The sequence below is a fragment of the Lithobates pipiens genome, unplaced genomic scaffold (genome assembly GCF_037356315.1).
Source record: "Lithobates pipiens isolate NorthernLeopardFrog02 unplaced genomic scaffold, aLitPip1_a1.2 Scaffold_8, whole genome shotgun sequence".
NCBI classification, from domain to species: Eukaryota; Metazoa; Chordata; class Amphibia; order Anura; family Ranidae; genus Lithobates; species Lithobates pipiens.
The window spans coordinates 554,897,431-554,967,047 of NW_027507903.1; positions in this window are offsets into that span (position 1 = coordinate 554,897,431).

Here is a 69,617-nt window from a genome sequence, read left to right on the forward strand (position 1 = left end):
ACCACACATCGGAGGAGCGCAGAGAGCGCCCTCAGTGCGTGGGAGGATGAGGAGAGCGCAGAGAGCGCCCTCAGCGTGTGGGAGGATGAGGAGCGCAGAGAGCGCCCTCCGCGCATCAGAGGAGTGTTGAGAGTGCCCGGGCACTCGGCAAACTCAGCAAAAAAGATACACAAGGCCAATTCTAGGCAAAGTGCAGTCAGGCTCCACAGAGGTAGAGGTGCTGAAGCACCTCAGTGATGTATTTTGCTTTACGTATTTTATTTGTATGTATTTCTGTGTATCTGAGTCCTTTAGATGTAGAGTGTTGAGATCGCCCACCACATGTCGGAGGAGCGCAGAGAGCGCCCTCAGCGCGTGGGAGGATGAGGAGCGCAGAGAGCGCCCTCAGCGCGTGGGCGGATGAGGAGCGCAGAGAGCGCCCTCAGCGCGTGGGCGGATGAGGAGCGCAGAGAGCGCCCTCAGCGCGTGGGCGGATGAGGAGCGCAGAGAGCGCCCTCAGCGCGTGGGCGGATGAGGAGCGCAGAGAGCGCCCTCAGCGCGTGGGCGGATGAGGAGCGCAGAGAGCGCCCTCAGCGCGTGGGCAGATGAGGAGCGCAGAGAGCGCCCTCCGCGCATCAGAGGAGTGTTGAGAGTGCCCGGGCACTCTCGGTAAACTCTGCAAACAAGATACCCAGGGCCAATTCTAGGCAAAGTGCAGTCAGGCACCACAGAGGTAGAGGCGCTGAAGCACCTGAGTGATGTATTTCACATTATGTATTTTATTTTTATGTATTTCTGTGTATCTGAGTCCTTTAGATGTAGAGTGTTGAGATCGCCCACCACATGTCGGAGGAGCGCAGAGAGCGCCCTCAGCGCGTGGGAGGATGAGGAGCGCAGAGAGCGCCCTCAGCGCGTGGGCGGATGAGGAGAGCAGAGAGCGCCCTCCGCGCATCAGAGGAGTGTTGAGAGTGCCCGGGCACTCTCGGTAAACTCTGCAAACAAGATACCCAGGGCCAATTCTCCACAGAGGTAGAGGCGCTGAAGCACCTGAGTGATGTATTTCACTTTATGTATTTTATTTTTATGTATTTCTGTGTATCTGAGTCCTTTAGATGTAGAGTGTTGAGATCGCCCACCACATGTCCGAGGAGCGCAGAGAGCGCCCTCAGTGCGTGGGAGGATTTGGAGCGCAGAGAGCGCCCTCCGTGCGTCAGAGGAGTGCTGAAAGTGCCCGGGCACTCTCGGTAAACTCTGCAAACAAGATACCCAGGGCCAATTCTCCACAGAGGTAGAGGCGCTGAAGCACCTGAGTGATGTATTTCACTTTATGTATTTTATTTGTATGTATTTCTGTGTATCGGAGTCCTTTAGATGTAGAGTGTTGAGATCGCCCACCACATGTCGGAGGAGCGCAGAGAGCGCCCTCAGCGCGTGGGAGGATGAGGAGCGCAGAGAGCGCCCTCAGCGCGTGGGAGGATGAGGAGCGCAGAGAGCGCCCTCAGCGCGCGGGAGGATGAGGAGCGCAGAGAGCGCCCTCAGCGCGCGGGAGGATGAGGAGCGCAGAGAGCGCCCTCAGCGCGCGGGAGGATGAGGAGCGCAGAGAGCGCCCTCAGCGCGCGGGAGGATGAGGAGCGCAGAGAGCGCCCTCAACGCGCGGGAGGATGAGGAGCGCAGAGAGCGCCCTCAGCGCGCGGGCGGATGAGGAGCGCCCTCCGCGCATCAGAGGAGTGTTGAGAGTGCCCGGGCACTCTCGGTAAACTCTGCAAACAAGATACCCAGGGCCAATTCTAGGCAAAGTGCAGTCAGGCACCACAGAGGTAGAGGCGCTGAAGCACCTGAGTGATGTATTTCACATTATGTATTTTATTTGTATGTATTTCTGTGTATCTGAGTCCTTTAGATGTAGAGTGTTGAGATCGCCCACCACATGTCGGAGGAGCGCAGAGAGCGCCCTCAGCGCGTGGGAGGATGAGGAGCGCAGAGAGCGCCCTCAGCGCGTGGGCGGATGAGGAGCGCAGAGAGCGCCCTCCGCGCATCAGAGGAGTGTTGAGAGTGCCCGGGCACTCTCGGTAAACTCTGCAAACAAGATACCCAGGGCCAATTCTCCACAGAGGTAGAGGCGCTGAAGCACCTGAGTGATGTATTTCACTTTATGTATTTTATTTTTATGTATTTCTGTGTATCTGAGTCCTTTAGATGCAGAGTGTTGAGATCGCCCACCACATGTCGGAGGAGCGCAGAGAGCGCCCTCAGTGCGTGGGAGGATTTGGAGCGCAGAGAGCGCCCTCCGTGCGTCAGAGGAGTGCTGAAAGTGCCCGGGCACTCTCGGTAAACTCTGCAAACAAGATACCCAGGGCCATTTCTCCACAGAGGTAGAGGCGCTGAAGCACCTGAGTGATGTATTTCACTTTATGTATTTTATTTGTATGTATTTCTGTGTATCTGAGTCCTTTAGATGTAGAGTGTTGAGATCGCCCACCACATGTCGGAGGAGCGCAGAGAGCGCCCTCAGCGCGTGGGAGGATGAGGAGCGCAGAGAGCGCCCTCAGCGCGTGGGAGGATGAGGAGCGCAGAGAGCGCCCTCAGCGCGCGGGAGGATGAGGAGCGCAGAGAGCGCCCTCAGCGCGCGGGAGGATGAGGAGCGCAGAGAGCGCCCTCAGCACGCGGGAGGATGAGGAGCGCAGAGAGCGCCCTCAGCGCGCGGGAGGATGAGGAGCGCAGAGAGCGCCCTCAGCGCGCGGGCGGATGAGGAGCGCAGAGAGCGCCCTCCGCGCATCAGAGGAGTGTTGAGAGTGCCCGGGCACTCTCGGTAAACTCTGCAAACAGGATACACAGGGCCGATTCTAGGCAAAGTGCAGTCAGGCACTATAGAGGTAGAGGCGCTGAAGCACCTGAGTGATGTATTTCACTTTATGTATTTTATTTTCATATATTTCTGTGTATCTGAGTCCTTTAGATGCAGAGTGTTGAGATCGCCCACCACACATCGGAGGAGCGCAGAGAGCGCCCTCAGTGCGTGGGAGGATGAGGAGAGCGCAGAGAGCGCCCTCAGCGTGTGGGAGGATGAGGAGCGCAGAGAGCGCCCTCCGCGCATCAGAGGAGTGTTGAGAGTGCCCGGGCACTCGGCAAACTCAGCAAAAAAGATACACAAGGCCAATTCTAGGCAAAGTGCAGTCAGGCTCCAAAGAGGTAGAGGTGCTGAAGCACCTCAGTGATGTATTTTGCTTTACGTATTTTATTTGTATGTATTTCTGTGTATCTGAGTCCTTTAGATGTAGAGTGTTGAGATCGCCCACCACATGTCGGAGGAGCGCAGAGAGCGCCCTCAGCGCGTGGGAGGATGAGGAGCGCAGAGAGCGCCCTCAGCGCGTGGGCGGATGAGGAGCGCAGAGAGCGCCCTCAGCGCGTGGGCGGATGAGGAGCGCAGAGAGCGCCCTCAGCGCGTGGGCGGATGAGGAGCGCACAGAGCGCCCTCAGCGCGTGGGCGGATGAGGAGCGCAGAGAGCGCCCTCAGCGCGTGGGCGGATGAGGAGCGCAGAGAGCGCCCTCAGCGCGTGGGCGGATGAGGAGCGCAGAGAGCGCCCTCAGCGCGTGGGCAGATGAGGAGCGCAGAGAGCGCCCTCCGCGCATCAGAGGAGTGTTGAGAGTGCCCGGGCACTCTCGGTAAACTCTGCAAACAAGATACCCAGGGCCAATTCTAGGCAAAGTGCAGTCAGGCACCACAGAGGTAGAGGCGCTGAAGCACCTGAGTGATGTATTTCACATTATGTATTTTATTTTTATGTATTTCTGTGTATCTGAGTCCTTTAGATGTAGAGTGTTGAGATCGCCCACCACATGTCGGAGGAGCGCAGAGAGCGCCCTCAGCGCGTGGGAGGATGAGGAGCGCAGAGAGCGCCCTCAGCGCGTGGGAGGATGAGGAGCGCAGAGAGCGCCCTCAGCGCGTGGGCGGATGAGGAGCGCAAAGAGCGCCCTCAGCGCGTGGGCGGATAAGGAGCGCAGAGAGCGCCCTCAGCGCGTGGGCGGATGAGGAGCGCAGAGAGCGCCCTCAGCGCGTGGGCGGATGAGGAGCGCAGAGAGCGCCCTCAGCGCGTGGGCGGATGAGGAGCGCAGAGAGCGCCCTCAGCGCGTGGGCAGATGAGGAGCGCAGAGAGCGCCCTCCGCGCATCAGAGGAGTGTTGAGAGTGCCCGGGCACTCTCGGTAAACTCTGCAAACAAGATACCCAGGGCCAATTCTAGGCAAAGTGCAGTCAGGCACCACAGAGGTAGAGGCGCTGAAGCACCTGAGTGATGTATTTCACATTATGTATTTTATTTTTATGTATTTCTGTGTATCTGAGTCCTTTAGATGTAGAGTGTTGAGATCGCCCACCACATGTCGGAGGAGCGCAGAGAGCGCCCTCAGCGCGTGGGAGGATGAGGAGCGCAGAGAGCGCCCTCAGCGCGTGGGCGGATGAGGAGCGCAGAGAGCGCCCTCCGCGCATCAGAGGAGTGTTGAGAGTGCCCGGGCACTCTCGGTAAACTCTGCAAACAAGATACCCAGGGCCAATTCTCCACAGAGGTAGAGGCGCTGAAGCACCTGAGTGATGTATTTCACTTTATGTATTTTATTTTTATGTATTTCTGTGTATCTGAGTCCTTTAGATGTAGAGTGTTGAGATCGCCCACCACATGTCCGAGGAGCGCAGAGAGCGCCCTCAGTGCGTGGGAGGATTTGGAGCGCAGAGAGCACCCTCCGTGCGTCAGAGGAGTGCTGAAAGTGCCCGGGCACTCTCGGTAAACTCTGCAAACAAGATACCCAGGGCCAATTCTCCACAGAGGTAGAGGCGCTGAAGCACCTGAGTGATGTATTTCACTTTATGTATTTTATTTGTATGTATTTCTGTGTATCTGAGTCCTTTAGATGTAGAGTGTTGAGATCGCCCACCACATGTCGGAGGAGCGCAGAGAGCGCCCTCAGCGCGTGGGAGGATGAGGAGCGCAGAGAGCGCCCTCAGCGCGTGGGAGGATGAGGAGCGCAGAGAGCGCCCTCAGCGTGTGGGAGGATGAGGAGCCCAGAGAGCGCCCTCAGCGCGTGGGAGGATGAGGAGCGCAGAGAGCGCACTCAGCGCGCGGGAGGATGAGGAGCGCAGAGAGCGCCCTCAGCGCGCGGGAGGATGAGGAGCGCAGAGAGCGCCCTCAGCGCACGGGAGGATGAGGAGCGCAGAGAGCGCCCTCAGCGCGCGGGAGGATGAGGAGCGCAGAGAGCGCCCTCAGCGCGCGGGAGGATGAGGAGCGCAGAGAGCGCCCTCAGCGCGCGGGAGGATGAGGAGCGCAGAGAGCGCCCTCCGCGCATCAGAGGTGTGTTGAGAGTGCCCGGGCACTCTCGGTAAACTCTGCAAACAAGATACCCAGGGCCAATTCTCCACAGAGGTAGAGGCGCTGAAGCACCTGAGTGATGTATTTCACATTATGTATTTTATTTTTATGTATTTCTGTGTATCTGAGTCCTTTAGATGCAGAGTGTTGAGATCGCCCACCACATGTCGGAGGAGCGCAGAGAGCGCCCTCAGCGCGTGGGAGGATGAGGAGCGCAGAGAGCGCCCTCGGCGTGTGGGAGGATGAGGAGCGCAGAGAGCGCCCTCAGCGTGTGGGCGGATGAGGAGCGCAGAGAGCGCCCTCAGCGCGTGGGCGGATGAGGAGCGCAGAGAGCGCCCTCAGCGAGTGGGAGGATGAGGAGCGCAGAGAGCGCCCTCCGCGCATCAGAGGAGTGTTGAGAGTGCCCGGGCACTCTTGGTAAACTCTGCAAACAGGATACACAGAGCCAATTCTAGGCAAAGTGCAGTCAGGCACCACAGAGGTAGAGGCGCTGAAGCACCTGAGTGATGTATTTCACATTATATATTTTATTTGTATGTATTTCTGTGTATCTGAGTCCTTTAGATGTAGAGTGTTGAGATCGCCCACCACATGTCGGAGGAGGGCAGAGAGCGCCCTCAGCGCGTGGGAGGATGAGGAGCGCAGAGAGCGCCCTCAGCGCGTGGGCGGATGAGGAGCGCAGAGAGCGCCCTCCGCGCATCAGAGGAGTGTTGAGAGTGCCCGGGCACTCTCGGTAAACTCTGCAAACAAGATACCCAGGGCCAATTCTCCACAGAGGTAGAGGCGCTGAAGCACCTGAGTGATGTATTTCACTTTATGTATTTTATTTTTATGTATTTCTGTGTATCTGAGTCCTTTAGATGCAGAGTGTTGAGATCGCCCACCACATGTCGGAGGAGCGCAGAGAGCGCCCTCAGTGCGTGGGAGGATTTGGAGCGCAGAGAGCGCCCTCCGTGCGTCAGAGGAGTGCTGAAAGTGCCCGGGCACTCTCGGTAAACTCTGCAAACAAGATACCCAGGGCCAATTCTCCACAGAGGTAGAGGCGCTGAAGCACCTGAGTGATGTATTTCACTTTATGTATTTTATTTGTATGTATTTCTGTGTATCGGAGTCCTTTAGATGTAGAGTGTTGAGATCGCCCACCACATGTCGGAGGAGCGCAGAGAGCGTCCTCAGCGCGTGGGAGGATGAGGAGCGCAGAGAGCGCCCTCAGCGCGTGGGAGGATGAGGAGCGCAGAGAGCGCCCTCAGCGCGTGGGAGGATGAGGAGCGCAGAGAGCGCCCTCAGCGCGCGGGAGGATGAGGAGCGCAGAGAGCGCCCTCAGCGCGCGGGAGGATGAGGAGCGCAGAGAGCGCCCTCAGCGCGCGGGAGGATGAGGAGCGCAGAGAGCGCCCTCAGCGCGCGGGAGGATGAGGAGCGCAGAGAGCGCCCTCAGCGCGCGGGAGGATGAGGAGCGCAGAGAGCGCCCTCAACGCGCGGGAGGATGAGGAGCGCAGAGAGCGCCCTCAGCGCGCGGGCGGATGAGGAGCGCCCTCCGCGCATCAGAGGAGTGTTGAGAGTGCCCGGGCACTCTCGGTAAACTCTGCAAACAAGATACCCAGGGCCAATTCTAGGCAAAGTGCAGTCAGGCACCACAGAGGTAGAGGCGCTGAAGCACCTGAGTGATGTATTTCACATTATGTATTTTATTTGTATGTATTTCTGTGTATCTGAGTCCTTTAGATGTAGAGTGTTGAGATCGCCCACCACATGTCGGAGGAGCGCAGAGAGCGCCCTCAGCGCGTGGGAGGATGAGGAGCGCAGAGAGCGCCCTCAGCGCGTGGGCGGATGAGGAGCGCAGAGAGCGCCCTCCGCGCATCAGAGGAGTGTTGAGAGTGCCCGGGCACTCTCGGTAAACTCTGCAAACAAGATACCCAGGGCCAATTCTCCACAGAGGTAGAGGCGCTGAAGCACCTGAGTGATGTATTTCACTTTATGTATTTTATTTTTATGTATTTCTGTGTATCTGAGTCCTTTAGATGCAGAGTGTTGAGATCGCCCACCACATGTCGGAGGAGCGCAGAGAGCGCCCTCAGTGCGTGGGAGGATTTGGAGCGCAGAGAGCGCCCTCCGTGCGTCAGAGGAGTGCTGAAAGTGCCCGGGCACTCTCGGTAAACTCTGCAAACAAGATACCCAGGGCCATTTCTCCACAGAGGTAGAGGCGCTGAAGCACCTGAGTGATGTATTTCACTTTATGTATTTTATTTGTATGTATTTCTGTGTATCTGAGTCCTTTAGATGTAGAGTGTTGAGATCGCCCACCACATGTCGGAGGAGCGCAGAGAGCGCCCTCAGCGCGTGGGAGGATGAGGAGCGCAGAGAGCGCCCTCAGCGCGCGGGAGGATGAGGAGCGCAGAGAGCGCCCTCAGCGCGCGGGAGGATGAGGAGCGCAGAGAGCGCCCTCAGCGCGCGGGAGGATGAGGAGCGCAGAGAGCGCCCTCAGCGCGCGGGAGGATGAGGAGCGCAGAGAGCGCCCTCAGCGCGCGGGAGGATGAGGAGCGCAGAGAGCGCCCTCAGCGCGCGGGCGGATGAGGAGCATAGAGAGCGCCCTCCGCGCATCAGAGGAGTGTTGAGAGTGCCCGGGCACTCTCGGTAAACTCTGCAAACAGGATACACAGGGCCGATTCTAGGCAAAGTGCAGTCAGGCACTATAGAGGTAGAGGCGCTGAAGCACCTGAGTGATGTATTTCACTTTATGTATTTTATTTTCATATATTTCTGTGTATCTGAGTCCTTTAGATGCAGAGTGTTGAGATCGCCCACCACACATCGGAGGAGCGCAGAGAGCGCCCTCAGTGCGTGGGAGGATGAGGAGAGCGCAGAGAGCGCCCTCAGCGTGTGGGAGGATGAGGAGCGCAGAGAGCGCCCTCCGCGCATCAGAGGAGTGTTGAGAGTGCCCGGGCACTCGGCAAACTCAGCAAAAAAGATACACAAGGCCAATTCTAGGCAAAGTGCAGTCAGGCTCCACAGAGGTAGAGGTGCTGAAGCACCTCAGTGATGTATTTTGCTTTACGTATTTTATTTGTATGTATTTCTGTGTATCTGAGTCCTTTAGATGTAGAGTGTTGAGATCGCCCACCACATGTCGGAGGAGCGCAGAGAGCGCCCTCAGCGCGTGGGAGGATGAGGAGCGCAGAGAGCGCCCTCAGCGCGTGGGCGGATGAGGAGCGCAGAGAGCGCCCTCAGCGCGTGGGCGGATGAGGAGCGCAGAGAGCGCCCTCAGCGCGTGGGCGGATGAGGAGCGCAGAGAGCGCCCTCAGCGCGTGGGCGGATGAGGAGCGCAGAGAGCGCCCTCAGCGCGTGGGCGGATGAGGAGCGCAGAGAGCGCCCTCAGCGCGTGGGCAGATGAGGAGCGCAGAGAGCGCCCTCCGCGCATCAGAGGAGTGTTGAGAGTGCCCGGGCACTCTCGGTAAACTCTGCAAACAAGATACCCAGGGCCAATTCTAGGCAAAGTGCAGTCAGGCACCACAGAGGTAGAGGCGCTGAAGCACCTGAGTGATGTATTTCACATTATGTATTTTATTTTTATGTATTTCTGTGTATCTGAGTCCTTTAGATGTAGAGTGTTGAGATCGCCCACCACATGTCGGAGGAGCGCAGAGAGCGCCCTCAGCGCGTGGGAGGATGAGGAGCGCAGAGAGCGCCCTCAGCGCGTGGGCGGATGAGGAGAGCAGAGAGCGCCCTCCGCGCATCAGAGGAGTGTTGAGAGTGCCCGGGCACTCTCGGTAAACTCTGCAAACAAGATACCCAGGGCCAATTCTCCACAGAGGTAGAGGCGCTGAAGCACCTGAGTGATGTATTTCACTTTATGTATTTTATTTTTATGTATTTCTGTGTATCTGAGTCCTTTAGATGTAGAGTGTTGAGATCGCCCACCACATGTCCGAGGAGCGCAGAGAGCGCCCTCAGTGCGTGGGAGGATTTGGAGCGCAGAGAGCGCCCTCCGTGCGTCAGAGGAGTGCTGAAAGTGCCCGGGCACTCTCGGTAAACTCTGCAAACAAGATACCCAGGGCCAATTCTCCACAGAGGTAGAGGCGCTGAAGCACCTGAGTGATGTATTTCACTTTATGTATTTTATTTGTATGTATTTCTGTGTATCGGAGTCCTTTAGATGTAGAGTGTTGAGATCGCCCACCACATGTCGGAGGAGCGCAGAGAGCGCCCTCAGCGCGTGGGAGGATGAGGAGCGCAGAGAGCGCCCTCAGCGCGTGGGAGGATGAGGAGCGCAGAGAGCGCCCTCAGCGCGCGGGAGGATGAGGAGCGCAGAGAGCGCCCTCAGCGCGCGGGAGGATGAGGAGCGCAGAGAGCGCCCTCAGCGCGCGGGAGGATGAGGAGCGCAGAGAGCGCCCTCAGCGCGCGGGAGGATGAGGAGCGCAGAGAGCGCCCTCAACGCGCGGGAGGATGAGGAGCGCAGAGAGCGCCCTCAGCGCGCGGGCGGATGAGGAGCGCCCTCCGCGCATCAGAGGAGTGTTGAGAGTGCCCGGGCACTCTCGGTAAACTCTGCAAACAAGATACCCAGGGCCAATTCTAGGCAAAGTGCAGTCAGGCACCACAGAGGTAGAGGCGCTGAAGCACCTGAGTGATGTATTTCACATTATGTATTTTATTTGTATGTATTTCTGTGTATCTGAGTCCTTTAGATGTAGAGTGTTGAGATCGCCCACCACATGTCGGAGGAGCGCAGAGAGCGCCCTCAGCGCGTGGGAGGATGAGGAGCGCAGAGAGCGCCCTCAGTGCGTGGGAGGATTTGGAGCGCAGAGAGCGCCCTCCGTGCGTCAGAGGAGTGCTGAAAGTGCCCGGGCACTCTCGGTAAACTCTGCAAACAAGATACCCAGGGCCATTTCTCCACAGAGGTAGAGGCGCTGAAGCACCTGAGTGATGTATTTCACTTTATGTATTTTATTTGTATGTATTTCTGTGTATCTGAGTCCTTTAGATGTAGAGTGTTGAGATCGCCCACCACATGTCGGAGGAGCGCAGAGAGCGCCCTCAGCGCGTGGGAGGATGAGGAGCGCAGAGAGCGCCCTCAGCGCGTGGGAGGATGAGGAGCGCAGAGAGCGCCCTCAGCGCGCGGGAGGATGAGGAGCGCAGAGAGCGCCCTCAGCGCGCGGGAGGATGAGGAGCGCAGAGAGCGCCCTCAGCACGCGGGAGGATGAGGAGCGCAGAGAGCGCCCTCAGCGCGCGGGAGGATGAGGAGCGCAGAGAGCGCCCTCAGCGCGCGGGAGGATGAGGAGCGCAGAGAGCGCCCTCAGCGCGCGGGCGGATGAGGAGCGCAGAGAGCGCCCTCCGCGCATCAGAGGAGTGTTGAGAGTGCCCGGGCACTCTCGGTAAACTCTGCAAACAGGATACACAGGGCCGATTCTAGGCAAAGTGCAGTCAGGCACTATAGAGGTAGAGGCGCTGAAGCACCTGAGTGATGTATTTCACTTTATGTATTTTATTTTCATATATTTCTGTGTATCTGAGTCCTTTAGATGCAGAGTGTTGAGATCGCCCACCACACATCGGAGGAGCGCAGAGAGCGCCCTCAGTGCGTGGGAGGATGAGGAGAGCGCAGAGAGCGCCCTCAGCGTGTGGGAGGATGAGGAGCGCAGAGAGCGCCCTCCGCGCATCAGAGGAGTGTTGAGAGTGCCCGGGCACTCGGCAAACTCAGCAAAAAAGATACACAAGGCCAATTCTAGGCAAAGTGCAGTCAGGCTCCAAAGAGGTAGAGGTGCTGAAGCACCTCAGTGATGTATTTTGCTTTACGTATTTTATTTGTATGTATTTCTGTGTATCTGAGTCCTTTAGATGTAGAGTGTTGAGATCGCCCACCACATGTCGGAGGAGCGCAGAGAGCGCCCTCAGCGCGTGGGAGGATGAGGAGCGCAGAGAGCGCCCTCAGCGCGTGGGCGGATGAGGAGCGCAGAGAGCGCCCTCAGCGCGTGGGCGGATGAGGAGCGCAGAGAGCGCCCTCAGCGCGTGGGCGGATGAGGAGCGCAGAGAGCGCCCTCAGCGCGTGGGCGGATGAGGAGCGCAGAGAGCGCCCTCAGCGCGTGGGCGGATGAGGAGCGCAGAGAGCGCCCTCAGCGCGTGGGCGGATGAGGAGCGCAGAGAGCGCCCTCAGCGCGTGGGCAGATGAGGAGCGCAGAGAGCGCCCTCCGCGCATCAGAGGAGTGTTGAGAGTGCCCGGGCACTCTCGGTAAACTCTGCAAACAAGATACCCAGGGCCAATTCTAGGCAAAGTGCAGTCAGGCACCACAGAGGTAGAGGCGCTGAAGCACCTGAGTGATGTATTTCACATTATGTATTTTATTTTTATGTATTTCTGTGTATCTGAGTCCTTTAGATGTAGAGTGTTGAGATCGCCCACCACATGTCGGAGGAGCGCAGAGAGCGCCCTCAGCGCGTGGGAGGATGAGGAGCGCAGAGAGCGCCCTCAGCGCGTGGGAGGATGAGGAGCGCAGAGAGCGCCCTCAGCGCGTGGGCGGATGAGGAGCGCAAAGAGCGCCCTCAGCGCGTGGGCGGATGAGGAGCGCAGAGAGCGCCCTCAGCGCGTGGGCGGATGAGGAGCGCAGAGAGCGCCCTCAGCGCGTGGGCGGATGAGGAGCGCAGAGAGCGCCCTCAGCGCGTGGGCGGATGAGGAGCGCAGAGAGCGCCCTCAGCGCGTGGGCAGATGAGGAGCGCAGAGAGCGCCCTCCGCGCATCAGAGGAGTGTTGAGAGTGCCCGGGCACTCTCGGTAAACTCTGCAAACAAGATACCCAGGGCCAATTCTAGGCAAAGTGCAGTCAGGCACCACAGAGGTAGAGGCGCTGAAGCACCTGAGTGATGTATTTCACATTATGTATTTTATTTTTATGTATTTCTGTGTATCTGAGTCCTTTAGATGTAGAGTGTTGAGATCGCCCACCACATGTCGGAGGAGCGCAGAGAGCGCCCTCAGCGCGTGGGAGGATGAGGAGCGCAGAGAGCGCCCTCAGCGCGTGGGCGGATGAGGAGCGCAGAGAGCGCCCTCCGCGCATCAGAGGAGTGTTGAGAGTGCCCGGGCACTCTCGGTAAACTCTGCAAACAAGATACCCAGGGCCAATTCTCCACAGAGGTAGAGGCGCTGAAGCACCTGAGTGATGTATTTCACTTTATGTATTTTATTTTTATGTATTTCTGTGTATCTGAGTCCTTTAGATGTAGAGTGTTGAGATCGCCCACCACATGTCCGAGGAGCGCAGAGAGCGCCCTCAGTGCGTGGGAGGATTTGGAGCGCAGAGAGCACCCTCCGTGCGTCAGAGGAGTGCTGAAAGTGCCCGGGCACTCTCGGTAAACTCTGCAAACAAGATACCCAGGGCCAATTCTCCACAGAGGTAGAGGCGCTGAAGCACCTGAGTGATGTATTTCACTTTATGTATTTTATTTGTATGTATTTCTGTGTATCTGAGTCCTTTAGATGTAGAGTGTTGAGATCGCCCACCACATGTCGGAGGAGCGCAGAGAGCGCCCTCAGCGCGTGGGAGGATGAGGAGCGCAGAGAGCGCCCTCAGCGCGTGGGAGGATGAGGAGCGCAGAGAGCGCCCTCAGCGTGTGGGAGGATGAGGAGCCCATAGAGCGCCCTCAGCGCGTGGGAGGATGAGGAGCGCAGAGAGCGCACTCAGCGCGCGGGAGGATGAGGAGCGCAGAGAGCGCCCTCAGCGCGCGGGAGGATGAGGAGCGCAGAGAGCGCCCTCAGCGCACGGGAGGATGAGGAGCGCAGAGAGCGCCCTCAGCGCGCGGGAGGATGAGGAGCGCAGAGAGCGCCCTCAGCGCGCGGGAGGATGAGGAGCGCAGAGAGCGCCCTCAGCGCGCGGGAGGATGAGGAGCGCAGAGAGCGCCCTCCGCGCATCAGAGGTGTGTTGAGAGTGCCCGGGCACTCTCGGTAAACTCTGCAAACAAGATACCCAGGGCCAATTCTCCACAGAGGTAGAGGCGCTGAAGCACCTGAGTGATGTATTTCACATTATGTATTTTATTTTTATGTATTTCTGTGTATCTGAGTCCTTTAGATGCAGAGTGTTGAGATCGCCCACCACATGTCGGAGGAGCGCAGAGAGCGCCCTCAGCGCGTGGGAGGATGAGGAGCGCAGAGAGCGCCCTCGGCGTGTGGGAGGATGAGGAGCGCAGAGAGCGCCCTCAGCGTGTGGGCGGATGAGGAGCGCAGAGAGCGCCCTCAGCGCGTGGGCGGATGAGGAGCGCAGAGAGCGCCCTCAGCGAGTGGGAGGATGAGGAGCGCAGAGAGCGCCCTCCGCGCATCAGAGGAGTGTTGAGAGTGCCCGGGCACTCTTGGTAAACTCTGCAAACAGGATACACAGAGCCAATTCTAGGCAAAGTGCAGTCAGGCACCACAGAGGTAGAGGCGCTGAAGCACCTGAGTGATGTATTTCACATTATATATTTTATTTGTATGTATTTCTGTGTATCTGAGTCCTTTAGATGTAGAGTGTTGAGATCGCCCACCACATGTCGGAGGAGGGCAGAGAGCGCCCTCAGCGCGTGGGAGGATGAGGAGCGCAGAGAGCGCCCTCAGCGCGTGGGCGGATGAGGAGCGCAGAGAGCGCCCTCCGCGCATCAGAGGAGTGTTGAGAGTGCCCGGGCACTCTCGGTAAACTCTGCAAACAAGATACCCAGGGCCAATTCTCCACAGAGGTAGAGGCGCTGAAGCACCTGAGTGATGTATTTCACTTTATGTATTTTATTTTTATGTATTTCTGTGTATCTGAGTCCTTTAGATGCAGAGTGTTGAGATCGCCCACCACATGTCGGAGGAGCGCAGAGAGCGCCCTCAGTGCGTGGGAGGATTTGGAGCGCAGAGAGCGCCCTCCGTGCGTCAGAGGAGTGCTGAAAGTGCCCGGGCACTCTCGGTAAACTCTGCAAACAAGATACCCAGGGCCAATTCTCCACAGAGGTAGAGGCGCTGAAGCACCTGAGTGATGTATTTCACTTTATGTATTTTATTTGTATGTATTTCTGTGTATCTGAGTCCTTTAGATGTAGAGTGTTGAGATCGCCCACCACATGTCGGAGGAGCGCAGAGAGCGCCCTCAGCGCGTGGGAGGATGAGGAGCGCAGAGAGCGCCCTCAGCGCGCGGGAGGATGAGGAGCGCAGAGAGCGCCCTCAGCGCGCGGGAGGATGAGGAGCGCAGAGAGCGCCCTCAGCGCGCGGGAGGAAGAGGAGCGCAGAGAGCGCCCTCAGCGCGCGGGAGGATGAGGAGCGCAGAGAGCGCCCTCAGCGCGCGGGAGGATGAGGAGCGCAGAGAGCGCCCTCCGCGCGCGGGAGGATGAGGAGCGCAGAGAGCGCCCTCAGCGCGCGGGAGGATGAGGAGCGCAGAGAGCGCCCTCAACGCGCGGGAGGATGAGGAGCGCAGAGAGCGCCCTCAGCGCGCGGGCGGATGAGGAGCGCCCTCCGCGCATCAGAGGAGTGTTGAGAGTGCCCGGGCACTCTCGGTAAACTCTGCAAACAAGATACCCAGGGCCAATTCTAGGCAAAGTGCAGTCAGGCACCACAGAGGTAGAGGCGCTGAAGCACCTGAGTGATGTATTTCACATTATGTATTTTATTTGTATGTATTTCTGTGTATCTGAGTCCTTTAGATGTAGAGTGTTGAGATCGCCCACCACATGTCGGAGGAGCGCAGAGAGCGCCCTCAGCGCGTGGGAGGATGAGGAGCGCAGAGAGCGCCCTCAGCGCGTGGGCGGATGAGGAGCGCAGAGAGCGCCCTCCGCGCATCAGAGGAGTGTTGAGAGTGCCCGGGCACTCTCGGTAAACTCTGCAAACAAGATACCCAGGGCAAATTCTCCACAGAGGTAGAGGCGCTGAAGCACCTGAGTGATGTATTTCACTTTATGTATTTTATTTTTATGTATTTCTGTGTATCTGAGTCCTTTAGATGCAGAGTGTTGAGATCGCCCACCACATGTCGGAGGAGCGCAGAGAGCGCCCTCAGTGCGTGGGAGGATTTGGAGCGCAGAGAGCGCCCTCCGTGCGTCAGAGGAGTGCTGAGAGTGCCCGGGCACTCTCGGTAAACTCTGCAAACAGGATACACAGGGCCGATTCTAGGCAAAGTGCAGTCAGGCACTATAGAGGTAGAGGCGCTGAAGCACCTGAGTGATGTATTTCACTTTATGTATTTTATTTTCATATATTTCTGTGTATCTGAGTCCTTTAGATGCAGAGTGTTGAGATCGCCCACCACACATCGGAGGAGCGCAGAGAGCGCCCTCAGTGCGTGGGAGGATGAGGAGAGCGCAGAGAGCGCCCTCAGCGTGTGGGAGGATGAGGAGCGCAGAGAGCGCCCTCCGCGCATCAGAGGAGTGTTGAGAGTGCCCGGGCACTCGGCAAACTCAGCAAAAAAGATACACAAGGCCAATTCTAGGCAAAGTGCAGTCAGGCTCCACAGAGGTAGAGGTGCTGAAGCACCTCAGTGATGTATTTTGCTTTACGTATTTTATTTGTATGTATTTCTGTGTATCTGAGTCCTTTAGATGTAGAGTGTTGAGATCGCCCACCACATGTCGGAGGAGCGCAGAGAGCGCCCTCAGCGCGTGGGAGGATGAGGAGCGCAGAGAGCGCCCTCAGCGCGTGGGCGGATGAGGAGCGCAAAGAGCGCCCTCAGCGCGTGGGCGGATGAGGAGCGCAGAGAGCGCCCTCAGCGCGTGGGCGGATGAGGAGCGCAGAGAGCGCCCTCAGCTCGTGGGCGGATGAGGAGCGCAGAGAGCGCCCTCAGCGCGTGGGCGGATGAGGAGCGCAGAGAGCGCCCTCAGCGCGTGGGCAGATGAGGAGCGCAGAGAGCGCCCTCCGCGCATCAGAGGAGTGTTGAGAGTGCCCGGGCACTCTCGGTAAACTCTGCAAACAAGATACCCAGGGCCAATTCTAGGCAAAGTGCAGTCAGGCACCACAGAGGTAGAGGCGCTGAAGCACCTGAGTGATGTATTTCACATTATGTATTTTATTTTTATGTATTTCTGTGTATCTGAGTCCTTTAGATGTAGAGTGTTGAGATCGCCCACCACATGTCGGAGGAGCGCAGAGAGCGCCCTCAGCGCGTGGGAGGATGAGGAGCGCAGAGAGCGCCCTAAGCGCGTGGGCGGATGAGGAGCGCAGAGAGCACCCTCCGTGCGTCAGAGGAGTGCTGAAAGTGCCCGGGCACTCTCGGTAAACTCTGCAAACAAGATACCCAGGGCCAATTCTCCACAGAGGTAGAGGCGCTGAAGCACCTGAGTGATGTATTTCACTTTATGTATTTTATTTGTATGTATTTCTGTGTATCTGAGTCCTTTAGATGTAGAGTGTTGAGATCGCCCACCACATGTCGGAGGAGCGCAGAGAGCGCCCTCAGCGCGTGGGAGGATGAGGAGCGCAGAGAGCGCCCTCAGCGCGTGGGAGGATGAGGAGCGCAGAGAGCGCCCTCAGCGTGTGGGAGGATGAGGAGCCCAGAGAGCGCCCTCAGCGCGTGGGAGGATGAGGAGCGCAGAGAGCGCCCTCAGCGCGCGGGAGGATGAGGAGCGCAGAGAGCGCCCTCAGCGCGCGGGAGGATGAGGAGCGCAGGGAGCGCCCTCAGCGCACGGGAGGATGAGGAGCGCAGAGAGCGCCCTCAGCGCGCGGGAGGATGAGGAGCGCAGAGAGCGCCCTCAGCGCGTGGGAGGATGAGGAGCGCAGAGAGCGCCCTCGGCGTGTGGGAGGATGAGGAGCGCAGAGAGCGCCCTCAGCGTGTGGGCGGATGAAGAGGGCAGAGAGCGCCCTCAGCGCGTGGGTGGATGAGGAGCGCAGAGAGCGCCCTCAGCGAGTGGGAGGATGAGGAGCGCAGAGAGCGCCCTCCGCGCATCAGAGGAGTGTTGAGAGTGCCCGGGCACTCGGCAAACTCAGCAAAAAAGATACACAAGGCCAATTCTAGGCAAAGTGCAGTCAGGCTCCACAGAGGTAGAGGTGCTGAAGCACCTCAGTGATGTATTTTGCTTTACGTATTTTATTTGTATGTATTTCTGTGTATCTGAGTCCTTTAGATGTAGAGTGTTGAGATCGCCCACCACATGTCGGAGGAGCGCAGAGAGCGCCCTCAGCGCGTGGGAGGATGAGGAGCGCAGAGAGCGCCCTCAGCGCGTGGGCGGATGAGGAGCGCAGAGAGCGCCCTCAGCGCGTGGGCGGATGAGGAGCGCAGAGAGCGCCCTCAGCGCGTGGGCGGATGAGGAGCGCAAAGAGCGCCCTCAGCGCGTGGGCGGACGAGGAGCGCAGAGAGCGCCCTCAGCGCGTGGGCGGACGAGGAGCGCAGAGAGCGCCCTCAGCGCGTGGGCGGACGAGGAGCGCAGAGAGCGCCCTCAGCGCGTGGGCGGATGAGGAGCGCAGAGAGCGCCCTCAGCGCGTGGGCGGATGAGGAGCGCAGAGAGCGCCCTCAGCGCGTGGGCAGATGAGGAGCGCAGAGAGCGCCCTCCGCGCATCAGAGGAGTGTTGAGAGTGCCCGGGCACTCTCGGTAAACTCTGCAAACAAGATACCCAGGGCCAATTCTAGGCAAAGTGCAGTCAGGCACCACAGAGGTAGAGGCGCTGAAGCACCTGAGTGATGTATTTCACATTATGTATTTTATTTTTATGTATTTCTGTGTATCTGAGTCCTTTAGATGTAGAGTGTTGAGATCGCCCACCACATGTCGGAGGAGCGCAGAGAGCGCCCTCAGCGCGTGGGAGGATGAGGAGCGCAGAGAGCGCCCTAAGCGCGTGGGCGGATGAGGAGCGCAGAGAGCACCCTCCGTGCGTCAGAGGAGTGCTGAAAGTGCCCGGGCACTCTCGGTAAACTCTGCAAACAAGATACCCAGGGCCAATTCTCCACAGAGGTAGAGGCGCTGAAGCACCTGAGTGATGTATTTCACTTTATGTATTTTATTTGTATGTATTTCTGTGTATCTGAGTCCTTTAGATGTAGAGTGTTGAGATCGCCCACCACATGTCGGAGGAGCGCAGAGAGCGCCCTCAGCGCGTGGGAGGATGAGGAGCGCAGAGAGCGCCCTCAGCGCGTGGGAGGATGAGGAGCGCAGAGAGCGCCCTCAGCGTGTGGGAGGATGAGGAGCCCAGAGAGCGCCCTCAGCGCGTGGGAGGATGAGGAGCGCAGAGAGCGCCCTCAGCGCGCGGGAGGATGAGGAGCGCAGAGAGCGCCCTCAGCGCGCGGGAGGATGAGGAGCGCAGGGAGCGCCCTCAGCGCACGGGAGGATGAGGAGCGCAGAGCGCCCTCAGCGCGCGGGAGGATGAGGAGCGCAGAGAGCGCCCTCAGCGCGCGGGCGGATGAGGAGCGCAGAGAGCGCCCTCCGCGCATCAGAGGTGTGTTGAGAGTGCCCGGGCACTCTCGGTAAACTCTGCAAACAAGATACCCAGGGCCAATTCTCCACAGAGGTAGAGGCGCTGAAGCACCTGAGTGATGTATTTCACATTATGTATTTTATTTTTATGTATTTCTGTGTATCTGAGTCCTTTAGATGCAGAGTGTTGAGATCGCCCACCACATGTCGGAGGAGCGCAGAGAGCGCCCTCAGCGCGTGGGAGGATGAGGAGCGCAGAGAGCGCCCTCGGCGTGTGGGAGGATGAGGAGCGCAGAGAGCGCCCTCAGCGTGTGGGCGGATGAGGAGCGCAGAGAGCGCCCTCAGCGCGTGGGCGGATGAGGAGCGCAGAGAGCGCCCTCAGCGAGTGGGAGGATGAGGAGCGCAGAGAGCGCCCTCCGCGCATCAGAGGAGTGTTGAGAGTGCCCGGGCACTCGGCAAACTCAGCAAAAAAGATACACAAGGCCAATTCTAGGCAAAGTGCAGTCAGGCTCCACAGAGGTAGAGGTGCTGAAGCACCTCAGTGATGTATTTTGCTTTACGTATTTTATTTGTATGTATTTCTGTGTATCTGAGTCCTTTAGATGTAGAGTGTTGAGATCGCCCACCACATGTCGGAGGAGCGCAGAGAGCGCCCTCAGCGCGTGGGAGGATGAGGAGCGCAGAGAGCGCCCTCAGCGCGTGGGCGGATGAGGAGCGCAGAGAGCGCCCTCAGCGCGTGGGCGGATGAGGAGCGCAGAGAGCGCCCTCAGCGCGTGGGCGGATGAGGAGCGCAGAGAGCGCCCTCAGCGCGTGGGCGGATGAGGAGCGCAGAGAGCGCCCTCAGCGCGTGGGCGGATGAGGAGCGCAGAGAGCGCCCTCAGCGCGTGGGCGGATGAGGAGCGCAGAGAGCGCCCTCCGCGCATCAGAGGAGTGTTGAGAGTGCCCGGGCACTCTCGGTAAACTCTGCAAACAAGATACCCAGGGCCAATTCTAGGCAAAGTGCAGTCAGGCACCACAGAGGTAGAGGCGCTGAAGCACCTGAGTGATGTATTTCACATTATGTATTTTATTTTTATGTATTTCTGTGTATCTGAGTCCTTTAGATGTAGAGTGTTGAGATCGCCCACCACATGTCGGAGGAGCGCAGAGAGCGCCCTCAGCGCGTGGGAGGATGAGGAGCGCAGAGAGCGCCCTCAGCGCGTGGGCGGATGAGGAGCGCAGAGAGTGCCCTCCGCGCATCAGAGGAGTGTTGAGAGTGCCCGGGCACTCTCGGTAAACTCTGCAAACAAGATACCCAGGGCCAATTCTAGGCAAAGTGCAGTCAGGCACCACATAGGTAGAGGCGCTGAAGCACCTGAGTGATGTATTTCACATTATGTATTTTATTTGTATGTATTTCTGTGTATCTGAGTCCTTTAGATGTAGAGTGTTGAGATCGCCCACCACATGTCGGAGGAGCGCAGAGAGCGCCCTCAGCGCGTGGGAGGATGAGGAGCGCAGAGAGCGCCCTCAGCGCGTGGGCGGATGAGGAGCGCAGAGAGCGCCCTCCGCGCATCAGAGGAGTGTTGAGAGTGCCCGGGCACTCTCGGTAAACTCTGCAAACAAGATACCCAGGGCCAATTCTCCACAGAGGTAGAGGCGCTGAAGCACCTGAGTGATGTATTTCACTTTATGTATTTTATTTTTATGTATTTCTGTGTATCTGAGTCCTTTAGATGCAGAGTGTTGAGATCGCCCACCACATGTCGGAGGAGCGCAGAGAGCGCCCTCAGTGCGTGGGAGGATTTGGAGCGCAGAGAGCGCCCTCCGTGCGTCAGAGGAGTGCTGAAAGTGCCCGGGCACTCTCGGTAAACTCTGCAAACAAGATACCCAGGGCCAATTCTCCACAGAGGTAGAGGCGCTGAAGCACCTGAGTGATGTATTTCACTTTATGTATTTTATTTGTATGTATTTCTGTGTATCTGAGTCCTTTAGATGTAGAGTGTTGAGATCGCCCACCACATGTCGGAGGAGCGCAGAGAGCGCCCTCAGCGCGTGGGAGGATGAGGAGCGCAGAGAGCGCCCTCAGCGCGCGGGAGGATGAGGAGCGCAGAGAGCGCCCTCAGCGCGCGGGAGGATGAGGAGCGCAGAGAGCGCCCTCAGCGCGCGGGAGGATGAGGAGCGCAGAGAGCGCCCTCAGCGCGCGGGCGGATGAGGAGCGCAGAGAGCGCCCTCCGCGCATCAGAGGAGTGTTGAGAGTGCCCGGGCACTCTCGGTAAACTCTGCAAACAAGATACCCAGGGCCAATTCTAGGCAAAGTGCAGTCAGGCACCACAGAGGTAGAGGCGCTGAAGCACCTGAGTGATGTATTTCACATTATGTATTTTATTTGTATGTATTTCTGTGTATCTGAGTCCTTTAGATGTAGAGTGTTGAGATCGCCCACCACATGTCGGAGGAGCGCAGAGAGCGCCCTCAGCGCGTGGGAGGATGAGGAGCGCAGAGAGCGCCCTCAGCGCGTGGGCGGATGAGGAGCGCAGAGAGCGCCCTCCGCGCATCAGAGGAGTGTTGAGAGTGCCCGGGCACTCTCGGTAAACTCTGCAAACAAGATACCCAGGGCCAATTCTCCACAGAGGTAGAGGCGCTGAAGCACCTGAGTGATGTATTTCACTTTATGTATTTTATTTTTATGTATTTCTGTGTATCTGAGTCCTTTAGATGCAGAGTGTTGAGATCGCCCACCACATGTCGGAGGAGCGCAGAGAGCGCCCTCAGTGCGTGGGAGGATTTGGAGCGCAGAGAGCGCCCTCCGTGCGTCAGAGGAGTGCTGAAAGTGCCCGGGCACTCTCGGTAAACTCTGCAAACAAGATACTCAGGGCCATTTCTCCACAGAGGTAGAGGCGCTGAAGCACCTGAGTGATGTATTTCACTTTATGTATTTTATTTGTATGTATTTCTGTGTATCTGAGTCCTTTAGATGTAGAGTGTTGAGATCGCCCACCACATGTCGGAGGAGCGCAGAGAGCGCCCTCAGCGCGTGGGAGGATGAGGAGCGCAGAGAGCGCCCTCAGCGCGCGGGAGGATGAGGAGCGCAGAGAGCGCCCTCAGCGCGCGGGAGGATGAGGAGCGCAGAGAGCGCCCTCAGCGCGCGGGAGGATGAGGAGCGCAGAGAGCGCCCTCAGCGCGCGGGAGGATGAGGAGCGCAGAGAGCGCCCTCAGCGCGCGGGAGGATGAGGAGCGCAGAGAGCGCCCTCAGCGCGCGGGCGGATGAGGAGCGCAGAGAGCGCCCTCCGCGCATCAGAGGAGTGTTGAGAGTGCCCGGGCACTCTCGGTAAACTCTGTAAACAAGATACCCAGGGCCAATTCTAGGCAAAGTGCAGTCAGGCACCACAGAGGTAGAGGCACTGAAGCACATGAGTGATGTATTTCACTTTATGTATTTTATTTTCATGTATTTCTGTGTATCTGAGTCCTTTAGATGCAGAGTGTTGAGATCGCCCACCACACATCGGAGGAGCGCAGAGAGCGCCCTCAGTGCGTGGGAGGATGAGGAGAGCGCAGAGAGCGCCCTCAGCACGTGGGAGGATGAGGAGCGCAGAGAGCGCCCTCAGCGCGCGGGAGGATGAGGAGCGCAGAGAGCGCCCTCAGCGCGCGGGAGGAGGAGGAGCGCAGAGAGCGCCCTCAGCGCGCGGGCGGATGAGGAGCGCAGAGAGCGCCCTCCGCGCATCAGAGGAGTGTTGAGAGTGCCCGGGCACTCTCGGTAAACTCTGCAAACAGGATACACAGGGCCGATTCTAGGCAAAGTGCAGTCAGGCACTATAGAGGTAGAGGCGCTGAAGCACCTGAGTGATGTATTTCACTTTATGTATTTTATTTTCATATATTTCTGTGTATCTGAGTCCTTTAGATGCAGAGTGTTGAGATCGCCCACCACACATCGGAGGAGCGCAGAGAGCGCCCTCAGTGCGTGGGAGGATGAGGAGAGCGCAGAGAGCGCCCTCAGCGTGTGGGAGGATGAGGAGCGCAGAGAGCGCCCTCCGCGCATCAGAGGAGTGTTGAGAGTGCCCGGGCACTCGGCAAACTCAGGAAAAAGATACACAAGGCCAATTCTCGGCAAAGTGCAGTCAGGCTCCACAGAGGTAGAGGTGCTGAAGCACCTCAGTGATGTATTTTGCTTTACGTATTTTATTTGTATGTATTTCTGTGTATCTGAGTCCTTTAGATGTAGAGTGTTGAGATCGCCCACCACATGTCGGAGGAGCGCAGAGAGCGCCCTCAGCGCGTGGGAGGATGAGGAGCGCAGAGAGCGCCCTCAGCGCGTGGGCGGATGAGGAGCGCAGAGAGCGCCCTCAGCGCGTGGGCGGATGAGGAGCGCAGAGAGCGCCCTCAGCGCGTGGGCGGATGAGGAGCGCAGAGAGCGCCCTCAGCGCGTGGGCGGATGAGGAGCGCAGAGAGCGCCCTCAGCGCGTGGGCGGATGAGGAGCGCAGAGAGCGCCCTCAGCGCGTGGGCAGATGAGCGCAGAAAGCGCCCTCCGCGCATCAGAGGAGTGTTGAGAGTGCCCGGGCACTCTCGGTAAACTCTGCAAACAAGATACCCAGGGCCAATTCTAGGCAAAGTGCAGTCAGGCACCACAGAGGTAGAGGCGCTGAAGCACCTGAGTGATGTATTTCACATTATGTATTTTATTTGTATGTATTTCTGTGTATCTGAGTCCTTTAGATGTAGAGTGTTGAGATCGCCCACCACATGTCGGAGGAGCGCAGAGAGCGCCCTCAGCGCGTGGGAGGATGAGGAGCGCAGAGAGCGCCCTCAGCGCGTGGGCGGATGAGGAGCGCAGAGAGCGCCCTCCGCGCATCAGAGGAGTGTTGAGAGTGCCCGGGCACTCTCGGTAAACTCTGCAAACAAGATCCCCAGGGCCAATTCTCCACAGAGGTAGAGGCGCTGAAGCACCTGAGTGATGTATTTCACTTTATGTATTTTATTTTTATGTATTTCTGTGTATCTGAGTCCTTTAGATGTAGAGTGTTGAGATCGCCCACCACATGTCCGAGGAGCGCAGAGAGCGCCCTCAGTGCGTGGGAGGATTTGGAGCGCAGAGAGCGCCCTCCGTGCGTCAGAGGAGTGCTGAAAGTGCCCGGGCACTCTCGGTAAACTCTGCAAACAAGATACCCAGGGCCAATTCTCCACAGAGGTAGAGGCGCTGAAGCACCTGAGTGATGTATTTCACTTTATGTATTTTATTTGTATGTATTTCTGTGTATCTGAGTCCTTTAGATGTAGAGTGTTGAGATCGCCCACCACATGTCGGAGGAGCGCAGAGAGCGCCCTCAGTGCGTGGGAGGATGAGGAGCGCAGAGAGCGCCCTCAGCGCGTGGGAGGATGAGGAGCGCAGAGAGCGCCCTCAGCGCGTGGGAGGATGAGGAGCCCAGAGAGCGCCCTCAGCGCGTGGGAGGATGAGGAGCGCAGAGAGCGCCCTCAGCGCGCGGGAGGATGAGGAGCGCAGAGAGCGCCCTCAGCGCGCGGGAGGATGAGGAGCGCAGAGAGCGCCCTCAGCGCGCGGGAGGATGAGGAGCGCAGAGAGCGCCCTCAGCGCGCGGGAGGATGAGGAGCGCAGAGAGCGCCCTCAGCGCGCGGGCGGATGAGGAGCGCAGAGAGCGCCCTCCGCGCATCAGAGGTGTGTTGAGAGTGCCCGGGCACTCTCGGTAAACTCTGCAAACAAGATACCCAGGGCCAATTCTCCACAGAGGTAGAGGCGCTGAAGCACCTGAGTGATGTATTTCACATTATGTATTTTATTTTTATGTATTTCTGTGTATCTGAGTCCTTTAGATGCAGAGTGTTGAGATCGCCCACCACATGTCGGAGGAGCGCAGAGAGCGCCCTCAGCGCGTGGGAGGATGAGGAGCGCAGAGAGCGCCCTCGGCGTGTGGGAGGATGAGGAGCGCAGAGAGCGCCCTCAGCGTGTGGGCGGATGAGGAGCGCAGAGAGCGCCCTCAGCGCGTGGGCGGATGAGGAGCGCAGAGAGCGCCCTCAGCGAGTGGGAGGATGAGGAGCGCAGAGAGCGCCCTCCGCGCATCAGAGGAGTGTTGAGAGTGCCCGGGCACTCTTGGTAAACTCTGCAAACAGGATACACAGAGCCAATTCTAGGCAAAGTGCAGTCAGGCACCACAGAGGTAGAGGCGCTGAAGCACCTGAGTGATGTATTTCACATTATGTATTTTATTTGTATGTATTTCTGTGTATCTGAGTCCTTTAGATGTAGAGTGTTGAGATCGCCCACCACATGTCGGAGGAGCGCAGAGAGCGCCCTCAGCGCGTGGGAGGATGAGGAGCGCAGAGAGCGCCCTCAGCGCGTGGGCGGATGAGGAGCGCAGAGAGTGCCCTCCGCGCATCAGAGGAGTGTTGAGAGTGCCCGGGCACTCTCGGTAAACTCTGCAAACAAGATACCCAGGGCCAATTCTAGGCAAAGTGCAGTCAGGCACCACATAGGTAGAGGCGCTGAAGCACCTGAGTGATGTATTTCACATTATGTATTTTATTTGTATGTATTTCTGTGTATCTGAGTCCTTTAGATGTAGAGTGTTGAGATCGCCCACCACATGTCGGAGGAGCGCAGAGAGCGCCCTCAGCGCGTGGGAGGATGAGGAGCGCAGAGAGCGCCCTCAGCGCGTGGGCGGATGAGGAGCGCAGAGAGCGCCCTCCGCGCATCAGAGGAGTGTTGAGAGTTCCCCGGGCACTCTCGGTAAACTCTGCAAACAAGATACCCAGGGCCAATTCTCCACAGAGGTAGAGGCGCTGAAGCACCTGAGTGATGTATTTCACTTTATGTATTTTATTTTTATGTATTTCTGTGTATCTGAGTCCTTTAGATGCAGAGTGTTGAGATCGCCCACCACATGTCGGAGGAGCGCAGAGAGCGCCCTCAGTGCGTGGGAGGATTTGGAGCGCAGAGAGCGCCCTCCGTGCGTCAGAGGAGTGCTGAAAGTGCCCGGGCACTCTCGGTAAACTCTGCAAACAAGATACCCAGGGCCAATTCTCCACAGAGGTAGAGGCGCTGAAGCACCTGAGTGATGTATTTCACTTTATGTATTTTATTTGTATGTATTTCTGTGTATCGGAGTCCTTTAGATGTAGAGTGTTGAGATCGCCCACCACATGTCGGAGGAGCGCAGAGAGCGCCCTCAGCGCGTGGGAGGATGAGGAGCGCAGAGAGCGCCCTCAGTGCGTGGGAGGATGTGGAGCGCAGAGAGCGCCCTCAGCGCGCGGGAGGATGAGGAGCGTAGAGAGTGCCCTCAGCGCGCGGGAGGATGAGGAGCGCAGAGAGCGCCCTCAGCGCGCGGGAGGATGAGGAGCGCAGAGAGCGCCCTCAGCGCGCGGGAGGATGAGGAGCGCAGAGAGCGCCCTCAGCGCGCGGGAGGATGAGGAGCGCAGAGAGCGCCCTCAGCGCGCGGGAGGATGAGGAGCGCAGAGAGCGCCCTCAACGCGCGGGAGGATGAGGAGCGCAGAGAGCGCCCTCAGCGCGCGGGCGGATGAGGAGCGCCCTCCGCGCATCAGAGGAGTGTTGAGAGTGCCCGGGCACTCTCGGTAAACTCTGCAAACAAGATACCCAGGGCCAATTCTAGGCAAAGTGCAGTCAGGCACCACAGAGGTAGAGGCGCTGAAGCACCTGAGTGATGTATTTCACATTATGTATTTTATTTGTATGTATTTCTGTGTAACTGAGTCCTTTAGATGTAGAGTGTTGAGATCGCCCACCACATGTCGGAGGAGCGCAGAGAGCGCCCTCAGCGCGTGGGAGGATGAGGAGCGCAGAGAGCGCCCTCAGCGCGTGGGCGGATGAGGAGCGCAGAGAGCGCCCTCCGCGCATCAGAGGAGTGTTGAGAGTGCCCGGCCACTCTCGGTAAACTCTGCAAACAAGATACCCAGAGCCAATTCTCCACAGAGGTAGAGGCGCTGAAGCACCTGAGTGATGTATTTCACTTTATGTATTTTATTTGTATGTATTTCTGTGTATCTGAGTCCTTTAGATGTAGAGTGTTGAGATCGCCCACCACATGTCGGAGGAGCGCAGAGAGCGCCCTCAGCGCGTGGGAGGATGAGGAGCGCAGAGAGCGCCCTCAGCGCGTGGGAGGATGAGGAGCGCAGAGAGCGCCCTCAGCGCGCGGGAGGATGAGGAGCGCAGAGAGCGCCCTCAGCGCGCGGGAGGATGAGGAGCGCAGAGAGCGCCCTCAGCGCGCGGGAGGATGAGGAGCGCAGAGAGCGCCCTCAGCGCGCGGGAGGATGAGGAGCGCAGAGAGCGCCCTCAGCGCGCGGGCGGATGAGGAGCGCAGAGAGCGCCCTCCGCGCATCAGAGGAGTGTTGAGAGTGCCCGGGCACTCTCGGTAAACTCTGCAAACAGGATACACAGGGCCGATTCTAGGCAAAGTGCAGTCAGGCACTATAGAGGTAGAGGCGCTGAAGCACCTGAGTGATGTATTTCACTTTATGTATTTTATTTTCATATATTTCTGTGTATCTGAGTCCTTTAGATGCAGAGTGTTGAGATCGCCCACCACACATCGGAGGAGCGCAGAGAGCGCCCTCAGTGCGTGGGAGGATGAGGAGAGCGCAGAGAGCGCCCTCAGCGTGTGGGAGGATGAGGAGCGCAGAGAGCGCCCTCCGCGCATCAGAGGAGTGTTGAGAGTGCCCGGGCACTCGGCAAACTCAGCAAAAAAGATACACAAGGCCAATTCTAGGCAAAGTGCAGTCAGGCTCCAAAGAGGTAGAGGTGCTGAAGCACCTCAGTGATGTATTTTGCTTTACGTATTTTATTTGTATGTATTTCTGTGTATCTGAGTCCTTTAGATGTAGAGTGTTGAGATCGCCCACCACATGTCGGAGGAGCGCAGAGAGCGCCCTCAGTGCGTGGGAGGATTTGGAGCGCAGAGAGCGCCCTCCGTGCGTCAGAGGAGTGCTGAAAGTGCCCGGGCACTCTCGGTAAACTCTGCAAACTAGATAACCAGGGCCAATTCTCCACAGAGGTAGAGGCGCTGAAGCACCTGAGTGATGTATTTCACTTTATGTATTTTATTTGTATGTATTTCTGTGTATCTGAGTCCTTTAGATGTAGAGTGTTGAGATCGCCCACCACATGTCGGAGGAGCGCAGAGAGCGCCCTCAGCGCGTGGGAGGATGAGGAGCGCAGAGAGCGCCCTCAGCGCGCGGGAGGATGAGGAGCGCAGAGAGCGCCCTCAGCGCGCGGGAGGATGAGGAGCGCAGAGAGCGCCCTCAGCGCGCGGGAGGATGAGGAGCGCAGAGAGCGCCCTCAGCGCGCGGGAGGATGAGGAGCGCAGAGAGCGCCCTCAGCGCGCGGGAGGATGAGGAGCGCAGAGAGCGCCCTCAGCGCGCGGGAGGATGAGGAGCGCAGAGAGCGCCCTCAACGCGCGGGAGGATGAGGAGCGCAGAGAGCGCCCTCAGCGCGCGGGCGGATGAGGAGCGCCCTCCGCGCATCAGAGGAGTGTTGAGAGTGCCCGGGCACTCTCGGTAAACTCTGCAAACAAGATACCCAGGGCCAATTCTAGGCAAAGTGCAGTCAGGCACCACAGAGGTAGAGGCGCTGAAGCACCTGAGTGATGTATTTCACATTATGTATTTTATTTTTATGTATTTCTGTGTATCTGAGTCCTTTAGATGTAGAGTGTTGAGATCGCCCACCACATGTCGGAGGAGCGCAGAGAGCGCCCTCAGCGCGTGGGAGGATGAGGAGCGCAGAGAGCGCCCTCAGCGCGTGGGCGGATGAGGAGCGCAGAGAGCGCCCTCCGCGCATCAGAGGAGTGTTGAGAGTGCCCGGGCACTCTCGGTAAACTCTGCAAACAAGATACCCAGGGCCAATTCTCCACAGAGGTAGAGGCGCTGAAGCACCTGAGTGATGTATTTCACTTTATGTATTTTATTTTTATGTATTTCTGTGTATCTGAGTCCTTTAGATGTAGAGTGTTGAGATCGCCCACCACATGTCCGAGGAGCGCAGAGAGCGCCCTCAGTGCGTGGGAGGATTTGGAGCGCAGAGAGCACCCTCCGTGCGTCAGAGGAGTGCTGAAAGTGCCCGGGCACTCTCGGTAAACTCTGCAAACAAGATACCCAGGGCCAATTCTCCACAGAGGTAGAGGCGCTGAAGCACCTGAGTGATGTATTTCACTTTATGTATTTTATTTGTATGTATTTCTGTGTATCTGAGTCCTTTAGATGTAGAGTGTTGAGATCGCCCACCACATGTCGGAGGAGCGCAGAGAGCGCCCTCAGCGCGTGGGAGGATGAGGAGCGCAGAGAGCGCCCTCAGCGCGTGGGAGGATGAGGAGCGCAGAGAGCGCCCTCAGCGTGTGGGAGGATGAGGAGCCCAGAGAGCGCCCTCAGCGCGTGGGAGGATGAGGAGCGCAGAGAGCGCCCTCAGCGCGCGGGAGGATGAGGAGCGCAGAGAGCGCCCTCAGCGCGCGGGAGGATGAGGAGCGCAGAGAGCGCCCTCAGCGCACGGGAGGATGAGGAGCGCAGAGAGCGCCCTCAGCGCGCGGGAGGATGAGGAGCGCAGAGAGCGCCCTCAGCGCGCGGGCGGATGAGGAGCGCAGAGAGCGCCCTCCGCGCATCAGAGGTGTGTTGAGAGTGCCCGGGCACTCTCGGTAAACTCTGCAAACAAGATACCCAGGGCCAATTCTCCACAGAGGTAGAGGCGCTGAAGCACCTGAGTGATGTATTTCACATTATGTATTTTATTTTTATGTATTTCTGTGTATCTGAGTCCTTTAGATGCAGAGTGTTGAGATCGCCCACCACATGTCGGAGGAGCGCAGAGAGCGCCCTCAGCGCGTGGGAGGATGAGGAGCGCAGAGAGCGCCCTCGGCGTGTGGGAGGATGAGGAGCGCAGAGAGCGCCCTCAGCGTGTGGGCGGATGAGGAGCGCAGAGAGCGCCCTCAGCGCGTGGGCGGATGAGGAGCGCAGAGAGCGCCCTCAGCGAGTGGGAGGATGAGGAGCGCAGAGAGCGCCCTCCGCGCATCAGAGGAGTGTTGAGAGTGCCCGGGCACTCTTGGTAAACTCTGCAAACAGGATACACAGAGCCAATTCTAGGCAAAGTGCAGTCAGGCACCACAGAGGTAGAGGCGCTGAAGCACCTGAGTGATGTATTTCACATTATATATTTTATTTGTATGTATTTCTGTGTATCTGAGTCCTTTAGATGTAGAGTGTTGAGATCGCCCACCACATGTCGGAGGAGGGCAGAGAGCGCCCTCAGCGCGTGGGAGGATGAGGAGCGCAGAGAGCGCCCTCAGCGCGTGGGCGGATGAGGAGCGCAGAGAGCGCCCTCCGCGCATCAGAGGAGTGTTGAGAGTGCCCGGGCACTCTCGGTAAACTCTGCAAACAAGATACCCAGGGCCAATTCTCCACAGAGGTAGAGGCGCTGAAGCACCTGAGTGATGTATTTCACTTTATGTATTTTATTTTTATGTATTTCTGTGTATCTGAGTCCTTTAGATGCAGAGTGTTGAGATCGCCCACCACATGTCGGAGGAGCGCAGAGAGCGCCCTCAGTGCGTGGGAGGATTTGGAGCGCAGAGAGCGCCCTCCGTGCGTCAGAGGAGTGCTGAAAGTGCCCGGGCACTCTCGGTAAACTCTGCAAACTAGATAACCAGGGCCAATTCTCCACAGAGGTAGAGGCGCTGAAGCACCTGAGTGATGTATTTCACTTTATGTATTTTATTTGTATGTATTTCTGTGTATCTGAGTCCTTTAGATGTAGAGTGTTGAGATCGCCCACCACATGTCGGAGGAGCGCAGAGAGCGCCCTCAGCGCGTGGGAGGATGAGGAGCGCAGAGAGCGCCCTCAGCGCGCGGGAGGATGAGGAGCGCAGAGAGCGCCCTCAGCGCGCGGGAGGATGAGGAGCGCAGAGAGCGCCCTCAGCGCGCGGGAGGATGAGGAGCGCAGAGAGCGCCCTCAGCGCGCGGGAGGATGAGGAGCGCAGAGAGGGCCCTCAGCGCGCGGGAGGATGAGGAGCGCAGAGAGCGCCCTCAGCGCGCGGGAGGATGAGGAGCGCAGAGAGCGCCCTCAACGCGCGGGAGGATGAGGAGCGCAGAGAGCGCCCTCAGCGCGCGGGCGGATGAGGAGCGCCCTCCGCGCATCAGAGGAGTGTTGAGAGTGCCCGGGCACTCTCGGTAAACTCTGCAAACAAGATACCCAGGGCCAATTCTAGGCAAAGTGCAGTCAGGCACCACAGAGGTAGAGGCGCTGAAGCACCTGAGTGATGTATTTCACATTATGTATTTTATTTTTATGTATTTCTGTGTATCTGAGTCCTTTAGATGTAGAGTGTTGAGATCGCCCACCACATGTCGGAGGAGCGCAGAGAGCGCCCTCAGCGCGTGGGAGGATGAGGAGCGCAGAGAGCGCCCTCAGCGCGTGGGCGGATGAGGAGCGCAGAGAGCGCCCTCCGCGCATCAGAGGAGTGTTGAGAGTGCCCGGGCACTCTCGGTAAACTCTGCAAACAAGATACCCAGGGCCAATTCTCCACAGAGGTAGAGGCGCTGAAGCACCTGAGTGATGTATTTCACTTTATGTATTTTATTTTTATGTATTTCTGTGTATCTGAGTCCTTTAGATGTAGAGTGTTGAGATCGCCCACCACATGTCCGAGGAGCGCAGAGAGCGCCCTCAGTGCGTGGGAGGATTTGGAGCGCAGAGAGCGCCCTCCGTGCGTCAGAGGAGTGCTGAAAGTGCCCGGGCACTCTCGGTAAACTCTGCAAACAAGATACCCAGGGCCAATTCTCCACAGAGGTAGAGGCGCTGAAGCACCTGAGTGATGTATTTCACTTTATGTATTTTATTTGTATGTATTTCTGTGTATCGGAGTCCTTTAGATGTAGAGTGTTGAGATCGCCCACCACATGTCGGAGGAGCGCAGAGAGCGCCCTCAGCGCGTGGGAGGATGAGGAGCGCAGAGAGCGCCCTCAGCGCGCGGGAGGATGAGGAGCGCAGAGAGCGCCCTCAGCGCGCGGGAGGATGAGGAGCGCAGAGAGCGCCCTCAGCGCGCGGGAGGATGAGGAGCGCAGAGAGCGCCCTCAGCGCGCGGGAGGATGAGGAGCGCAGAGAGCGCCCTCAGCGCGCGGGAGGATGAGGAGCGCAGAGAGCGCCCTCAGCGCGCGGGAGGATGAGGAGCGCAGAGAGCGCCCTCAACACGCGGGAGGATGAGGAGCGCAGAGAGCGCCCTCAGCGCGCGGGCGGATGAGGAGCGCCCTCCGCGCATCAGAGGAGTGTTGAGAGTGCCCGGGCACTCTCGGTAAACTCTGCAAACAAGATACCCAGGGCCAATTCTAGGCAAAGTGCAGTCAGGCACCACAGAGGTAGAGGCGCTGAAGCACCTGAGTGATGTATTTCACATTATGTATTTTATTTGTATGTATTTCTGTGTATCTGAGTCCTTTAGATGTAGAGTGTTGAGATCGCCCACCACATGTCGGAGGAGCGCAGAGAGCGCCCTCAGCGCGTGGGAGGATGAGGAGCGCAGAGAGCGCCCTCAGCGCGTGGGCGGATGAGGAGCGCAGAGAGCGCCCTCCGCGCATCAGAGGAGTGTTGAGAGTGCCCGGGCACTCTCGGTAAACTCTGCAAACAAGATACCCAGAGCCAATTCTCCACAGAGGTAGAGGCGCTGAAGCACCTGAGTGATGTATTTCACTTTATGTATTTTATTTGTATGTATTTCTGTGTATCTGAGTCCTTTAGATGTAGAGTGTTGAGATCGCCCACCACATGTCGGAGGAGCGCAGAGAGCGCCCTCAGCGCGTGGGAGGATGAGGAGCGCAGAGAGCGCCCTCAGCGCGTGGGAGGATGAGGAGCGCAGAGAGCGCCCTCAGCGCGCGGGAGGATGAGGAGCGCAGAGAGCGCCCTCAGCGCGCGGGAGGATGAGGAGCGCAGAGAGCGCCCTCAGCGCGCGGGAGGATGAGGAGCGCAGAGAGCGCCCTCAGCGCGCGGGAGGATGAGGAGCGCAGAGAGCGCCCTCAGCGCGCGGGCGGATGAGGAGCGCAGAGAGCGCCCTCCGCGCATCAGAGGAGTGTTGAGAGTGCCCGGGCACTCTCGGTAAACTCTGCAAACAGGATACACAGGGCCGATTCTAGGCAAAGTGCAGTCAGGCACTATAGAGGTAGAGGCGCTGAAGCACCTGAGTGATGTATTTCACTTTATGTATTTTATTTTCATATATTTCTGTGTATCTGAGTCCTTTAGATGCAGAGTGTTGAGATCGCCCACCACACATCGGAGGAGCGCAGAGAGCGCCCTCAGTGCGTGGGAGGATGAGGAGAGCGCAGAGAGCGCCCTCAGCGTGTGGGAGGATGAGGAGCGCAGAGAGCGCCCTCCGCGCATCAGAGGAGTGTTGAGAGTGCCCGGGCACTCGGCAAACTCAGCAAAAAAGATACACAAGGCCAATTCTAGGCAAAGTGCAGTCAGGCTCCAAAGAGGTAGAGGTGCTGAAGCACCTCAGTGATGTATTTTGCTTTACGTATTTTATTTGTATGTATTTCTGTGTATCTGAGTCCTTTAGATGTAGAGTGTTGAGATCGCCCACCACATGTCGGAGGAGCGCAGAGAGCGCCCTCAGCGCGTGGGAGGATGAGGAGCGCAGAGAGCGCCCTCAGCGCGTGGGAGGATGAGGAGCGCAGAGAGCGCCCTCAGCGCGTGGGCGGATGAGGAGCGCAGAGAGCGCCCTCAGCGCGTGGGCGGATGAGGAGCGCAGAGAGCGCCCTCAGCGCGTGGGCGGATGAGGAGCGCAGAGAGCGCCCTCAGCGCGTGGGCGGATGAGGAGCGCAGAGAGCGCCCTCAGCGCGTGAGCGGATGAGGAGCGCAGAGAGCGCCCTCAGCGCGTGGGCAGATGAGGAGCGCAGAGAGCGCCCTCCGCGCATCAGAGGAGTGTTGAGAGTGCCCGGGCACTCTCGGTAAACTCTGCAAACAAGATACCCAGGGCCAATTCTAGGCAAAGTGCAGTCAGGCACCACAGAGGTAGAGGCGCTGAAGCACCTGAGTGATGTATTTCACATTATGTATTTAATTTTTATGTATTTCTGTGTATCTGAGTCCTTTAGATGTAGAGTGTTGAGATCGCCCACCACATGTCGGAGGAGCGCAGAGAGCGCCCTCAGCGCGTGGGAGGATGAGGAGCGCAGAGAGCGCCCTCAGCGCGTGGGCGGATGAGGAGCGCAGAGAGCGCCCTCCGCGCATCAGAGGAGTGTTGAGAGTGCCCGGGCACTCTCGGTAAACTCTGCAAACAAGATACCCAGGGCCAATTCTCCACAGAGGTAGAGGCGCTGAAGCACCTGAGTGATGTATTTCACTTTATGTATTTTATTTTTATGTATTTCTGTGTATCTGAGTCCTTTAGATGTAGAGTGTTGAGATCGCCCACCACATGTCCGAGGAGCGCAGAGAGCGCCCTCAGTGCGTGGGAGGATTTGGAGCGCAGAGAGCACCCTCCGTGCGTCAGAGGAGTGCTGAAAGTACCCGGGCACTCTCGGTAAACTCTGCAAACAAGATACCCAGGGCCAATTCTCCACAGAGGTAGAGGCGCTGAAGCACCTGAGTGATGTATTTCACTTTATGTATTTTATTTGTATGTATTTCTGTGTATCTGAGTCCTTTAGATGTAGAGTGTTGAGATCGCCCACCACATGTCGGAGGAGCGCAGAGAGCGCCCTCAGCGCGTGGGAGGATGAGGAGCGCAGAGAGCGCCCTCAGCGCGTGGGAGGATGAGGAGCGCAGAGAGCGCCCTCAGCGCGTGGGAGGATGAGGAGCCCAGAGAGCGCCCTCAGCGCGTGGGAGGATGAGGAGCGCAGAGAGCGCCCTCAGCGCGCGGGAGGATGAGGAGCGCAGAGAGCGCCCTCAGCGCGCGGGAGGATGAGGAGCGCAGAGAGCGCCCTCAGCGCGCGGGAGGATGAGGAGCGCAGAGAGCGCCCTCAGCGCGCGGGAGGATGAGGAGCGCAGAGAGCGCCCTCAGCGCGCGGGCGGATGAGGAGCGCAGAGAGCGCCCTCCGCGCATAAGAGGTGTGTTGAGAGTGCCCGGGCACTCTCGGTAAACTCTGCAAACAAGATACCCAGGGCCAATTCTCCACAGAGGTAGAGGCGCTGAAGCACCTGAGTGATGTATTTCACATTATGTATTTTATTTTTATGTATTTCTGTGTATCTGAGTCCTTTAGATGCAGAGTGTTGAGATCGCCCACCACATGTCGGAGGAGCGCAGAGAGCGCCCTCAGCGCGTGGGAGGATGAGGAGCGCAGAGAGCGCCCTCGGCGTGTGGGCGGATGAGGAGCGCAGAGAGCGCCCTCAGCGCGTGGGCGGATGAGGAGCGCAGAGAGCGCCCTCAGCGAGTGGGAGGATGAGGAGCGCAGAGAGCGCCCTCCGCGCATCAGAGGAGTGTTGAGAGTGCCCGGGCACTCTTGGTAAACTCTGCAAACAGGATACACAGAGCCAATTCTAGGCAAAGTGCAGTCAGGCACCACAGAGGTAGAGGCGCTGAAGCACCTGAGTGATGTATTTCACATTATATATTTTATTTGTATGTATTTCTGTGTATCTGAGTCCTTTAGATGTAGAGTGTTGAGATCGCCCACCACATGTCGGAGGAGGGCAGAGAGCGCCCTCAGCGCGTGGGAGGATGAGGAGCGCAGAGAGCGCCCTCAGCGCGTGGGCGGATGAGGAGCGCAGAGAGCGCCCTCCGCGCATCAGAGGAGTGTTGAGAGTGCCCGGGCACTCTCGGTAAACTCTGCAAACAAGATACCCAGGGCCAATTCTCCACAGAGGTAGAGGCGCTGAAGCACCTGAGTGATGTATTTCACTTTATGTATTTTATTTTTATGTATTTCTGTGTATCTGAGTCCTTTAGATGCAGAGTGTTGAGATCGCCCACCACATGTCGGAGGAGCGCAGAGAGCGCCCTCAGTGCGTGGGAGGATTTGGAGCGCAGAGAGCGCCCTCCGTGCGTCAGAGGAGTGCTGAAAGTGCCCGGGCACTCTCGGTAAACTCTGCAAACTAGATAACCAGGGCCAATTCTCCACAGAGGTAGAGGCGCTGAAGCACCTGAGTGATGTATTTCACTTTATGTATTTTATTTGTATGTATTTCTGTGTATCTGAGTCCTTTAGATGTAGAGTGTTGAGATCGCCCACCACATGTCGGAGGAGCGCAGAGAGCGCCCTCAGCGCGTGGGAGGATGAGGAGCGCAGAGAGCGCCCTCAGCGCGCGGGAGGATGAGGAGCGCAGAGAGCGCCCTCAGCGCGCGGGAGGATGAGGAGCGCAGAGAGCGCCCTCAGCGCGCGGGAGGATGAGGAGCGCAGAGAGCGCCCTCAGCGCGCGGGAGGATGAGGAGCGCAGAGAGCGCCCTCAGCGCGCGGGAGGATGAGGAGCGCAGAGAGCGCCCTCAACGCGCGGGAGGATGAGGAGCGCAGAGAGCGCCCTCAGCGCGCGGGCGGATGAGGAGCGCCCTCCGCGCATCAGAGGAGTGTTGAGAGTGCCCGGGCACTCTCGGTAAACTCTGCAAACAAGATACCCAGGGCCAATTCTAGGCAAAGTGCAGTCAGGCACCACAGAGGTAGAGGCGCTGAAGCACCTGAGTGATGTATTTCACATTATGTATTTTATTTGTATGTATTTCTGTGTATCTGAGTCCTTTAGATGTAGAGTGTTGAGATCGCCCACCACATGTCGGAGGAGCGCAGAGAGCGCCCTCAGCGCGTGGGAGGATGAGGAGCGCAGAGAGCGCCCTCAGCGCGTGGGCGGATGAGGAGCGCAGAGAGCGCCCTCCGCGCATCAGAGGAGTGTTGAGAGTGCCCGGGCACTCTCGGTAAACTCTGCAAACAAGATACCCAGGGCCAATTCTCCACAGAGGTAGAGGCGCTGAAGCACCTGAGTGATGTATTTCACTTTATGTATTTTATTTTTATGTATTTCTGTGTATCTGAGTCCTTTAGATGCAGAGTGTTGAGATCGCCCACCACATGTCGGAGGAGCGCAGAGAGCGCCCTCAGTGCGTGGGAGGATTTGGAGCGCAGAGAGCGCCCTCCGTGCGTCAGAGGAGTGCTGAAAGTGCCCGGGCACTCTCGGTAAACTCTGCAAACAAGATACTCAGGGCCATTTCTCCACAGAGGTAGAGGCGCTGAAGCACCTGAGTGATGTATTTCACTTTATGTATTTTATTTGTATGTATTTCTGTGTATCTGAGTCCTTTAGATGTAGAGTGTTGAGATCGCCCACCACATGTCGGAGGAGCGCAGAGAGCGCCCTCAGCGCGTGGGAGGATGAGGAGCGCAGAGAGCGCCCTCAGCGCGTGGGAGGATGAGGAGCGCAGAGAGCGCCCTCAGCGCGCGGGAGGATGAGGAGCGCAGAGAGCGCCCTCAGCGCGCGGGAGGATGAGGAGCGCAGAGAGCGCCCTCAGCGCGCGGGAGGATGAGGAGCGCAGAGAGCGCCCTCAGCGCGCGGGAGGATGAGGAGCGCAGAGAGCGCCCTCAACGCGCGGGAGGATGAGGAGCGCAGAGAGCGCCCTCAGCGCGCGGGTGGATGAGGAGCAAAGAGAGCGCCCTCCGCGCATCAGAGGAGTGTTGAGAGTGCCCGGGCACTCTCGGTAAACTCTGCAAACAGGATACACAGGGCCGATTCTAGGCAAAGTGCAGTCAGGCACTATAGAGGTAGAGGCGCTGAAGCACCTGAGTGATGTATTTCACTTTATGTATTTTATTTTCATATATTTCTGTGTATCTGAGTCCTTTAGATGCAGAGTGTTGAGATCGCCCACCACACATCGGAGGAGCGCAGAGAGCGCCCTCAGTGCGTGGGAGGATGAGGAGAGCGCAGAGAGCGCCCTCAGCGTGTGGGAGGATGAGGAGCGCAGAGAGCGCCCTCCGCGCATCAGAGGAGTGTTGAGAGTGCCCGGGCACTCGGCAAACTCAGCAAAAAAGATACACAAGGCCAATTCTAGGCAAAGTGCAGTCAGGCTCCACAGAGGTAGAGGTGCTGAAGCACCTCAGTGATGTATTTTGCTTTACGTATTTTATTTGTATGTATTTCTGTGTATCTGAGTCCTTTAGATGTAGAGTGTTGAGATCGCCCACCACATGTCGGAGGAGCGCAGAGAGCGCCCTCAGCGCGTGGGAGGATGAGGAGCGCAGAGAGCGCCCTCAGCGCGTGGGCGGATGAGGAGCGCAAAGAGCGCCCTCAGCGCGTGGGCAGATGAGGAGCGCAGAGAGCGCCCTCAGCGCGTGGGCGGATGAGGAGCGCAGAGAGCGCCCTCAGCGCGTGGGCGGATGAGGAGCGCAGAGAGCGCCCTCAGCGCGTGGGCGGATGAGGAGCGCAGAGAGCGCCCTCAGCGCGTGGGCAGATGAGGAGCGCAGAGAGCGCCCTCCGCGCATCAGAGGAGTGTTGAGAGTGCCCGGGCACTCTCGGTAAACTCTGCAAACAAGATACCCAGGGCCAATTCTAGGCAAAGTGCAGTCAGGCACCACAGAGGTAGAGGCGCTGAAGCACCTGAGTGATGTATTTCACATTATGTATTTTATTTTTATGTATTTCTGTGTATCTGAGTCCTTTAGATGTAGAGTGCTGAGATCGCCCACCACATGTCGGAGGAGCTCAGAGAGCGCCCTCAGCGCGTGGGAGGATGAGGAGCGCAGAGAGCGCCCTAAGCGCGTGGGCGGATGAGGAGCGCAGAGAGCACCCTCCGTGCGTCAGAGGAGTGCTGAAAGTGCCCGGGCACTCTCGGTAAACTCTGCAAACAAGATACCCAGGGCCAATTCTCCACAGAGGTAGAGGCGCTGAAGCACCTGAGTGATGTATTTCACTTTATGTATTTTATTTGTATGTATTTCTGTGTATCTGAGTCCTTTAGATGTAGAGTGTTGAGATCGCCCACCACATGTCGGAGGAGCGCAGAGAGCGCCCTCAGCGCGTGGGAGGATGAGGAGCGCAGAGAGCGCCCTCAGCGCGTGGGAGGATGAGGAGCGCAGAGAGCGCCCTCAGCGTGTGGGAGGATGAGGAGCCCAGAGAGCGCCCTCAGCGCGTGGGAGGATGAGGAGCGCAGAGAGCGCCCTCAGCGCGCGGGAGGATGAGGAGCGCAGAGAGCGCCCTCAGCGCGCGGGAGGATGAGGAGCGCAGGGAGCGCCCTCAGCGCACGGGAGGATGAGGAGCGCAGAGAGCGCCCTCAGCGCGCGGGAGGATGAGGAGCGCAGAGAGCGCCCTCAGCGCGCGGGCGGATGAGGAGCGCAGAGAGCGCCCTCCGCGCATCAGAGGTGTGTTGAGAGTGCCCGGGCACTCTCGGTAAACTCTGCAAACAAGATACCCAGGGCCAATTCTCCACAGAGGTAGAGGCGCTGAAGCACCTGAGTGATGTATTTCACTTTATGTATTTTATTTTTATGTATTTCTGTGTATCTGAGTCCTTTAGATGCAGAGTGTTGAGATCGCCCACCACATGTCGGAGGAGCGCAGAGAGCGCCCTCAGTGCGTGGGAGGATTTGGAGCGCAGAGAGCGCCCTCCGTGCGTCAGAGGAGTGCTGAAAGTGCCCGGGCACTCTCGGTAAACTCTGCAAACAAGATACTCAGGGCCATTTCTCCACAGAGGTAGAGGCGCTGAAGCACCTGAGTGATGTATTTCACTTTATGTATTTTATTTGTATGTATTTCTGTGTATCTGAGTCCTTTAGATGTAGAGTGTTGAGATCGCCCACCACATGTCGGAGGAGCGCAGAGAGCGCCCTCAGCGCGTGGGAGGATGAGGAGCGCAGAGAGCGCCCTCAGCGCGCGGGAGGATGAGGAGCGCAGAGAGCGCCCTCAGCGCGCGGGAGGATGAGGAGCGCAGAGAGCGCCCTCAGCGCGCGGGAGGATGAGGAGCGCAGAGAGCGCCCTCAGCGCGCGGGAGGATGAGGAGCGCAGAGAGCGCCCTCAGCGCGCGGGAGGATGAGGAGCGCAGAGAGCGCCCTCAGCGCGCGGGCGGATGAGGAGCGCAGAGAGCGCCCTCCGCGCATCAGAGGAGTGTTGAGAGTGCCCGGGCACTCTCGGTAAACTCTGCAAACAGGATACACAGGGCCGATTCTAGGCAAAGTGCAGTCAGGCACTATAGAGGTAGAGGCGCTGAAGCACCTGAGTGATGTATTTCACTTTATGTATTTTATTTTCATATATTTCTGTGTATCTGAGTCCTTTAGATGCAGAGTGTTGAGATCGCCCACCACACATCGGAGGAGCGCAGAGAGCGCCCTCAGTGCGTGGGAGGATGAGGAGAGCGCAGAGAGCGCCCTCAGCGTGTGGGAGGATGAGGAGCGCAGAGAGCGCCCTCCGCGCATCAGAGGAGTGTTGAGAGTGCCCGGGCTCTCGGCAAACTCAGCAAAAAAGATACACAAGGCCAATTCTAGGCAAAGTGCAGTCAGGCTCCACAGAGGTAGAGGTGCTGAAGCACCTCAGTGATGTATTTTGCTTTACGTATTTTATTTGTATGTATTTCTGTGTATCTGAGTCCTTTAGATGTAGAGTGTTGAGATCGCCCACCACATGTCGGAGGAGCGCAGAGAGCGCCCTCAGCGCGTGGGAGGATGAGGAGCGCAGAGAGCGCCCTCAGCGCGTGGGCGGATGAGGAGCGCAGAGAGCGCCCTCAGCGCGTGGGCGGATGAGGAGCGCAGAGAGCGCCCTCAGCGCGTGGGCGGATGAGGAGCGCAGAGAGCGCCCTCAGCGCGTGGGCGGATGAGGAGCGCAGAGAGCGCCCTCAGCGCGTGGGCGGATGAGGAGCGCAGAGAGCGCCCTCAGCGCGTGGGCGGATGAGGAGCGCAGAGAGCGCCCTCAGCGCGTGGGCGGATGAGGAGCGCAGAGAGCGCCCTCAGCGCGTGGGCGGATGAGGAGCGCAGAGAGCGCCCTCAGCGCGTGGGCAGATGAGGAGCGCAGAGAGCGCCCTCCGCGCATCAGAGGAGTGTTGAGAGTGCCCGGGCACTCTCGGTAAACTCTGCAAACAAGATACCCAGGGCCAATTCTCCACAGAGGTAGAGGCGCTGAAGCACCTGAGTGATGTATTTCACTTTATGTATTTTATTTGTATGTATTTCTGTGTATCTGAGTCCTTTAGATGTAGAGTGTTGAGATCGCCCACCACATGTCGGAGGAGCGCAGAGAGCGCCCTCAGCGCGCGGGAGGATGAGGAGCGCAGAGAGCGCCCTCAGCGCGCGGGAGGATGAGGAGCGCAGAGAGCGCCCTCAGCGCGCGGGAGGATGAGGAGCGCAGAGAGCGCCCTCAGCGCGCGGGAGGATGAGGAGCGCAGAGAGCGCCCTCAGCGAGTGGGAGGATGAGGAGCGCAGAGAGCGCCCTCCGCGCATCAGAGGAGTGTTGAGAGTGCCCGGGCACTCTTGGTAAACTCTGCAAACAGGATACACAGAGCCAATTCTAGGCAAAGTGCAGTCAGGCACCACAGAGGTAGAGGCGCTGAAGCACCTGAGTGATGTATTTCACATTATGTATTTTATTTGTATGTATTTCTGTGTATCTGAGTCCTTTAGATGTAGAGTGTTGAGATCGCCCACCACATGTCGGAGGAGCGCAGAGAGCGCCCTCAGCGCGTGGGAGGATGAGGAGCGCAGAGAGCGCCCTCAGCGCGTGGGCGGATGAGGAGCGCAGAGAGTGCCCTCCGCGCATCAGAGGAGTGTTGAGAGTGCCCGGGCACTCTCGGTAAACTCTGCAAACGAGATACCCAGGGCCAATTCTAGGCAAAGTGCAGTCAGGCACCACATAGGTAGAGGCGCTGAAGCACCTGAGTGATGTATTTCACATTATGTATTTTATTTGTATGTATTTCTGTGTATCTGAGTCCTTTAGATGTAGAGTGTTGAGATCGCCCACCATATGTCGGAGGAGCGCAGAGAGCGCCCTCAGCGCGTGGGAGGATGAGGAGCGCAGAGAGCGCCCTCAGCGCGTGGGCGGATGAGGAGCGCAGAGAGCGCCCTCCGCGCATCAGAGGAGTGTTGAGAGTGCCCGGGCACTCTCGGTAAACTCTGCAAACAAGATACCCAGGGCCAATTCTCCACAGAGGTAGAGGCGCTGAAGCACCTGAGTGATGTATTTCACTTTATGTATTTTATTTTTATGTATTTCTGTGTATCTGAGTCCTTTAGATGCAGAGTGTTGAGATCGCCCACCACATGTCGGAGGAGCGCAGAGAGCGCCCTCAGTGCGTGGGAGGATTTGGAGCGCAGAGAGCGCCCTCCGTGCGTCAGAGGAGTGCTGAAAGTGCCCGGGCACTCTCGGTAAACTCTGCAAACAAGATACCCAGGGCCAATTCTCCACAGAGGTAGAGGCGCTGAAGCACCTAAGTGATGTATTTCACTTTATGTATTTTATTTGTATGTATTTCTGTGTATCTGAGTCCTTTAGATGTAGAGTGTTGAGATCGCCCACCACATGTCGGAGGAGCGCAGAGAGCGCCCTCAGCGCGTGGGAGGATGAGGAGCGCAGAGAGCGCCCTCAGCGCGCGGGAGGATGAGGAGCGCAGAGAGCGCCCTCAGCGCGCGGGAGGATGAGGAGCGCAGAGAGCGCCCTCAGCGCGCGGGAGGATGAGGAGCGCAGAGAGCGCCCTCAGCGCGCGGGAGGATGAGGAGCGCAGAGAGCTCCCTCAGCGCGCGGGCGGATGAGGAGCGCAGAGAGCGCCCTCCGCGCATCAGAGGAGTGTTGAGAGTGCCCGGGCACTCTCGGTAAACTCTGCAAACAAGATACCCAGGGCCAATTCTAGGCAAAGTGCAGTCAGGCACCACAGAGGTAGAGGCGCTGAAGCACCTGAGTGATGTATTTCACATTATGTATTTTATTTGTATGTATTTCTGTGTATCTGAGTCCTTTAGATGTAGAGTGTTGAGATCGCCCACCACATGTCGGAGGAGCGCAGAGAGCGCCCTCAGCGCGTGGGAGGATGAGGAGCGCAGAGAGCGCCCTCAGCGCGTGGGCGGATGAGGAGCGCAGAGAGCACCCTCCGCGCATCAGTGGAGTGTTGAGAGTGCCCGGGCACTCTCGGTAAACTCTGCAAACAAGATACCCAGGGCCAATTCTAGGCAAAGTGCAGTCAGGCACCACATAGGTAGAGGCGCTGAAGCACCTGAGTGATGTATTTCACATTATGTATTTTATTTGTATGTATTTCTGTGTATCTGAGTCCTTTAGATGTAGAGTGTTGAGATCGCCCACCACATGTCGGAGGAGCGCAGAGAGCGCCCTCAGCGCGTGGGAGGATGAGGAGCGCAGAGAGCGCCCTCAGCGCGTGGGCGGATGAGGAGCGCAGAGAGCGCCCTCCGCGCATCAGAGGAGTGTTGAGAGTGCCCGGGCACTCTCGGTAAACTCTGCAAACAAGATACCCAGGGCCAATTCTCCACAGAGGTAGAGGCGCTGAAGCACCTGAGTGATGTATTTCACATTATGTATTTTATTTGTATGTATTTCTGTGTATCTGAGTCCTTTAGATGTAGAGTGTTGAGATCGCCCACCACATGTCGGAGGAGCGCAGAGAGCGCCCTCAGCGCGTGGGAGGATGAGGAGCGCAGAGAGCGCCCTCAGCGCGTGGGCGGATGAGGAGCGCAGAGAGCGCCCTCCGCGCATCAGAGGAGTGTTGAGAGTGCCCGGGCACTCTCGGTAAACTCTGCAAACAAGATACCCAGGGCCAATTCTCCACAGAGGTAGAGGCGCTGAAGCACCTGAGTGATGTATTTCACTTTATGTATTTTATTTTTATGTATTTCTGTGTATCTGAGTCCTTTAGATGCAGAGTGTTGAGATCGCCCACCACATGTCGGAGGAGCGCAGAGAGCGCCCTCAGTGCGTGGGAGGATTTGGAGCGCAGAGAGCGCCCTCCGTGCGTCAGAGGAGTGCTGAAAGTGCCCGGGCACTCTCGGTAAACTCTGCAAACAAGATACCCAGGGCCAATTCTCCACAGAGGTAGAGGCGCTGAAGCACCTGAGTGATGTATTTCACTTTATGTATTTTATTTGTATGTATTTCTGTGTATCGGAGTCCTTTAGATGTAGAGTGTTGAGATCGCCCACCACATGTCGGAGGAGCGCAGAGAGCGCCCTCAGCGCGTGGGAGGATGAGGAGCGCAGAGAGCGCCCTCAGCGCGTGGGAGGATGAGGAGCGCAGAGAGCGCCCTCAGCGCGGGAGGATGAGGAGCGCAGAGAGCGCCCTCAGCGCGCGGGAGGATGAGGAGCGCAGAGAGCGCCCTCAGCGCGCGGGAGGATGAGGAGCGCAGAGAGCGCCCTCAGCGCGCGGGAGGATGAGGAGCGCAGAGAGCGCCCTCAGCGCGCGGGAGGATGAGGAGCGCAGAGAGCGCCCTCAACGCGCGGGAGGATGAGGAGCGCAGAGAGCGCCCTCAGCGCGCGGGCGGATGAGGAGCGCCCTCCGCGCATCAGAGGAGTGTTGAGAGTGCCCGGGCACTCTCGGTAAACTCTGCATACAAGATACCCAGGGCCAATTCTAGGCAAAGTGCAGTCAGGCACCACAGAGGTAGAGGCGCTGAAGCACCTGAGTGATGTATTTCACATTATGTATTTTATTTGTATGTATTTCTGTGTATCTGAGTCCTTTAGATGTAGAGTGTTGAGATCGCCCACCACATGTCGGAGGAGCGCAGAGAGCGCCCTCAGCGCGTGGGAGGATGAGGAGCGCAGAGAGCGCCCTCAGCGCGTGGGCGGATGAGGAGCGCAGAGAGTGCCCTCCGCGCATCAGAGGAGTGTTGAGAGTGCCCGGGCACTCTCGGTAAACTCTGCAAACAAGATACCCAGGGCCAATTCTAGGCAAAGTGCAGTCAGGCACCACATAGGTAGAGGCGCTGAAGCACCTGAGTGATGTATTTCACATTATGTATTTTATTTGTATGTATTTCTGTGTATCTGAGTCCTTTAGATGTAGAGTGTTGAGATCGCCCACCACATGTCGGAGGAGCGCAGAGAGCGCCCTCAGCGCGTGGGAGGATGAGGAGCGCAGAGAGCGCCCTCAGCGCGTGGTCGGATGAGGAGCGCAGAGAGCGCCCTCCGCGCATCAGAGGAGTGTTGAGAGTGCCCGGGCACTCTCGGTAAACTCTGCAAACAAGATACCCAGGGCCAATTCTCCACAGAGGTAGAGGCGCTGAAGCACCTGAGTGATGTATTTCACTTTATGTATTTTATTTTTATGTATTTCTGTGTATCTGAGTCCTTTAGATGCAGAGTGTTGAGATCGCCCACCACATGTCGGAGGAGCGCAGAGAGCGCCCTCAGTGCGTGGGAGGATTTGGAGCGCAGAGAGCGCCCTCCGTGCGTCAGAGGAGTGCTGAAAGTGCCCGGGCACTCTCGGTAAACTCTGCAAACAAGATACCCAGGGCCAATTTTCCACAGAGGTAGAGGCGCTGAAGCACCTGAGTGATGTATTTCACTTTATGTATTTTATTTGTATGTATTTCTGTGTATCTGAGTCCTTTAGATGTAGAGTGTTGAGATCGCCCACCACATGTCGGAGGAGCGCAGAGAGCGCCCTCAGCGCGTGGGAGGATGAGGAGCGCAGAGAGCGCCCTCAGCGCGCGGGAGGATGAGGAGCGCAGAGAGCGCCCTCAGCGCGCGGGAGGATGAGGAGCGCAGAGAGCGCCCTCAGCGCGCGGGAGGATGAGGAGCGCAGAGAGCGCCCTCAGCGCGCGGGAGGATGAGGAGCGCAGAGAGCGCCCTCAGCGCGTGGGCGGATGAGGAGCGCAAAGAGCGCCCTCAGCGCGTGGGCAGATGAGGAGCGCAGAGAGCGCCCTCAGCGCGTGGGCGGATGAGGAGCGCAGAGAGCGCCCTCAGCGCGTGGGCGGATGAGGAGCGCAGAGAGCGCCCTCAGCGCGTGGGCGGATGAGGAGCGCAGAGAGCGCCCTCAGCGCGTGGGCAGATGAGGAGCGCAGAGAGCGCCCTCCGCGCATCAGAGGAGTGTTGAGAGTGCCCGGGCACTCTCGGTAAACTCTGCAAACAAGATACCCAGGGCCAATTCTAGGCAAAGTGCAGTCAGGCACCACAGAGGTAGAGGCGCTGAAGCACCTGAGTGATGTATTTCACATTATGTATTTTATTTTTATGTATTTCTGTGTATCTGAGTCCTTTAGATGTAGAGTGTTGAGATCGCCCACCACATGTCGGAGGAGCTCAGAGAGCGCCCTCAGCGCGTGGGAGGATGAGGAGCGCAGAGAGCGCCCTAAGCGCGTGGGCGGATGAGGAGCGCAGAGAGCACCCTCCGTGCGTCAGAGGAGTGCTGAAAGTGCCCGGGCACTCTCGGTAAACTCTGCAAACAAGATACCCAGGGCCAATTCTCCACAGAGGTAGAGGCGCTGAAGCACCTGAGTGATGTATTTCACTTTATGTATTTTATTTGTATGTATTTCTGTGTATCTGAGTCCTTTAGATGTAGAGTGTTGAGATCGCCCACCACATGTCGGAGGAGCGCAGAGAGCGCCCTCAGCGCGTGGGAGGATGAGGAGCGCAGAGAGCGCCCTCAGCGCGTGGGAGGATGAGGAGCGCAGAGAGCGCCCTCAGCGTGTGGGAGGATGAGGAGCCCAGAGAGCGCCCTCAGCGCGTGGGAGGATGAGGAGCGCAGAGAGCGCCCTCAGCGCGCGGGAGGATGAGGAGCGCAGAGAGCGCCCTCAGCGCGCGGGAGGATGAGGAGCGCAGGGAGCGCCCTCAGCGCACGGGAGGATGAGGAGCGCAGAGAGCGCCCTCAGCGCGCGGGAGGATGAGGAGCGCAGAGAGCGCCCTCAGCGCGCGGGCGGATGAGGAGCGCAGAGAGCGCCCTCCGCGCATCAGAGGTGTGTTGAGAGTGCCCGGGCACTCTCGGTAAACTCTGCAAACAAGATACCCAGGGCCAATTCTCCACAGAGGTAGAGGCGCTGAAGCACCTGAGTGATGTATTTCACTTTATGTATTTTATTTTTATGTATTTCTGTGTATCTGAGTCCTTTAGATGCAGAGTGTTGAGATCGCCCACCACATGTCGGAGGAGCGCAGAGAGCGCCCTCAGTGCGTGGGAGGATTTGGAGCGCAGAGAGCGCCCTCCGTGCGTCAGAGGAGTGCTGAAAGTGCCCGGGCACTCTCGGTAAACTCTGCAAACAAGATACTCAGGGCCATTTCTCCACAGAGGTAGAGGCGCTGAAGCACCTGAGTGATGTATTTCACTTTATGTATTTTATTTGTATGTATTTCTGTGTATCTGAGTCCTTTAGATGTAGAGTGTTGAGATCGCCCACCACATGTCGGAGGAGCGCAGAGAGCGCCCTCAGCGCGTGGGAGGATGAGGAGCGCAGAGAGCGCCCTCAGCGCGCGGGAGGATGAGGAGCGCAGAGAGCGCCCTCAGCGCGCGGGAGGATGAGGAGCGCAGAGAGCGCCCTCAGCGCGCGGGAGGATGAGGAGCGCAGAGAGCGCCCTCAGCGCGCGGGAGGATGAGGAGCGCAGAGAGCGCCCTCAGCGCGCGGGAGGATGAGGAGCGCAGAGAGCGCCCTCAGCGCGCGGGCGGATGAGGAGCGCAGAGAGCGCCCTCCGCGCATCAGAGGAGTGTTGAGAGTGCCCGGGCACTCTCGGTAAACTCTGCAAACAGGATACACAGGGCCGATTCTAGGCAAAGTGCAGTCAGGCACTATAGAGGTAGAGGCGCTGAAGCACCTGAGTGATGTATTTCACTTTATGTATTTTATTTTCATATATTTCTGTGTATCTGAGTCCTTTAGATGCAGAGTGTTGAGATCGCCCACCACACATCGGAGGAGCGCAGAGAGCGCCCTCAGTGCGTGGGAGGATGAGGAGAGCGCAGAGAGCGCCCTCAGCGTGTGGGAGGATGAGGAGCGCAGAGAGCGCCCTCCGCGCATCAGAGGAGTGTTGAGAGTGCCCGGGCTCTCGGCAAACTCAGCAAAAAAGATACACAAGGCCAATTCTAGGCAAAGTGCAGTCAGGCTCCACAGAGGTAGAGGTGCTGAAGCACCTCAGTGATGTATTTTGCTTTACGTATTTTATTTGTATGTATTTCTGTGTATCTGAGTCCTTTAGATGTAGAGTGTTGAGATCGCCCACCACATGTCGGAGGAGCGCAGAGAGCGCCCTCAGCGCGTGGGAGGATGAGGAGCGCAGAGAGCGCCCTCAGCGCGTGGGCGGATGAGGAGCGCAGAGAGCGCCCTCAGCGCGTGGGCGGATGAGGAGCGCAGAGAGCGCCCTCAGCGCGTGGGCGGATGAGGAGCGCAGAGAGCGCCCTCAGCGCGTGGGCGGATGAGGAGCGCAGAGAGCGCCCTCAGCGCGTGGGCGGATGAGGAGCGCAGAGAGCGCCCTCAGCGCGTGGGCGGATGAGGAGCGCAGAGAGCGCCCTCAGCGCGTGGGCGGATGAGGAGCGCAGAGAGCGCCCTCAGCGCGTGGGCAGATGAGGAGCGCAGAGAGCGCCCTCCGCGCATCAGAGGAGTGTTGAGAGTGCCCGGGCACTCTCGGTAAACTCTGCAAACAAGATACCCAGGGCCAATTCTCCACAGAGGTAGAGGCGCTGAAGCACCTGAGTGATGTATTTCACTTTATGTATTTTATTTGTATGTATTTCTGTGTATCTGAGTCCTTTAGATGTAGAGTGTTGAGATCGCCCACCACATGTCGGAGGAGCGCAGAGAGCGCCCTCAGCGCGCGGGAGGATGAGGAGCGCAGAGAGCGCCCTCAGCGCGCGGGAGGATGAGGAGCGCAGAGAGCGCCCTCAGCGCGCGGGAGGATGAGGAGCGCAGAGAGCGCCCTCAGCGAGTGGGAGGATGAGGAGCGCAGAGAGCGCCCTCCGCGCATCAGAGGAGTGTTGAGAGTGCCCGGGCACTCTTGGTAAACTCTGCAAACAGGATACACAGAGCCAATTCTAGGCAAAGTGCAGTCAGGCACCACAGAGGTAGAGGCGCTGAAGCACCTGAGTGATGTATTTCACATTATGTATTTTATTTGTATGTATTTCTGTGTATCTGAGTCCTTTAGATGTAGAGTGTTGAGATCGCCCACCACATGTCGGAGGAGCGCAGAGAGCGCCCTCAGCGCGTGGGAGGATGAGGAGCGCAGAGAGCGCCCTCAGCGCGTGGGCGGATGAGGAGCGCAGAGAGTGCCCTCCGCGCATCAGAGGAGTGTTGAGAGTGCCCGGGCACTCTCGGTAAACTCTGCAAACGAGATACCCAGGGCCAATTCTAGGCAAAGTGCAGTCAGGCACCACATAGGTAGAGGCGCTGAAGCACCTGAGTGATGTATTTCACATTATGTATTTTATTTGTATGTATTTCTGTGTATCTGAGTCCTTTAGATGTAGAGTGTTGAGATCGCCCACCATATGTCGGAGGAGCGCAGAGAGCGCCCTCAGCGCGTGGGAGGATGAGGAGCGCAGAGAGCGCCCTCAGCGCGTGGGCGGATGAGGAGCGCAGAGAGCGCCCTCCGCGCATCAGAGGAGTGTTGAGAGTGCCCGGGCACTCTCGGTAAACTCTGCAAACAAGATACCCAGGGCCAATTCTCCACAGAGGTAGAGGCGCTGAAGCACCTGAGTGATGTATTTCACTTTATGTATTTTATTTTTATGTATTTCTGTGTATCTGAGTCCTTTAGATGCAGAGTGTTGAGATCGCCCACCACATGTCGGAGGAGCGCAGAGAGCGCCCTCAGTGCGTGGGAGGATTTGGAGCGCAGAGAGCGCCCTCCGTGCGTCAGAGGAGTGCTGAAAGTGCCCGGGCACTCTCGGTAAACTCTGCAAACAAGATACCCAGGGCCAATTCTCCACAGAGGTAGAGGCGCTGAAGCACCTAAGTGATGTATTTCACTTTATGTATTTTATTTGTATGTATTTCTGTGTATCTGAGTCCTTTAGATGTAGAGTGTTGAGATCGCCCACCACATGTCGGAGGAGCGCAGAGAGCGCCCTCAGCGCGTGGGAGGATGAGGAGCGCAGAGAGAGCCCTCAGCGCGCGGGAGGATGAGGAGCGCAGAGAGCGCCCTCAGCGCGCGGGAGGATGAGGAGCGCAGAGAGCGCCCTCAGCGCGCGGGAGGATGAGGAGCGCAGAGAGCGCCCTCAGCGCGCGGGAGGATGAGGAGCGCAGAGAGCTCCCTCAGCGCGCGGGCGGATGAGGAGCGCAGAGAGCGCCCTCCGCGCATCAGAGGAGTGTTGAGAGTGCCCGGGCACTCTCGGTAAACTCTGCAAACAAGATACCCAGGGCCAATTCTAGGCAAAGTGCAGTCAGGCACCACAGAGGTAGAGGCGCTGAAGCACCTGAGTGATGTATTTCACATTATGTATTTTATTTGTATGTATTTCTGTGTATCTGAGTCCTTTAGATGTAGAGTGTTGAGATCGCCCACCACATGTCGGAGGAGCGCAGAGAGCGCCCTCAGCGCGTGGGAGGATGAGGAGCGCAGAGAGCGCCCTCAGCGCGTGGGCGGATGAGGAGCGCAGAGAGCACCCTCCGCGCATCAGTGGAGTGTTGAGAGTGCCCGGGCACTCTCGGTAAACTCTGCAAACAAGATACCCAGGGCCAATTCTAGGCAAAGTGCAGTCAGGCACCACATAGGTAGAGGCGCTGAAGCACCTGAGTGATGTATTTCACATTATGTATTTTATTTGTATGTATTTCTGTGTATCTGAGTCCTTTAGATGTAGAGTGTTGAGATCGCCCACCACATGTCGGAGGAGCGCAGAGAGCGCCCTCAGCGCGTGGGAGGATGAGGAGCGCAGAGAGCGCCCTCAGCGCGTGGGCGGATGAGGAGCGCAGAGAGCGCCCTCCGCGCATCAGAGGAGTGTTGAGAGTGCCCGGGCACTCTCGGTAAACTCTGCAAACAAGATACCCAGGGCCAATTCTCCACAGAGGTAGAGGCGCTGAAGCACCTGAGTGATGTATTTCACTTTATGTATTTTATTTTTATGTATTTCTGTGTATCTGAGTCCTTTAGATGCAGAGTGTTGAGATCGCCCACCACATGTCGGAGGAGCGCAGAGAGCGCCCTCAGTGCGTGGGAGGATTTGGAGCGCAGAGAGCGCCCTCCGTGCGTCAGAGGAGTGCTGAAAGTGCCCGGGCACTCTCGGTAAACTCTGCAAACAAGATACCCAGGGCCAATTCTCCACAGAGGTAGAGGCGCTGAAGCACCTGAGTGATGTATTTCACTTTATGTATTTTATTTGTATGTATTTCTGTGTATCGGAGTCCTTTAGATGTAGAGTGTTGAGATCGCCCACCACATGTCGGAGGAGCGCAGAGAGCGCCCTCAGCGCGTGGGAGGATGAGGAGCGCAGAGAGCGCCCTCAGCGCGTGGGAGGATGAGGAGCGCAGAGAGCGCCCTCAGCGCGGGAGGATGAGGAGCGCAGAGAGCGCCCTCAGCGCGCGGGAGGATGAGGAGCGCAGAGAGCGCCCTCAGCGCGCGGGAGGATGAGGAGCGCAGAGAGCGCCCTCAGCGCGCGGGAGGATGAGGAGCGCAGAGAGCGCCCTCAGCGCGCGGGAGGATGAGGAGCGCAGAGAGCGCCCTCAACGCGCGGGAGGATGAGGAGCGCAGAGAGCGCCCTCAGCGCGCGGGCGGATGAGGAGCGCCCTCCGCGCATCAGAGGAGTGTTGAGAGTGCCCGGGCACTCTCGGTAAACTCTGCATACAAGATACCCAGGGCCAATTCTAGGCAAAGTGCAGTCAGGCACCACAGAGGTAGAGGCGCTGAAGCACCTGAGTGATGTATTTCACATTATGTATTTTATTTGTATGTATTTCTGTGTATCTGAGTCCTTTAGATGTAGAGTGTTGAGATCGCCCACCACATGTCGGAGGAGCGCAGAGAGCGCCCTCAGCGCGTGGGAGGATGAGGAGCGCAGAGAGCGCCCTCAGCGCGTGGGCGGATGAGGAGCGCAGAGAGTGCCCTCCGCGCATCAGAGGAGTGTTGAGAGTGCCCGGGCACTCTCGGTAAACTCTGCAAACAAGATACCCAGGGCCAATTCTAGGCAAAGTGCAGTCAGGCACCACATAGGTAGAGGCGCTGAAGCACCTGAGTGATGTATTTCACATTATGTATTTTATTTGTATGTATTTCTGTGTATCTGAGTCCTTTAGATGTAGAGTGTTGAGATCGCCCACCACATGTCGGAGGAGCGCAGAGAGCGCCCTCAGCGCGTGGGAGGATGAGGAGCGCAGAGAGCGCCCTCAGCGCGTGGTCGGATGAGGAGCGCAGAGAGCGCCCTCCGCGCATCAGAGGAGTGTTGAGAGTGCCCGGGCACTCTCGGTAAACTCTGCAAACAAGATACCCAGGGCCAATTCTCCACAGAGGTAGAGGCGCTGAAGCACCTGAGTGATGTATTTCACTTTATGTATTTTATTTTTATGTATTTCTGTGTATCTGAGTCCTTTAGATGTAGAGTGTTGAGATCGCCCACCACATGTCGGAGGAGCGCAGAGAGCGCCCTCAGCGCGTGGGAGGATGAGGAGCGCAGAGAGCGCCCTCAGCGCGCGGGAGGATGAGGAGCGCAGAGAGCGCCCTCAGCGCGCGGGAGGATGAGGAGCGCAGAGAGCGCCCTCAGCGCGCGGGAGGATGAGGAGCGCAGAGAGCGCCCTTAGCGCGCGGGAGGATGAGGAGCGCAGAGAGCGCCCTCAGCGCGCGGGAGGATGAGGAGCGCAGAGAGCGCCCTCAGCGCGCGGGCGGATGAGGAGCGCAGAGAGCGCCCTCCGCGCATCAGAGGAGTGTTGAGAGTGCCCGGGCACTCTCGGTAAACTCTGCAAACAAGATACCCAGGGCCAATTCTAGACAAAGTGCAGTCAGGCACCACATAGGTAGAGGCGCTGAAGCACCTGAGTGATGTATTTCACATTATTTATTTTATTTGTATGTATTTCTGTGTATCTGAGTCCTTTAGATGTAGAGTGTTGAGATCGCCCACCACATGTCGGAGGAGCGCAGAGAGCGCCCTCAGCGCGTGGGAGGATGAGGAGCGCAGAGAGCGCCCTCAGCGCGTGGGCGGATGAGGAGCGCAGAGAGCGCCCTCCGCGCATCAGAGGAGTGTTGAGAGTGCCCGGGCACTCTCGGTAAACTCTGTAAACAAGATACCCAGGGCCAATTCTAGGCAAAGTGCAGTCAGGCACCACAGAGGTAGAGGCACTGAAGCACATGAGTGATGTATTTCACTTTATGTATTTTATTTTCATGTATTTCTGTGTATCTGAGTCCTTTAGATGCAGAGTGTTGAGATCGCCCACCACACATCGGAGGAGCGCAGAGAGCGCCCTCAGTGCGTGGGAGGATGAGGAGAGCGCAGAGAGCGCCCTCAGCACGTGGGAGGATGAGGAGCGCAGAGAGCGCCCTTAGCGCGCGGGAGGATGAGGAGCGCAGAGAGCGCCCTCAGCGCGCGGGAGGATGAGGAGCGCAGAGAGCGCCCTCAGCGCGCGGGCGGATGAGGAGCGCAGAGAGCGCCCTCCGCGCATCAGAGGAGTGTTGAGAGTGCCCGGGCACTCTCGGTAAACTCTGCAAACAGGATACACAGGGCCGATTCTAGGCAAAGTGCAGTCAGGCACTATAGAGGTAGAGGCGCTGAAGCACCTGAGTGATGTATTTCACTTTATGTATTTTATTTTCATATATTTCTGTGTATCTGAGTCCTTTAGATGCAGAGTGTTGAGATCGCCCACCACACATCGGAGGAGCGCAGAGAGCGCCCTCAGTGCGTGGGAGGATGAGGAGAGCGCAGAGAGCGCCCTCAGCGTGTGGGAGGATGAGGAGCGCAGAGAGCGCCCTCCGCGCATCAGAGGAGTGTTGAGAGTGCCCGGGCACTCGGCAAACTCAGGAAAAAGATACACAAGGCCAATTCTAGGCAAAGTGCAGTCAGGCTCCACAGAGGTAGAGGTGCTGAAGCACCTCAGTGATGTATTTTGCTTTACGTATTTTATTTGTATGTATTTCTGTGTATCTGAGTCCTTTAGATGTAGAGTGTTGAGATCGCCCACCACATGTCGGAGGAGCGCAGAGAGCGCCCTCAGCGCGTGGGAGGATGAGGAGCGCAGAGAGCGCCCTCAGCGCGTGGGCGGATGAGGAGCGCAGAGAGCGCCCTCAGCGCGTGGGCGGATGAGGAGCGCAGAGAGCGCCCTCAGCGCGTGGGCGGATGAGGAGCGCAGAGAGCGCCCTCAGCGCGTGGGCGGATGAGGAGCGCAGAGAGCGCCCTCAGCGCGTGGGCGGATGAGGAGCGCAGAGAGCGCCCTCAGCGCGTGGGCAGATGAGGAGCGCAGAGAGCGCCCTCCGCGCATCAGAGGAGTGTTGAGAGTGCCCGGGCACTCTCGGTAAACTCTGCAAACAAGATACCCAGGGCCAATTCTAGGCAAAGTGCAGTCAGGCACCACAGAGGTAGAGGCGCTGAAGCACCTGAGTGATGTATTTCACATTATGTATTTTATTTGTATGTATTTCTGTGTATCTGAGTCCTTTAGATGTAGAGTGTTGAGATCGCCCACCACATGTCGGAGGAGCGCAGAGAGCGCCCTCAGCGCGTGGGAGGATGAGGAGCGCAGAGAGCGCCCTCAGCGCGTGGGCGGATGAGGAGCGCAGAGAGCGCCCTCCGCGCATCAGAGGAGTGTTGAGAGTGCCCGGGCACTCTCGGTAAACTCTGCAAACAAGATCCCCAGGGCCAATTCTCCACAGAGGTAGAGGCGCTGAAGCACCTGAGTGATGTATTTCACTTTATGTATTTTATTTTTATGTATTTCTGTGTATCTGAGTCCTTTAGATGTAGAGTGTTGAGATCGCCCACCACATGTCCGAGGAGCGCAGAGAGCGCCCTCAGCGCGTGGGAGGATGAGGAGCGCAGAGAGCGCCCTCAGCGCGTGGGCGGATGAGGAGCGCAGAGAGCGCCCTCCGCGCATCAGAGGAGTGTTGAGAGTGCCCGGGCACTCTCAGTAAACTCTGCAAACAAGATCCCCAGGGCCAATTCTCCACAGAGGTAGAGGCGCTGAAGCACCTGAGTGATGTATTTCACTTTATGTATTTTATTTGTATGTATTTCTGTGTATCTGAGTCCTTTAGATGTAGAGTGTTGAGATCGCCCACCACATGTCGGAGGAGCGCAGAGAGCGCCCTCAGCGCGTGGGAGGATGAGGAGCGCAGAGAGCGCCCTCAGCGCGTGGGAGGATGAGGAGCGCAGAGAGCGCCCTCAGCGCGTGGGAGGATGAGGAGCCCAGAGAGCGCCCTCAGCGCGTGGGAGGATGAGGAGCGCAGAGAGCGCCCTCAGCGCGCGGGAGGATGAGGAGCGCAGAGAGCGCCCTCAGCGCGCGGGAGGATGAGGAGCGCAGAGAGCGCCCTCAGCGCGCGGGAGGATGAGGAGCGCAGAGAGCGCCCTCAGCGCGCGGGAGGATGAGGAGCGCAGAGAGCGCCCTCAGCGCGCGGGCGGATGAGGAGCGCAGAGAGCGCCCTCCGCGCATCAGAGGTGTGTTGAGAGTGCCCGGGCACTCTCGGTAAACTCTGCAAACAAGATACCCAGGGCCAATTCTCCACAGAGGTAGAGGCGCTGAAGCACCTGAGTGATGTATTTCACATTATGTATTTTATTTTTATGTATTTCTGTGTATCTGAGTCCTTTAGATGCAGAGTGTTGAGATCGCCCACCACATGTCGGAGGAGCGCAGAGAGCGCCCTCAGCGCGTGGGAGGATGAGGAGCGCAGAGAGCGCCCTCGGCGTGTGGGAGGATGAGGAGCGCAGAGAGCGCCCTCAGCGTGTGGGCGGATGAGGAGCGCAGAGAGCGCCCTCAGCGCGTGGGCGGATGAGGAGCGCAGAGAGCGCCCTCAGCGAGTGGGAGGATGAGGAGCGCAGAGAGCGCCCTCCGCGCATCAGAGGAGTGTTGAGAGTGCCCGGGCACTCTTGGTAAACTCTGCAAACAGGATACACAGAGCCAATTCTAGGCAAAGTGCAGTCAGGCACCACAGAGGTAGAGGCGCTGAAGCACCTGAGTGATGTATTTCACATTATGTATTTTATTTGTATGTATTTCTGTGTATCTGAGTCCTTTAGATGTAGAGTGTTGAGATCGCCCACCACATGTCGGAGGAGCGCAGAGAGCGCCCTCAGCGCGTGGGAGGATGAGGAGCGCAGAGAGCGCCCTCAGCGCGTGGGCGGATGAGGAGCGCAGAGAGCGCCCTCCGCGCATCAGAGGAGTGTTGAGAGTGCCCGGGCACTCTCGGTAAACTCTGCAAACAAGATACCCAGGGCCAATTCTAGGCAAAGTGCAGTCAGGCACCACATAGGTAGAGGCGCTGAAGCACCTGAGTGATGTATTTCACATTATGTATTTTATTTGTATGTATTTCTATGTATCTGAGTCCTTTAGATGTAGAGTGTTGAGATCGCCCACCACATGTCGGAGGAGCGCAGAGAGCGCCCTCAGCGCGTGGGAGGATGAGGAGCGCAGAGAGCGCCCTCAGCGCGTGGGCGGATGAGGAGCGCAGAGAGCGCCCTCCGCGCATCAGAGGAGTGTTGAGAGTGCCCGGGCACTCTCGGTAAACTCTGCAAACAAGATACCCAGGGCCAATTCTCCACAGAGGTAGAGGCGCTGAAGCACCTGAGTGATGTATTTCACTTTATGTATTTTATTTTTATGTATTTCTGTGTATCTGAGTCCTTTAGATGCAGAGTGTTGAGATCGCCCACCACATGTCGGAGGAGCGCAGAGAGCGCCCTCAGTGCGTGGGAGGATTTGGAGCGCAGAGAGCGCCCTCCGTGCGTCAGAGGAGTGCTGAAAGTGCCCGGGCACTCTCGGTAAACTCTGCAAACAAGATACCCAGGGCCAATTCTCCACAGAGGTAGAGGCGCTGAAGCACCTGAGTGATGTATTTCACTTTATGTATTTTATTTGTATGTATTTCTGTGTATCGGAGTCCTTTAGATGTAGAGTGTTGAGATCGCCCACCACATGTCGGAGGAGCGCAGAGAGCGCCCTCAGCGCGTGGGAGGATGAGGAGCGCAGAGAGCGCCCTCAGCGCGTGGGAGGATGAGGAGCGCAGAGAGCGCCCTCAGCGCGTGGGAGGATGAGGAGCGCAGAGAGCGCCCTCAGCGCGCGGGAGGATGAGGAGCGCAGAGAGCGCCCTCAGCGCGCGGGAGGATGAGGAGCGCAGAGAGCGCCCTCAGCGCGCGGGAGGATGAGGAGCGCAGAGAGCGCCCTCAGCGCGCGGGAGGATGAGGAGCGCAGAGAGCGCCCTCAGCGCGCGGGAGGATGAGGAGCGCAGAGAGCGCCCTCAACGCGCGGGGAGGATGAGGAGCGCAGAGAGCGCCCTCAGCGCGCGGGCGGATGAGGAGCTCCCCCCGCGCATCAGAGGAGTGTTGAGAGTGCCCGGGCACTCTCGGTAAACTCTGCAAACAAGATACCCAGGGCCAATTCTAGGCAAAGTGCAGTCAGGCACCACAGAGGTAGAGGCGCTGAAGCACCTGAGTGATGTATTTCACATTATGTATTTTATTTGTATGTATTTCTGTGTATCTGAGTCCTTTAGATGTAGAGTGTTGAGATCGCCCACCACATGTCGGAGGAGCGCAGAGAGCGCCCTCAGCGCGTGGGAGGATGAGGAGCGCAGAGAGCGCCCTCAGCGCGTGGGCGGATAAGGAGCGCAGAGAGCGCCCTCCGCGCATCAGAGGAGTGTTGAGAGTGCCCGGGCACTCTCGGTAAACTCTGCAAACAAGATACCCAGGGCCAATTCTCCACAGAGGTAGAGGCGCTGAAGCACCTGAGTGATGTATTTCACTTTATGTATTTTATTTTTATGTATTCTGTGTATCTGAGTCCTTTAGATGCAGAGTGTTGAGATCGCCCACCACATGTCGGAGGAGCGCAGAGAGCGCCCTCAGTGCGTGGGAGGATTTGGAGCGCAGAGAGCGCCCTCCGTGCGTCAGAGGAGTGCTGAAAGTGCCCGGGCACTCTCGGAAAACTCTGCAAACAAGATACCCAGGGCCATTTCTCCACAGAGGTAGAGGCGCTGAAGCACCTGAGTGATGTATTTCACTTTATGTATTTTATTTGTATGTATTTCTGTGTATCTGAGTCCTTTAGATGTAGAGTGTTGAGATCGCCCACCACATGTCGGAGGAGCGCAGAGAGCGCCCTCAGCGCGTGGGAGGATGAGGAGCGCAGAGAGCGCCCTCAGCGCGCGGGAGGATGAGGAGCGCAGAGAGCGCCCTCAGCGCGCGGGAGGATGAGGAGCGCAGAGAGCGCCCTCAGCGCGCGGGAGGATGAGGAGCGCAGAGAGCGCCCTCAGCGCGCGGGAGGATGAGGAGCGCAGAGAGCGCCCTCAGCGCGCTGGAGGATGAGGAGCGCAGAGAGCGCCCTCAGCGCGCGGGCGGATGAGGAGCATAGAGAGCGCCCTCCGCGCATCAGAGGAGTGTTGAGAGTGCCCGGGCACTCTCGGTAAACTCTGCAAACAGGATACACAGGGCCGATTCTAGGCAAAGTGCAGTCAGGCACTATAGAGGTAGAGGCGCTGAAGCACCTGAGTGATGTATTTCACTTTATGTATTTTATTTTCATATATTTCTGTGTATCTGAGTCCTTTAGATGCAGAGTGTTGAGATCGCCCACCACACATCGGAGGAGTGCAGAGAGCGCCCTCAGTGCGTGGGAGGATGAGGAGAGCGCAGAGAGCGCCCTCAGCGTGTGGGAGGATGAGGAGCGCAGAGAGCGCCCTCCGCGCATCAGAGGAGTGTTGAGAGTGCCCGGGCACTCGGCAAACTCAGCAAAAAAGATACACAAGGCCAATTCTAGGCAAAGTGCAGTCAGGCTCCACAGAGGTAGAGGTGCTGAAGCACCTCAGTGATGTATTTTGCTTTACGTATTTTATTTGTATGTATTTCTGTGTATCTGAGTCCTTTAGATGTAGAGTGTTGAGATCGCCCACCACATGTCGGAGGAGCGCAGAGAGCGCCCTCAGCGCGTGGGAGGATGAGGAGCGCAGAGAGCGCCCTCAGCGCGTGGGCGGATGAGGAGCGCAGAGAGCGCCCTCAGCGCGTGGGCGGATGAGGAGCGCAGAGAGCGCCCTCAGCGCGTGGGCGGATGAGGAGCGCAGAGAGCGCCCTCAGCGCGTGGGCGGATGAGGAGCGCAGAGAGCGCCCTCAGCGCGTGGGCGGATGAGGAGCGCAGAGAGCGCCCTCAGCGCGTGGGCAGATGAGGAGCGCAGAGAGCGCCCTCCGCGCATCAGAGGAGTGTTGAGAGTGCCCGGGCACTCTCGGTAAACTCTGCAAACAAGATACCCAGGGCCAATTCTAGGCAAAGTGCAGTCAGGCACCACAGAGGTAGAGGCGCTGAAGCACCTGAGTGATGTATTTCACATTATGTATTTTATTTTTATGTATTTCTGTGTATCTGAGTCCTTTAGATGTAGAGTGTTGAGATCGCCCACCACATGTCGGAGGAGCGCAGAGAGCGCCCTCAGCGCGTGGGAGGATGAGGAGCGCAGAGAGCGCCCTCAGCGCGTGGGCGGATGAGGAGCGCAGAGAGCGCCCTCCGCGCATCAGAGGAGTGTTGAGAGTGCCCGGGCACTCTCGGTAAACTCTGCAAACAAGATACCCAGGGCCAATTCTCCACAGAGGTAGAGGCGCTGAAGCACCTGAGTGATGTATTTCACTTTATGTATTTTATTTTTATGTATTTCTGTGTATCTGAGTCCTTTAGATGTAGAGTGTTGAGATCGCCCACCACATGTCCGAGGAGCGCAGAGAGCGCCCTCAGTGCGTGGGAGGATTTGGAGCGCAGAGAGCGCCCTCCGTGCGTCAGAGGAGTGCTGAAAGTGCCCGGGCACTCTCGGTAAACTCTGCAAACAAGATACCCAGGGCCAATTCTCCACAGAGGTAGAGGCGCTGAAGCACCTGAGTGATGTATTTCACTTTATGTATTTTATTTGTATGTATTTCTGTGTATCGGAGTCCTTTAGATGTAGAGTGTTGAGATCGCCCACCACATGTCGGAGGAGCGCAGAGAGCGCCCTCAGCGCGTGGGAGGATGAGGAGCGCAGAGAGCGCCCTCAGCGCGTGGGAGGATGAGGAGCGCAGAGAGCGCCCTCAGCGCGCGGGAGGATGAGGAGCGCAGAGAGCGCCCTCAGCGCGCGGGAGGATGAGGAGCGCAGAGAGCGCCCTCAGCGCGCGGGAGGATGAGGAGCGCAGAGAGCGCCCTCAGCGCGCGGGAGGATGAGGAGCGCAGAGAGCGCCCTCAACGCGCGGGAGGATGAGGAGCGCAGAGAGCGCCCTCAGCGCGCGGGCGGATGAGGAGCGCCCTCCGCGCATCAGAGGAGTGTTGAGAGTGCCCGGGCACTCTCGGTAAACTCTGCAAACAAGATACCCAGGGCCAATTCTAGGCAAAGTGCAGTCAGGCACCACAGAGGTAGAGGCGCTGAAGCACCTGAGTGATGTATTTCACATTATGTATTTTATTTGTATGTATTTCTGTGTATCTGAGTCCTTTAGATGTAGAGTGTTGAGATCGCCCACCACATGTCGGAGGAGCGCAGAGAGCGCCCTCAGCGCGTGGGAGGATGAGGAGCGCAGAGAGCGCCCTCAGCGCGTGGGCGGATGAGGAGCGCAGAGAGCGCCCTCCGCGCATCAGAGGAGTGTTGAGAGTGCCCGGGCACTCTCGGTAAACTCTGCAAACAAGATACCCAGGGCCAATTCTCCACAGAGGTAGAGGCGCTGAAGCACCTGAGTGATGTATTTCACTTTATGTATTTTATTTTTATGTATTTCTGTGTATCTGAGTCCTTTAGATGCAGAGTGTTGAGATCGCCCACCACATGTCGGAGGAGCGCAGAGAGCGACCTCAGTGCGTGGGAGGATTTGGAGCGCAGAGAGCGCCCTCCGTGCGTCAGAGGAGTGCTGAAAGTGCCCGGGCACTCTCGGTAAACTCTGCAAACAAGATACCCAGGGCCATTTCTCCACAGAGGTAGAGGCGCTGAAGCACCTGAGTGATGTATTTCACTTTATGTATTTTATTTGTATGTATTTCTGTGTATCTGAGTCCTTTAGATGTAGAGTGTTGAGATCGCCCACCACATGTCGGAGGAGCGCAGAGAGCGCCCTCAGCGCGTGGGAGGATGAGGAGCGCAGAGAGCGCCCTCAGCGCGTGGGAGGATGAGGAGCGCAGAGAGCGCCCTCAGCGCGCGGGAGGATGAGGAGCGCAGAGAGCGCCCTCAGCGCGCGGGAGGATGAGGAGCGCAGAGAGCGCCCTCAGCGCGCGGGAGGATGAGGAGCGCAGAGAGCGCCCTCAGCGCGCGGGAGGATGAGGAGCGCAGAGAGCGCCCTCAGCGCGTGGGCGGATGAGGAGCGCAGAGAGCGCCCTCCGCGCATCAGAGGAGTGTTGAGAGTGCCCGGGCACTCTCGGTAAACTCTGCAAACAGGATACACAGGGCCGATTCTAGGCAAAGTGCAGTCAGGCACTATAGAGGTAGAGGCGCTGAAGCACCTGAGTGATGTATTTCACTTTATGTATTTTATTTTCATATATTTCTGTGTATCTGAGTCCTTTAGATGCAGAGTGTTGAGATCGCCCACCACACATCGGAGGAGCGCAGAGAGCGCCCTCAGTGCGTGGGAGGATGAGGAGAGCGCAGAGAGCGCCCTCAGCGTGTGGGAGGATGAGGAGCGCAGAGAGCGCCCTCCGCGCATCAGAGGAGTGTTGAGAGTGCCCGGGCACTCGGCAAACTCAGCAAAAAAGATACACAAGGCCAATTCTAGGCAAAGTGCAGTCAGGCTCCACAGAGGTAGAGGTGCTGAAGCACCTCAGTGATGTATTTTGCTTTACGTATTTTATTTGTATGTATTTCTGTGTATCTGAGTCCTTTAGATGTAGAGTGTTGAGATCGCCCACCACATGTCGGAGGAGCGCAGAGAGCGCCCTCAGCGCGTGGGAGGATGAGGAGCGCAGAGAGCGCCCTCAGCGCGTGGGAGGATGAGGAGCGCAGAGAGCGCCCTCAGCGCGTGGGCGGATGAGGAGCGCAGAGAGCGCCCTCAGCGCGTGGGCGGATGAGGAGCGCAGAGAGCGCCCTCAGCGCGTGGGCGGATGAGGAGCGCAGAGAGCGCCCTCAGCGCGTGGGCGGATGAGGAGCGCAGAGAGCGCCCTCAGCGCGTGGGCGGATGAGGAGCGCAGAGAGCGCCCTCAGCGCGTGGGCAGATGAGGAGCGCAGAGAGCGCCCTCCGCGCATCAGAGGAGTGTTGAGAGTGCCCGGGCACTCTCGGTAAACTCTGCAAACAAGATACCCAGGGCCAATTCTAGGCAAAGTGCAGTCAGGCACCACAGAGGTAGAGGCGCTGAAGCACCTGAGTGATGTATTTCACATTATGTATTTTATTTTTATGTATTTCTGTGTATCTGAGTCCTTTAGATGTAGAGTGTTGAGATCGCCCACCACATGTCGGAGGAGCGCAGAGAGCGCCCTCAGCGCGTGGGAGGATGAGGAGCGCAGAGAGCGCCCTCAGCGCGTGGGCGGATGAGGAGCGCAGAGAGCGCCCTCCGCGCATCAGAGGAGTGTTGAGAGTGCCCGGGCACTCTCGGTAAACTCTGCAAACAAGATACCCAGGGCCAATTCTCCACAGAGGTAGAGGCGCTGAAGCACCTGAGTGATGTATTTCACTTTATGTATTTTATTTTTATGTATTTCTGTGTATCTGAGTCCTTTAGATGTAGAGTGTTGAGATCGCCCACCACATGTCCGAGGAGCGCAGAGAGCGCCCTCAGTGCGTGGGAGGATTTGGAGCGCAGAGAGCACCCTCCGTGCGTCAGAGGAGTGCTGAAAGTGCCCGGGCACTCTCGGTAAACTCTGCAAACAAGATACCCAGGGCCAATTCTCCACAGAGGTAGAGGCGCTGAAGCACCTGAGTGATGTATTTCACTTTATGTATTTTATTTGTATGTATTTCTGTGTATCTGAGTCCTTTAGATGTAGAGTGTTGAGATCGCCCACCACATGTCGGAGGAGCGCAGAGAGCGCCCTCAGCGCGTGGGAGGATGAGGAGCGCAGAGAGCGCCCTCAGCGTGTGGGAGGATGAGGAGCCCAGAGAGCGCCCTCAGCGCGTGGGAGGATGAGGAGCGCAGAGAGCGCCCTCAGCGCGCGGGAGGATGAGGAGCGCAGAGAGCGCCCTCAGCGCGCGGGAGGATGAGGAGCGCAGAGAGCGCCCTCAGCGCACGGGAGGATGAGGAGCGCAGAGAGCGCCCTCAGCGCGCGGGAGGATGAGGAGCGCAGAGAGCGCCCTCAGCGCGCGGGCGGATGAGGAGCGCAGAGAGCGCCCTCCGCGCATCAGAGGTGTGTTGAGAGTGCCCGGGCACTCTCGGTAAACTCTGCAAACAAGATACCCAGGGCCAATTCTCCACAGAGGTAGAGGCGCTGAAGCACCTGAGTGATGTATTTCACATTATGTATTTTATTTTTATGTATTTCTGTGTATCTGAGTCCTTTAGATGCAGAGTGTTGAGATCGCCCACCACATGTCGGAGGAGCGCAGAGAGCGCCCTCAGCGCGTGGGAGGATGAGGAGCGCAGAGAGCGCCCTCGGCGTGTGGGAGGATGAGGAGCGCAGAGAGCGCCCTCAGCGTGTGGGCGGATGAGGAGCGCAGAGAGCGCCCTCAGCGCGTGGGCGGATGAGGAGCGCAGAGAGCGCCCTCAGCGAGTGGGAGGATGAGGAGCGCAGAGAGCGCCCTCCGCGCATCAGAGGAGTGTTGAGAGTGCCCGGGCACTCTTGGTAAACTCTGCAAACAGGATACACAGAGCCAATTCTAGGCAAAGTGCAGTCAGGCACCACAGAGGTAGAGGCGCTGAAGCACCTGAGTGATGTATTTCACATTATATATTTTATTTGTATGTATTTCTGTGTATCTGAGTCCTTTAGATGTAGAGTGTTGAGATCGCCCACCACATGTCGGAGGAGGGCAGAGAGCGCCCTCAGCGCGTGGGAGGATGAGGAGCGCAGAGAGCGCCCTCAGCGCGTGGGCGGATGAGGAGCGCAGAGAGCGCCCTCCGCGCATCAGAGGAGTGTTGAGAGTGCCCGGGCACTCTCGGTAAACTCTGCAAACAAGATACCCAGGGCCAATTCTCCACAGAGGTAGAGGCGCTGAAGCACCTGAGTGATGTATTTCACTTTATGTATTTTATTTTTATGTATTTCTGTGTATCTGAGTCCTTTAGATGCAGAGTGTTGAGATCGCCCACCACATGTCGGAGGAGCGCAGAGAGCGCCCTCAGTGCGTGGGAGGATTTGGAGCGCAGAGAGCGCCCTCCGTGCGTCAGAGGAGTGCTGAAAGTGCCCGGGCACTCTCGGTAAACTCTGCAAACAAGATACCCAGGGCCAATTCTCCACAGAGGTAGAGGCGCTGAAGCACCTGAGTGATGTATTTCACTTTATGTATTTTATTTGTATGTATTTCTGTGTATCTGAGTCCTTTAGATGTAGAGTGTTGAGATCGCCCACCACATGTCGGAGGAGCGCAGAGAGCGCCCTCAGCGCGTGGGAGGATGAGGAGCGCAGAGAGCGCCCTCAGCGCGCGGGAGGATGAGGAGCGCAGAGAGCGCCCTCAGCGCGCGGGAGGATGAGGAGCGCAGAGAGCGCCCTCAGCGCGCGGGAGGATGAGGAGCGCAGAGAGCGCCCTCAACGCGCGGGAGGATGAGGAGCGCAGAGAGCGCCCTCAGCGCGCGGGCGGATGAGGAGCGCCCTCCGCGCATCAGAGGAGTGTTGAGAGTGCCCGGGCACTCTCGGTAAACTCTGCAAACAAGATACCCAGGGCCAATTCTAGGCAAAGTGCAGTCAGGCACCACAGAGGTAGAGGCGCTGAAGCACCTGAGTGATGTATTTCACATTATGTATTTTATTTGTATGTATTTCTGTGTATCTGAGTCCTTTAGATGTAGAGTGTTGAGATCGCCCACCACATGTCGGAGGAGCGCAGAGAGCGCCCTCAGCGCGTGGGAGGATGAGGAGCGCAGAGAGCGCCCTCAGCGCGTGGGCGGATGAGGAGCGCAGAGAGCGCCCTCCGCGCATCAGAGGAGTGTTGAGAGTGCCCGGGCACTCTTGGTAAACTCTGCAAACAAGATACCCAGGGCCAATTCTCCACAGAGGTAGAGGCGCTGAAGCACCTGAGTGATGTATTTCACTTTATGTATTTTATTTTTATGTATTTCTGTGTATCTGAGTCCTTTAGATGCAGAGTGTTGAGATCGCCCACCACATGTCGGAGGAGCGCAGAGAGCGCCCTCAGTGCGTGGGAGGATTTGGAGCGCAGAGAGCGCCCTCCGTGCGTCAGAGGAGTGCTGAAAGTGCCCGGGCACTCTCGGTAAACTCTGCAAACAAGATACTCAGGGCCATTTCTCCACAGAGGTAGAGGCGCTGAAGCACCTGAGTGATGTATTTCACTTTATGTATTTTATTTGTATGTATTTCTGTGTATCTGAGTCCTTTAGATGTAGAGTGTTGAGATCGCCCACCACATGTCGGAGGAGCGCAGAGAGCGCCCTCAGCGCGTGGGAGGATGAGGAGCGCAGAGAGCGCCCTCAGCGCGTGGGAGGATGAGGAGCGCAGAGAGCGCCCTCAGCGCGCGGGAGGATGAGGAGCGCAGAGAGCGCCCTCAGCGCGCGGGAGGATGAGGAGCGCAGAGAGCGCCCTCAGCGCGCGGGAGGATGAGGAGCGCAGAGAGCGCCCTCAGCGCGCGGGAGGATGAGGAGCGCAGAGAGCGCCCTCAACGCGCGGGAGGATGAGGAGCGCAGAGAGCGCCCTCAGCGCGCGGGTGGATGAGGAGCAAAGAGAGCGCCCTCCGCGCATCAGAGGAGTGTTGAGAGTGCCCGGGCACTCTCGGTAAACTCTGCAAACAGGATACACAGGGCCGATTCTAGGCAAAGTGCAGTCAGGCACTATAGAGGTAGAGGCGCTGAAGCACCTGAGTGATGTATTTCACTTTATGTATTTTATTTTCATATATTTCTGTGTATCTGAGTCCTTTAGATGCAGAGTGTTGAGATCGCCCACCACACATCGGAGGAGCGCAGAGAGCGCCCTCAGTGCGTGGGAGGATGAGGAGAGCGCAGAGAGCGCCCTCAGCGTGTGGGAGGATGAGGAGCGCAGAGAGCGCCCTCCGCGCATCAGAGGAGTGTTGAGAGTGCCCGGGCACTCGGCAAACTCAGCAAAAAAGATACACAAGGCCAATTCTAGGCAAAGTGCAGTCAGGCTCCACAGAGGTAGAGGTGCTGAAGCACCTCAGTGATGTATTTTGCTTTACGTATTTTATTTGTATGTATTTCTGTGTATCTGAGTCCTTTAGATGTAGAGTGTTGAGATCGCCCACCACATGTCGGAGGAGCGCAGAGAGCGCCCTCAGCGCGTGGGAGGATGAGGAGCGCAGAGAGCGCCCTCAGCGCGTGGGCGGATGAGGAGCGCAAAGAGCGCCCTCAGCGCGTGGGCGGATGAGGAGCGCAGAGAGCGCCCTCAGCGCGTGGGCGGATGAGGAGCGCAGAGAGCGCCCTCAGCGCGTGGGCGGATGAGGAGCGCAGAGAGCGGCCTCAGCGCGTGGGCGGATGAGGAGCGCAGAGAGCGCCCTCAGCGCGTGGGCAGATGAGGAGCGCAGAGAGCGCCCTCCGCGCATCAGAGGAGTGTTGAGAGTGCCCGGGCACTCTCGGTAAACTCTGCAAACAAGATACCCAGGGCCAATTCTAGGCAAAGTGCAGTCAGGCACCACAGAGGTAGAGGCGCTGAAGCACCTGAGTGATGTATTTCACATTATGTATTTTATTTTTATGTATTTCTGTGTATCTGAGTCCTTTAGATGTAGAGTGTTGAGATCGCCCACCACATGTCGGAGGAGCGCAGAGAGCGCCCTCAGCGCGTGGGAGGATGAGGAGCGCAGAGAGCGCCCTAAGCGCGTGGGCGGATGAGGAGCGCAGAGAGCACCCTCCGTGCGTCAGAGGAGTGCTGAAAGTGCCCGGGCACTCTCGGTAAACTCTGCAAACAAGATACCCAGGGCCAATTCTCCACAGAGGTAGAGGCGCTGAAGCACCTGAGTGATGTATTTCACTTTATGTATTTTATTTGTATGTATTTCTGTGTATCTGAGTCCTTTAGATGTAGAGTGTTGAGATCGCCCACCACATGTCGGAGGAGCGCAGAGAGCGCCCTCAGCGCGTGGGAGGATGAGGAGCGCAGAGAGCGCCCTCAGCGCGTGGGAGGATGAGGAGCGCAGAGAGCGCCCTCAGCGTGTGGGAGGATGAGGAGCCCAGAGAGCGCCCTCAGCGCGTGGGAGGATGAGGAGCGCAGAGAGCGCCCTCAGCGCGCGGGAGGATGAGGAGCGCAGAGAGCGCCCTCAGCGCGCGGGAGGATGAGGAGCGCAGGGAGCGCCCTCAGCGCACGGGAGGATGAGGAGCGCAGAGAGCGCCCTCAGCGCGCGGGAGGATGAGGAGCGCAGAGAGCGCCCTCAGCGCGCGGGAGGATGAGGAGCGCAGAGAGCGCCCTCAGCGCGCGGGCGGATGAGGAGCGCAGAGAGCGCCCTCCGTGCATCAGAGGTGTGTTGAGAGTGCCCGGGCACTCTCGGTAAACTCTGCAAACAAGATACCCAGGGCCAATTCTCCACAGAGGTAGAGGCGCTGAAGCACCTGAGTGATGTATTTCACTTTATGTATTTTATTTTTATGTATTTCTGTGTATCTGAGTCCTTTAGATGCAGAGTGTTGAGATCGCCCACCACATGTCGGAGGAGCGCAGAGAGCGCCCTCAGTGCGTGGGAGGATTTGGAGCGCAGAGAGCGCCCTCCGTGCGTCAGAGGAGTGCTGAAAGTGCCCGGGCACTCTCGGTAAACTCTGCAAACAAGATACTCAGGGCCATTTCTCCACAGAGGTAGAGGCGCTGAAGCACCTGAGTGATGTATTTCACTTTATGTATTTTATTTGTATGTATTTCTGTGTATCTGAGTCCTTTAGATGTAGAGTGTTGAGATCGCCCACCACATGTCGGAGGAGCGCAGAGAGCGCCCTCAGCGCGTGGGAGGATGAGGAGCGCAGAGAGCGCCCTCAGCGCGCGGGAGGATGAGGAGCGCAGAGAGCGCCCTCAGCGCGCGGGAGGATGAGGAGCGCAGAGAGCGCCCTCAGCGCGCGGGAGGATGAGGAGCGCAGAGAGCGCCCTCAGCGCGCGGGAGGATGAGGAGCGCAGAGAGCGCCCTCAGCGCGCGGGAGGATGAGGAGCGCAGAGAGCGCCCTCAGCGCGCGGGCGGATGAGGAGCGCAGAGAGCGCCCTCCGCGCATCAGAGGAGTGTTGAGAGTGCCCGGGCACTCTCGGTAAACTCTGCAAACAAGATACCCAGGGCCAATTCTAGGCAAAGTGCAGTCAGGCACCACAGAGGTAGAGGCGCTGAAGCACCTGAGTGATGTATTTCACATTATGTATTTTATTTTTATGTATTTCTGTGTATCTGAGTCCTTTAGATGTAGAGTGTTGAGATCGCCCACCACATGTCGGAGGAGCGCAGAGAGCGCCCTCAGCACGTGGGAGGATGAGGAGCGCAGAGAGCGCCCTCAGCGCGTGGGCGGATGAGGAGCGCAGAGAGCGCCCTCCGCGCATCAGAGGAGTGTTGAGAGTGCCCGGGCACTCTCGGTAAACTCTGCAAACAAGATACCCAGGGCTAATTCTCCACAGAGGTAGAGGCGCTGAAGCACCTGAGTGATGTATTTCACTTTATGTATTTTATTTGTATGTATTTCTGTGTATCTGAGTCCTTTAGATGTAGAGTGTTGAGATCGGCCACCACATGTCCGAGGAGCGCAGAGAGCGCCCTCAGTGCGTGGGAGGATTTGGAGCGCAGAGAGCACCCTCCGTGCGTCAGAGGAGTGCTGAAAGTGCCCGGGCACTCTCGGTAAACTCTGCAAACAAGATACCCAGGGCCAATTCTCCACAGAGGTAGAGGCGCTGAAGCACCTGAGTGATGTATTTCACTTCATGTATTTTATTTGTATGTATTTCTGTGTATCTGAGTCCTTTAGATGTAGAGTGTTGAGATCGCCCACCACATGTCGGAGGAGCGCAGAGAGCGCCCTCAGCGCGTGGGAGGATGAGGAGCGCAGAGAGCGCCCTCAGCGCGCGGGAGGATGAGGAGCGCAGAGAGCGCCCTCAGCGCGCGGGAGGATGAGGAGCGCAGAGAGCGCCCTCAGCGCGCGGGAGGATGAGGAGCGCAGAGAGCGCCCTCAGCGAGTGGGAGGATGAGGAGCGCAGAGAGCGCCCTCCGCGCATCAGAGGAGTGTTGAGAGTGCCCGGGCACTCTTGGTAAACTCTGCAAACAGGATACACAGAGCCAATTCTAGGCAAAGTGCAGTCAGGCACCACAGAGGTAGAGGCGCTGAAGCACCTGAGTGATGTATTTCACATTATGTATTTTATTTGTATGTATTTCTGTGTATCTGAGTCCTTTAGATGTAGAGTGTTGAGATCGCCCTACCACATGTCGGAGGAGCGCAGAGAGCGCCCTCAGCGCGTGGGAGGATGAGGAGCGCAGAGAGCGCCCTCAGCGCGTGGGCGGATGAGGAGCGCAGAGAGTGCCCTCCGCGCATCAGAGGAGTGTTGAGAGTGCCCGGGCACTCTCGGTAAACTCTGCAAACGAGATACCCAGGGCCAATTCTAGGCAAAGTGCAGTCAGGCACCACATAGGTAGAGGCGCTGAAGCACCTGAGTGATGTATTTCACATTATGTATTTTATTTGTATGTATTTCTGTGTATCTGAGTCCTTTAGATGTAGAGTGTTGAGATCGCCCACCATATGTCGGAGGAGCGCAGAGAGCGCCCTCAGCGCGTGGGAGGATGAGGAGCGCAGAGAGCGCCCTCAGCGCGTGGGCGGATGAGGAGCGCAGAGAGCGCCCTCCGCGCATCAGAGGAGTGTTGAGAGTGCCCGGGCACTCTCGGTAAACTCTGCAAACAAGATACCCAGGGCCAATTCTCCACAGAGGTAGAGGCGCTGAAGCACCTGAGTGATGTATTTC